This window comes from Alnus glutinosa, chromosome 4 (genome assembly GCF_958979055.1).
Source record: "Alnus glutinosa chromosome 4, dhAlnGlut1.1, whole genome shotgun sequence".
Lineage (NCBI taxonomy): Eukaryota > Viridiplantae > Streptophyta > Magnoliopsida > Fagales > Betulaceae > Alnus > Alnus glutinosa.
Genome location: NC_084889.1, coordinates 22,899,227 through 22,971,315, shown reverse-complemented (window position 1 = coordinate 22,971,315; position 72,089 = coordinate 22,899,227). Strand labels below are relative to the sequence as shown.

Genomic DNA, 72,089 nt, shown 5'->3' with positions numbered 1-72,089 from the left:
CGGTTTGGGGGCGTTACAATAGCCATGGCTGCCATTGGGCTTCTGCAGCTTTCTCTTGTAGCGCCTTGATTTTTTCTTCTTTGGTTTGCCACTCTGATTAGCAGGAACAAACTTCTGTTGATGCCGCGGAGCCTAAAGAGCCATCAGAGGTAGAGTACCTAATGTAGCTCTTGTTGGTAGCACCCTTTGAATCTTCGACTTCTAAGCCTAGAGCTGTGGACATTTGGGTCGGATGTTACCGGTGATGCCGTAATGATGACAGGTGGGCAAGCTTCTTTTGTTTGAATGCTTCTTTACATTCTCTGCAGAATTATGTTTAACATTCTTACCAATAACATTGTCTTTACCTTTTATATGTCTCCTATGCGGAGGGACATATTTTGATGAGAAAGAATCTTCAACTTCACTTTTTCTCAGAGCATTCTGCTTAATCCAAGGCCTGTGGGATTTCAACAAATAACAATTTGGCCTAATATGACCAATTTTCCCACAATTATGACACGTAGGAACAAAATTACCTCGTGTTCCTGATTCCTTGGACTTTGGCATCACATGATTATTTAAGCAAAAAATTTCTAAACAAGTTGTATCTACTATCACAGGCTTAATATCAATAGAATCTAATTAAGAATCAGAGGCATGTGAAGTAGAAGTACTCATATCATCAAAAGTTAAAGCAGACTTGTTAGAAATATCTGAATGAATACAAAGCATGCTTTTCAAATTATCACTTGAGAATTTTTTCAAGAGATATTCAAATTCTTTTAATTTATTCTCAAGTGTATCAATAATGTCAAATAGCATGGTATTCTCAGATCTCAAAGAGTCAATCAAAACATGTGATTCAGATAACTGAACAATCAAAGACTCTTTTGGAGAAACAATTTTATCCAATTTAGCAAAAACTTTAGAGAGCTCAATATCATAACTTTCTTCAGATAACTGACAGAAATTCATGATAAAAGGTGTAATCAAAAAAATAGAAGTCACAAAAGATAAGGATCACACTTAGGAAATAGATCCGTTAAACGAAGTGTACCCGCTTTGATACCAATTGAAAATTATTGGACTTCTAATTAACTATGTGTGTGAATAATATGCAACAAAATATTAAATGCGGGATTTAAAGGAGACAAATATTTTGTTGACGAAGTGGAAACTCAATTAAGAGAAAAACCACTCCGGGGCAGCCAAACCCAAGATATCCACTATTCAGAAGACAAGGCTATTTACAAAGCAGTAGCACTCACATACCCTTGATGCAGTGATTGTACCTTGAACTCTGACATGTAACACAACACAAACACCTCCCAATCAGGCCTCCTACCTTAGGGGGTCTTCAATGGAATATTTTACCTTAGGGCCAACCCCTAAGATAGACTTCACAGCTGATCAAATCACACACTGGCAACAGCTAGAGAGTTAGCAGATCTTCAATATCTCCCTAAACACCCTCTCTAAACTATAAGGAATTCACTATCGAATTCTGTACATAATGCATGCCTAGAGCCTCTTATTTATAGGCTTTACAAGTCCTAATTCTAGTCATAATTGGAGTCTTTGGCACGCGCATTCGGACAGCAGGCTTGGGTGTCCGGACTATCAACTGTTTCTGTGTCTGAAAAGTAATTCTAAAACTTCTCAAATTTTGACAGGCCATTCGTACATTTCTATTGGCCTTGTGGACCATCAAGTTACAGAAATTTTTTGTTAGCTTTCCAATGACGCTGATTTTGTCCCAATCTGATATTTGAGCAGAAAGTTATGATCAAAATACTGGAGGGTGTCCGGACGGTGTTGCCCTAGCGACCGGACGGTTGCACTTCTGCTGTAAGCAATTTCCATAATAAGGTTTGAGCATCCGGACCATGGAGTCTAACGTCCGAACAGTTGAACTTCTTCTGCATGACTTGCCTTGTTAAGGATAGCATCCAGAAGGTAATATCACATCGTCCAGACGATTGTAGCTGTCTTCCAATATCTGTGTCTGAGACAAAAACCCTATTACTTGTCGAACACTGAATGGCATCCGGACGGTATTGCCACGTCTTCCGGGTGGATGCACTTGAACGTTGGATTCTTATTGAACTCTGAATAGCGGCCAGATGATTTGCCATTACGTCCGGACGGATGCAATCTTGAACAATTCAAAGTTTCTAGACACTGATGGGCGTCCGGACGAAAAGTTCTCGTCGTCCGGACGGATGTTGCTGACTAATGAGCGTCCAGACATTATACTGAGTCGACCGGACGGAAGCTTGGGATCCGACTTCTCTAAGTTGGAATCTGTACAGAATCTTCCTTGAACATTGAAATAGCCTTCTTGAAGCTTGTGACACTTGCAACTTGTCATAATGAGGCTCTTTCCATATCAGAGAAATAAACTCTTAATATATGAAAACTATGAAATAAACGGCATCCCTGTGAAAGCAACAACATTATGTAGAAGTGATTTTGTCCAACACAATGCAGCCAACACAAAAAGAATATATTTCCAAAAATATCACAAAAATGTTAAATCCAGTTAGTCCTAACGAAAAATCAGCATTATAACGGCAGTAATATGGACTTTCCAAAATTACATAAATATAAATAAATAGCCCAAAACACTTCAAATGATGATAGGAAAAATATAACCCAATCTCAGCAGCTGAAAAATAATCAATCTCATGCATTATTTATCTCAAAAACATTCCAAAATAAATCTCAATATTCTAACAGTTAATAAAAAATGACTAGAATATAAGAGACATAACAAAGTACCTGGGAATGGAGAAAGTATGCAGAAAAAGACAAAAGATGACGAAAAACTCATGAGAGAACTCGAGAAATCTGCACAAAAACGCAAGAAAAACTCAAGAGAAAAAGTAAAAACCGAAGAACTGTGCGGCGCAAGGAGAAAAAGATGCGGATTCTAAACCTGTAGGGCACCCGTCCGGACGTGCCACTTAACCGTCTGGATGGCTACTGCCAGATCAGCATTCGGCAAGGTCGCACGCATTCGGACTCCAAGCCAAGTCCGTCCGGACGCTTCACACTTAAAAACAAAGTTTTGGGAAAAATTTTGCAGAAAAATAATTTTTCCTAAAGTTAGTTTTAGAACACGCATGCATAAATAACTGAAAAGAAAGTCAAATAGCAATTCAAAAATATGCAAAGATACAATTGAGAATTAAGTATTCAATAAGCATAAATTTCCCTGCATATAGAAATTTTAAATAGATGACTTAACTCATGCTATGAATGTGTGTGTGTGTGTGTGTGGAAGCTTTCTCAATAAGGTATGATGTTCGCTACTATGATTTAAAACAAATAAATTTTCTAAATGAAAGAAATATTCAAAGTTAGATCAGTCAAAAATTAAATCTTATTTTACTAGGGCCTAGCCACCCTAATCTGATACACTCCTCCTAAGGTGCATCACTTTTCTTTTACTTAGTTCGTTAGTAACCGTCTATTTCCGCAATGATTTGGTCACTGACTCTTTCTATAGAAACAAGTGCAAGAACAGATTTTATAGCACAATAAGCAGTCTATCTTTTTGTTTATTCAAATTTACTAAAAATTAAATGCTTTTTATCACTTAATGCTGCAAACTAGAAAGAATGCCATAATTTATGGGTTCTACGGTCAACTAGAGAATTGGTCAATTTGACCATCTTAGCAAAAAAAATCTATCTTATCAGAGTTTTCAAAAGTTAAAAATCAGAGAGTAAAAAAAATGTACCTTAGGGGGGCTTTGGATAGTGCACAATTTTCCATCGCATGAGAAAAACAACTATCTAACATTAAGATGCAACAGGAAAACTTAGCAGATATCAGGCATAAACTCTCAATCATATATAAGCATATTCAATCAATGCTCAATGATCTGAGATATCAGGCAAAAAGACATGCAATATCTGAAAAGCTATCAAAAGAGAAAATAAAAATTTTGCATCTTCTCCCCTAAATTTTTTTTTTTATGTTGAAAAAAAAAATAAGATAGAAAAACAACAAAAACATGCTTATGGAGAAAAGAAATAATTTCTAGTCCTAGCATATAAGGTAAGAGCAAACCTGATCTCAGGGAGAGGTTTGGAATTACCAAGACAGAAAAGCAGTCGCCCGACGTGCTTTTTCTTTCATCCCATTAAATACCTGCAGAAATTTTTCTCAAAGCAAACAAGACAAAATATGGGGATATAAAATATATGGTTCCTCAAACAGAATGCAAGGGATGGAAAAGATATAACATGATAAACAATGCAATGCAAACATACCTAACATGCACTAGGATTTAGGAACCAAAATCTTAGGCATGGTGTGACTTCACCTTTACTAGGTGAGTCCACCCCCCCTCAAGGGGTGAATGATCTCATCCTTCCTTACCCATACCTTCTTTACCTGAGAGGTAGGGTTGTAAGCCATGTCCAATTTGTCCAAATTGACTAGGACATTCTTCATCATGTAGACAAGCCCTTCATAGATTTGAATTTCCTTAGGCTCATGAGGCTTCACTCTGAAATATTTGGCCTTGGTGTGGCCATTCTTGCCCCTGTGACGACATGAGGGAGAACCACTTTAAGGGTATTAATGCTTTTGCCGAAAAGCATGATGAGGCTTGGAAGGTTTAAAGCTAGACTTACATGTCTTTGGTTCATGCTTCTTGATCCGAGATTTCTGAGAACGGATCTGAGGACAATGTGGCTTGATGTGTCCAGAGACACCACAATGATGGCAGGTAGGTTGACTTCGTTTGCTGGAATGCTTCTGAGCAGGCTCTGCAAATTTAAGGTTAGCATTATCACAAATAACAAAGTCCTTACCTCTTTGAGATATGTCTCCTATGGGAAGAGACATATTTATCTGAAGAGGGTTTCTCACCACTGCCCTTTTTGGGAGCATCCTGCTTATTCCAAGGTTTCTGGGATTTTAACAAATAACAGTTTGGTCTAATGTGACCAATAATCCCACAGTGATGACAAGTAGGAACAAACTTACCTCGAGTTTGTTTCTCTTGATAATAATTGAATTTAGGCTCCACATTATTTTTTTAAGCAAGAATTATCACATTTATCTAAACAAATTGTATCTACTATCACAAGCTTAATAAAAAGAGAATTTAATTTAATTATGCCAAGCTTGTTAAAATTATCTGTATGAATACAAAGCATGCTTTTTAAATTATCACTAGAGAATTTTTTCAAGAGATCTTTAAATTCTTTTAATTTATTCTCAAGTGTGTTGTGAGTTTTAAAATACTTGCAAGCGCTCGAATCATTTGCAATATAGTGTATGTGCAAGTGCGAGGTCGAATCCACATGGAATTGCATTGTAAAAATTAATTTCTATTTAACTAATTTTATTTTAACCCAATTCCAAATTTTGGGATTTATGCAAAATAACAAACTAAATAAAACTAAATAAAAAACCATAGATAAAATAAAAAGCACTAAGGTCTTCAGAATCCACCTCACCAAATCAAAGCACATATTCTCATGCGAATCGCAATTAAATCTTATGCATGTTCTAATTTTCATAAAATTACCTATTGAAAGGTTAAATGGATCCATCATTTCTACAAATCACAATGAATATCCAATTTAATTCAAAATCATCAAATGTATCCGTTTAATTAACAAATCATAATGGGTATCCAAATTAAATCAAAAGTTCAATGTATCCGTTGGATGAAACACATTGAATATCCAACATTTGCACATATATTAATTGAAACAATCAATTAAAAGAGTTTTAGTCTTTTAATTGAATTGAAATGAACATACATTTGGATTGTGCAAACAAAACATGAAAATACGAAATCTAATCAATGACGAAGCTTCATCTTCAACCTTAGTTGAAGATTTAACCTCTCATAACTTAAAACAAAATACTAACTTTTATTAAGAACATACAAAAAATAAATAAATGATAATAAGAATAATAATAATAATAATTGAGAGACTTACCAACGAAAAAAAATGCAAGAAGAAAATAGTGTAAAAAGAAAACACACCAAACTGCTAGGAGGAGGAGAAACGTGAACGACATTGTGTCTCACTCACGACCCTCTCCGGTTTATAAAAGAAGAGCAAGCTTTTAATTGGGTGCTGCTAGGGTTAAAAAAGAAACAAAAATGACGCATCTAACCTTGTGTAAAAAAATTAAAAAAAAAAAAAAAAAAACATCTTATTTGCTTTCTTTGCTCAATTCACGTACACAAGTCTTCATTTTTTTCCTTTTTTTTTTTTTTTCATGTATGTCCCACGTAACAACAAGCTTGGCTTTCCTCAATTTTTTTCTTCTTCTTTCATTTCTTTTTTCTTGGTCCTACACTTAACAGCAAGCTTCTTGACTTTCTTCAATTTTTCTCTCTTTTTGGTCTTCTACAAAATATCTCATTCCTTTTTATTTTTTTACAATTCCACATAAATACTTTCATTTTCTCTCAATGACCTGTAAACATTAAAACACTAAAACTAACCAAAACTATTAGAAAATAACAAAGTTAAAGATTTAACAAATACAAATTAAGGGGTTCAAATATACAATATTTGGCACTCATCAAATACACCCAAACTTATATTTTGCTAGTCCCTTGACAAAACAATCTGAAAAATAAAATCAAAGCAAGAAACACAAGTCCGCTGTCGAGGGAGAGACGATTGCATTTTGTATATGCAACAAGCCTTTTAAACCCCTAGGACTCCTTAGTGGACGAGTGAAGTCTCGTGAGGGTGCCAGAAATGATACCCACAAACATTTTAAAGCACTATGTTGTCAACAAGAAATAATTTCCACACAAACACTTGGTTCATACATCATGAGCAGGTTTAACAAGATGAACATCACAATCATATCAGGACATCACAAATCATTTAACTCAAAGCTGGAAAATTGAGACAACACATGTTCCAATAAGTACAAAGTGAGATTAACATAGACTTATGAGGTTTCAATTTTTCTCAAAGCTTGTGTACCCCAAAATTCATAGGAATTTTATCAAATGAAAACAACCAAGGCTTAAATCAAAAGGTGCATTTTTTTTTTTTTTTTTTGTGTGTGTAGACTGTGCAATGCCTGACTCCCTTAAGCTTTTTAACTGACCTTTGTAACGAGTGTTGGCCCAATGACTCCCAAACTAGATGATTTTAGGGCACTAGATGTAGAAACATCCCTAAGGCTTTATTATTCAAGTCAAAAAGGCTACGAAGTCAAACTAGCCATACAATCAACCAAATTTAATTTCTCATCTTTTTACGTGAATACTCAATGCTTAGTGAGGCAAGAGGTCCGGTTACTCCATGAGAACTCAAATTGCTAATTTTTTTTTTTTTAATGTAACTTTTTTTTTTAATTTAAACCAAGGTTTCATCAACAAATCATCTTACAAATCTCAAGACACAAACTCCTCAATTCAAATCTCATACCTCACACACCCTATGCTAATGTGTCTGTGATAAACAATTCAAACAAGTGAAGTCTCTCTAATCCAACATATGAGTCAAAAGATTCAGATTTCTAATGAGATGATAATGTGTTGAACACTTTAAGCAAGCCAATGAAATGCAAACCACAATTACGATGTAATCATGCTCAATCAACAACATAACATTTTTTTTTTCAAAATTTTCTAGAACAAAAAGACAAATAAAAATAAACAAACAAACAGACAGAGTGTTTTGCCATACCCCCAAACTTGAATTATACATTGCCCTCAATGTGTAGTATAGAAATACATTACCAAAAGTAAAGAAACATCAAGGTGTGAAAAAGGTTAGGGCGTCCCCCAAACTTAAACACCAAAACACCTGTCAACAAAACTAACAGGAATATTGTCCCACAGGAACAAACATCGAAAGATTAATTGCTGTCAAAAATACAATGACAAGAAATAAAATGAAAAAGGAAAGAAAGAAAATGTGCGAAAAGTAAAATGGAAAAGAAATTTTACAGTACTTTCCCCGATCATTTGGATGTCCAACCAATCACTTCCACCATTTCTTCTTTAGAATTTGATAGTCCTCTAAAAGAATGTTTCACCATCTCAGGTAGCCTACTTGCTTGCTTGTTTCGAAGGATCTTCTTAGGAAGATGGTTCCTAGATTTGTGACCTTGTGTACATAGATCATTGACAAGTTTATAATAAGATGGCTCTTTAAGGCATTGAAGAACTGAAACTTAGGGCTCATGAAGTGTCTCAAGAGGGATTGTGATGAAGGAATGAGCTTCAGTACTCACTTCCTTGCCATTGGGCAAATTTGGAGTTGGCGGGGACTCGATTTGCTCTAGGTGCTCAAAAGACTCCAAGTGCTCATCTTTCTCTTCCTCCTCAGCTACTGATGAAGATGTGTTAGGGAATGATATCTCAGCGGTTTCCCCATTCTCAGGTCGTATCTCAGGAGTGAAATCCAATAAGGCCTCAGCTTGCTCATGTATCATGTCAAGGTCCAGATCAAATTCAAGATAAGCAAAGCTCTCTTCCAAAGGATCTTCCAGACTTGGCCCATTAACAATCTCCTCAACAACTTCTTCACTCCCAAGTATGGCGGTGGCTTGGACATGCTCATGATGAGGATTGCTGGAATCAACCTCATCAATCATGTTGTGTCTTTCAACCATCAACTGACTCTGAAGCTCTTCTTCCTCTATTCTGTTTAACTCAACAACCAAACAATTAAGATGTCCTTCCAAACTTTCAATCGATGAAGTGTTGGCCATAGTGGCATTCTTCACGTCACTAAAAGATTGGCCTGTGAGATGCATGAAGGCCTTGAGAGTCTCTTCCAATGATCACTCTAGTTGTGGCACTTGAATTGTGGATTGACCAGTTCTTTCCATAAATTCCTTCAATATGTCTTCCATTAAAGATTTTTTAGGAAGAGGATCATATGATGAAGGATGGAGGACTTGGTTTTTGAACTGCGGATATTCAGGATGGTGCAGCTCATAAAATTGTGGAGCACAACTTCCCATGGCTTAAGCTTGCCACAAGAAATTAGGATGGTTGCTCCAGTCCGGGTTGTAAAAATTTGAATTTGATTCAAACCTTGGGATGGAGACATTGACATTCATTTGCTCCTAGAACTATGATAAGGATTGGAGCAATATGAACATGGTCAATATGGGTAACAATTCATATCTCACCCTCACTGGTTAGCATGCAAATACTCCACCTAAAACATGAACCATTCCTTCTTCTTTTTTTAAAGAAGATAAAATAAATAAATAAAAAGAAAAGAAAAGAATAAAAACAAACAAAGGATAATGTAAAAACAAAAACAAAATACTAACAAAAACAAACCAAAAGGAAATTGCATATTTTTTTTTTAGACAATAAAGAAAAAACAAATAAAATAAACGAAAACAATTTTATTTTTTTTGGTTTTTTTTTTAAAGAAGATAAAATCAAAAATTAAAACTAACACAGAAGCATAAAACAAAACAAAAATACCAAAAATTAAAAACTAAAACTTAAAAACTCACAAAATGGACCAAAAATAAGTTTGACAAAATTTCAAATATTGATCCGTTTTGATGTAGTCTTCGGATGTGCGCTCGAGCGCAAGATGGGTGGATGAAGTTTCGGCAGAATTGCAAAACCAATGATAACAAAAAAATAAATAAATAAATAAATAGTGAAACAGAAACAAATAAAAATAAAACAAAAAATTGCAAGAAGAAAAATAAAACAAAAGTCTACCTAAACTAGTAGAAAAATAAAATCAATTCAAACTAAAATCAATTTTCATAAATCATCAAATTTCCCGGCAACGGCGTCAAAAACTTGGTGTGAGTTTTAAAATACTCATAAGCGCATGAATCGTTTGTGTTAGTATTTTTATTGGCTGCATTATGTTAATAAAATCACTATTATGTAATGTTGCTGCTTTCACAAGGATGCTGTATATTTCAGAGTCTTCAGATATTCAGAGTTTATTTCTCTGATGTGGAAAGAGTTGTGTTATGACAAGTTGCAAGTGTCACAAGCTTCATGAAGGCTATTTCAGTGTTCAAGGAAGCTTCTATGTAAATTCCAACTCAGAGAAGTCAGATCCCAAGCAACCGTACGGACGATGTGTGATCCTGTCCGGACGCTCTTCAGTTAGCAACATCCGTCCGGACACCCCGCAGTGTCTAGAAGTTTCAGCATTGAAGACGTCCGGACGTCAGAGCAACACCGTCCGGACTCAAGGTCAAGCTTCTCCAATTTCTACACGGAGTTGGATTTCAACAATCGACACTGTTTGGGAAGTTTTTGCAAGACGTCCGGACGACGTGGCAACACGTCCGAACGATGTCCAGTCTCTGCAAGCCGTCCGGAAGACTCGGAAATACATCTGGACGATATCCAGTAATTCAGATAAGTCCAGAATTCTACTCGAATGCGGAAAGGATTTCAGTGAAGACCGTCCGGACGCTCGATCAAGCCGTCCGGACGTAAACTTGATAAAGATTGAGTTACGCTGTATCTGAAGTATATCGTAGAAAATCGTCCGGACGTGGCTAACTTCCGTCCGGACGCTTGACAGATAGAGTCCAATTTTAAGGTCTCTTAAAGCCTATAAATAGGGGGCTCCAGGTATGTGTTTTGTACAGAATTTGACAGTGAATTCCATAGTGCTTTGAGAGGGTGTTTAGGGAGAATCAAAGATCCGCTAGCTCTCAAGCCGTTGCCGATGGAAGATCAGCCCTAGGGTAAAGGAATCTATCGAAAACCCCTTCAAGTGGAAGATCTAGTTGGGAAGCGTTCGTGTTGGGCTACATGTCAGAGTTAAAGGTATGACTACTGCATAGGGTTATGTGAGTACGAGTGTCTTGTAACTAGCTTTGTTTTTGAATAGTAAATTTCTTGGGTTTGGCTGCCCCAGAGTGGTTTTTTATCTTCATAGAGTTTCCACTTCGTAACAAATATCTTGTCTTATTTAAATTCTGCATTTAAGATATTTGTTTGCGCACAAACACTCACACTTGGTTGTTTTAGAAGTCAATAAATTATTTTCAATTGGTATCAGAGCAGGTTACACTTGTGTTTTAGATTTATTTCTTAAGTGTGATCCATGACTTATTCTAACATAAATCTTCATGAGTTCTCTGAAGATGATATTTATGATTTCTCTAAAGATACCCTTTTGATAGGTAAACTCTTTAAGAAATCCAATAGAGAACTCAAGAAGATTAAGCAAGAAAAAGAGTCTTTGATTTTGCAATTATCTGAATCACATGTTTTGATTGACTCTTTGAAATCTGAGAATACCATGCTTTTTGATATTGTTGATGCACTAGAGAATAAATTAAAAGAATCAGAGGATCTCTTGAAAAGATTCTCTAGTAATAATCTGAAAAGCATGCTTTGTATTCATACAAATATGTCTAACAAGCCTGATTTAATTGTTAATGATTTAAGTACTTCTACTTCACATGCTTCTGATTCTGAATTAGATTCTGTTGATATTAAGCCTGTGATAGTAGATGCAGCTTGTTCTGAAAATTCTTACTTAAATAACTGTGTGAAGCCTAACTCCAAGGATTCAGGAACACAAGGTAAATTTGTTCCTATTTGTCATCATTGTTGGAAGGTTGGTCACATTAGACCAAAGTGTTATCTGTTAAAATCCCACAGACCTTGGAAGAAGCAAGAGGATTCCAAAAAGGGCTTTATTGAGAAAACCTCTTCAGATAAATATGTCCCGCCCCATAGGAGGCATATATCTCAAAGAGGTAAGGACTTTGTTATTTGTGAAAATGCCAATCTTAAATTTGCAGAATCTTTCAAGAAGCATTTCAGCAAAAGAAGTCAGCCTACCTGCTATCATTGTCGTGTCTCTGGACACTTCAGGCCACACTGTCCTCAGATCCGACATCAGCAGCCTCGAATCAAGAAAACAGAGCAAAAGACAGGTAAGTCTTGCTCTAAACCTTCCAAGCCTCATCATGCTTTTCGGCAACAATGGCATTATCCTCAAAGGGGTTCTCCCTCATGCCGTCTATGTGGTAAGTATGGCCACACCAAGGCCGAATGCTTCAGAATGAAGCCTCACAAGTCCAAGAAGAAACAAACCAATGAAGGGCCTGTCAACATGATGAAAAGTGTCCTAGTCAAACTAATCAATTTGGACATGGCTGACACCCCTGCCTCACAAGTAGAGAAGATATGGGTAAGCAAGGATGAGACCATTCACCCCTTGAGGGAGAGTGGACTCACCTAGTAGGTGAGGTCTCCCATGCCTAAGATTTCGATTCCTAAATCCTAGTGCATACCAGGTATGTTTGCATTGCATTGATTGTCATATCTTATGTCCTATTTTTGCCTTGCATTCTGTTTGAGGAACCACCTTTTCTATCCCTAGATTTTCTCTTGGTTGCTTTGAGAATTTTCTGCAGGTACATTCTAGGGATGACAGAGAAAGCATGTCACTGCTTTTCTGTCTTGGTATAGTCAAACCTCTCTCCCTGAGGACAAGTTTGGTCTTACCTACATGCTTTGTCTAGACATACGTTCTGTTCCTTTTAAGCATGTCTTTATTGTTTTTTCGCTTTATTTAAAAAAAAAAAAAAAAAAAAAATTGGGGGAAAAGATGCAGAATTTTATTTTTTTTATATATAGCTTTTCAAATATTGTATGTGTTTTTGCCTGATATCTCAGTTCATTGTGCATTATTTGAATATGCTTATATATGATTGAGAGTTTTTGTCTAATATCTGTTAAGTTTTCCTCTGCATCTTAATGCTAGATAGTTGCTTTTCTCATGCGATGAAAAATTGTGCGCTATCCAAAGCTCCCCTAAGGTATTTTTTTTCTCTCCTCTGACTTTTAGCTTCTGGAAATTTTAAATGAGAGAGATTTTTTTTGCTAAGATGGTCAAATTGACCAACTCGCTAATTGAACCTAGAACCCATAAATTCTGGCATTCTTTCTAGGTTGCAGCACCAAGTGATAAAAAGCATTCAAAACTAAAAATAAAAAATAAAAAATAAATGAATAAATAAAAAGATCCACTGTTTTTGTGCTATAAATCTATTCTTGAACTTGTCCCTATAGAAACAGTCAGTGACCAAATCATTGCGGAAATAGACAGTTACTAAAAGATGATGTAAAAGAAAAAGTGATGCAGCTTAAGGGGAGTGTATCAGATGAGGGTGACTAGGCCCTACTAAAATAAGGTTTGACTTTTGATTGATCTAACAATGATTTTCTCTCTTATTTAGAAAATCCGGTTGCTTTAAATCATATCAGTGAACTTCATACCTTATTGAGAAAGCTTTCACACACACACGCATTACATGAGTTAAGTTCACTATTAAAAAATTTCTATCTGCAAGGAAATTTTTGTGCTTATTGACTCTTAACTCTCAATTATATCTTGGTATAATTTTGAAATGCTATTTGATTGTTTTATTAGTTATTTATACATGCGTGTTCTGAAGCTAACGTTAGGAAATTTTTGTTCTGCATATTTCCCTCTACTTTTCAGCTTCTAGTGTGAAGCGTCCGGACGGACATGTTCTTGCGTCTGGACGTGATCGGCTCTGTCGATCTCTTATCTGACAGCATGCCGTCCAGACAAGTATGTATCACGTTCGGACGCGAGCTTTTTGCTTTCTCTGCCAAACACACATGATGTGGTCTTTTGTTTACCAAAATATATCAATAATAAATAACCACTGCAATATGACGAATCCTTGTAGGATAAGGTTATAAAGAGGGTGTCGAACCTCAAGGACTGCGTAGGTATTATTATCAAGCTTATCGAGATTAAATATAACTTAATTTAAAATATATTTGATTTGATTTTGTTTTCTAAAAATAAATACATAAAAGTAAAAGACATAACAATAAATAAAGTTGGGATGAGAGAAAGAATAGGGGATTGATTTCACCACTCACCGCATAACAATGGTCAATCATAAATTAATAAGGAAAATTCATACTATGCATGATATTGGGCTCGTCTCACTCGAGTAGTCAAGAAATTACATCTAAAGAATAAGTATAATACATCTTCGGTTGGCACGGACCGTCCACCTAACCACTAAGATGCGGTACGACCCGTCTTCCCTAGGCATGGACTAGCTACATCTTTAATAAGATATACACACAATCAATGGAATAGTATAACCCATCTTCGGTTGGCACGGACTGTCTACCTAAATTATACTAAACTAGGGTGTAGTACAATCTGTCTTCCCTAGGCATGGTCTATCTAATCCTCTTGATCATATATCAATTAAAACCGTTATATAACAATCATTCACATAATCACATAAAATATGAAGGATTGAGTTCAATCAATATAAAAGACTTTCTAAGACAAGATAAGAAATTCATAATGATTGAATATAAACATTAAAATTAATTCTCACAGTTATACAACCATCATGCATAGAGAAAATCCCAAACTAAAATACAATTAAACCATTGTTACTTGGAAAGGGTACACCAACACCCTATTAGGAATTTAGCTGCTCATCTTGGTGCTGAGATGGTCTCTTGCCATGTTCTTCTCCTCTTCAACTTGTCAAGCCTCCAAGAAGAATTTTGTCTAAAGTTAAGCACAAGCACAAGCACCAGCACAACTTCTCTTGAAGCTTAAGGGTCTATTTATAGGGACTATGAGAGGCCTAGAAGCTCTTGGAATTCCAAAAAAAATCGTCTCTTGAGTCTTCTTGTCCAAGTAGGAGATTGAAACTTCAATCCAAGTAGGAAAAGGATTCCAAATTCGTCCAGAATTGCGGTCTTTTATTTCGGGGTGATTTTGGCATAGTAAACGTCCTAATTAAGGAAAAGATATTTCTGACATATTTGTTGCATTTTTTATTAGCTTTCCAACGCCACCCATTTCATTGTAATCTAATATCTGAGCCACAAGTTATGATCCAAACACTGAGACATATGCAGAATCCAAATTTGAATCCAATCCAATTTTGACTCTTATTGGGGAAATTCCGATTTAATCATTCTCTTGATTTGATTAAACTTAACAACATCATATAGGTATTCTATTATGATTGGTTAAGCTTACAAATATCTTCTAGGTCTTCTCAAAGTGTGCTTTAACCCCAAAATTAATGGAATTAATTGTGTCTTTATTTAAAATCTGAAAACAATAAAACAACACAAAATCAAACAAATAACAATGCTAAGGAATTAACAGATATAAGTTAAAGGGCTTGAATGTGCAACTTTCGACGCTTATCAACACACACTACTTTTTGTCTGTTCTATCATGTTGTGTTGTGTGTGTTTTCTCTGGACTGATCCAGAGATTTTGGCATTCTCTGAACATCTTTTCTCATTCCCAGGTATTTCCTTTGACTTTCCTTATTCTCTTAAGCTTTAAGTAATTATGAATTGAGAGATTGTGCATGAATATCTTTTTCTGTCTTTATGCTGGATGGATATTACTTATCTATTTCTTTTGGATTGCTATATTTACTTTTGTATTTCTTTATGCATCCAATTGATAGCCATCATAATACCACATTCTTTTTGAAACTAACATGATCTAATATTTCCTTGTGGTGTTATTTTTGGATAGATTTCTGTTTAAATATTTTCAGGAATATGTTGTCCAGTGGCCTCCAACATAGTGTAAGACAAAGGGCTCTTTGGAAAACAGACCAATGTTGAAATCATATGTTCCAGAGATCTCAAATTTTAGATGAGCTCATTCCCCCTGCTCATACAGAGTCTTCCGTAACCTTTTCCTCTAGATCTGCACTAGCTAGAGATTCAGGGGTGAATCTTCTTTATCATCTTGCAGACCACTTGTCTAGAGGATTTCTTTCTGCAGATGATCAGTTTCGGGCAAGAAGACTCAAGTGACTAAAACTTTTTAGTCTATGGTTTCCCGGCATCAGGAGCTAGAAGCCGAAGTAGTTCAAATCCAGCCTTTTATACGGTTTTCTCTCTGTCACTTGATTTCAGTGGATCAACAGGATTTGGTACTTGGAGGATTTTTGTTCCTCTCTTTTGGGCCACTAGCAGACTCCTCTCTAGTTTCCTATTGTTTTGGATTTTAGAACGTTTTTGTCTGTGGATTTTATATACTCTGTTTACCCTTGTTCGGTTGAGACATCAAAGGGGAGTATTTTATTACTGTGGTCCTTCTCATTCTCTGTTTTACCATTTTTCCCTTTGAGACAAAAAAGGGGAGTATTTGTTAGTTTTGGACCAGGAATGTATTTTTAACCGGTCTAGTGATTTTTGTCCCAAAATGGCCTAAGGGAGAGTTTGTTAGTATTTTTATTGGCTGCATTCTGTTGACAAAATCACTATTATGTAATGTTGCTGCTTTCACAGGGATGCCGTATATTTCAGAGTTTTCAGATATTCAGAGTTTATTTCTCTGATGTGGAAAGAGCCGTGTTATGACAAGTTGAAAGTGTCACAAGCTTCATGAAGGCTATTTCAGTGTTCAAGGAAGATTCTGTGTAAATTCCAACTCAGAGAAGTCAGATCCCAAGCAACCGTCCAAACGATGTGTGATCCTGGCCGGACGCTCTTCAGTTAGCAACATCCGTCCGGATGACGAGAACTTTTCGTCTGGACGCCCCGCTATGTCTAGAAGCTTCAGCGTTGAAGATGTCCGGACTCTAGGTCAAGCTTCTCCAATTTCTACACGGCGTTGGATTTCAGCAATCGACTCTGTTTGGGAAGTTTCTGCAAGATGTCCGGACGACGTGGCAACACGTCCGGACGATGTCCAATCTCTGCAAGCCGTTCGGACGACTCGGCAATACGTTTGGATGATATCCAGTAATTCAGATAACTCCATAATTCTGTTCGAATGCGGAAAGGATTTCAGTGAAGACCGTCCGGACGCTCGGTCAAGCCGTCCGGACGTAAACCTGATAAAGATTGAGTTACGCTGTTTCTGAAGTATATCGCAGAAAACCGTCCAAATGTGGCTAACTTCCGTCCGGACGCTCGACAGACAGAGTCCAATTTTTAGCAGTTTTTAAGGTCTCTTAAAGCCTATAAATAGGGGGCTCTAGGTCTGTGTTTTGTACAGAATTTGACAGTGAATTTCATAGTGCTTTGAGAGGGTGTTTAGGGAGAATCGAAGATCCGCTAGCTCTCAAACCGTTGCCGGTGTGTGCTCGTTGTTTGTATGAAGTCTATCTTAAGGGTCGGCCCTAGGGTAAAGGAATCCATCAAAAACACCTTCAGGTGGAAGATCTGGTTGGGAAGCGTTCGTGTTGGGCTACACATCAGAGTTAAAGGTATGACTACTGCATAGGGTTATGTGAGTACGAGTGTCTTGTAACTAGCTTTGTTTTTGGATAGTGGATTTCCTAGGTTTGGCTGCCCCAGAGTGGTTTTTTCTCTTCATAGAGTTTCCACTTCATAACAAATATCTTGTCTTATTTAAATTTCGCATTTAAGATATTTGTTTGCACACAAAGACACACACTTGGTTGTTCTAGAAGTCAATAAATTATTTTCAGTTTGCAATATAGTGTATGTGCAAGTGCGAGGTCGAATCCACAGGGAATTGCATTGTCAAAATAAATTTTTATTTTAACTAATTTTATTTTAACCTAGTTTCAAATTTTGGGATTTATGCAAAATAACAAACTAAATAAAAAACCATAGATAAAATAAAAAGCATTAAGGTTTTCCGTTGGATGAAACACATTGAATATCCAACGTTTGCACATATATTAATCGAAACAATTAATTAAAAGAGTTTTAATCCTTTAATTGAATTGAAATGAACATACATTTAGATTGTGCGAACAAAACATGAAAATACGAAATTTAATCAATGACGAGGCTTCATCTTCAACCTAAGTTGAAGATTTAACCTCTCATGACTAAAAACAAAATACTAACTTTTATTAAGAACATAAAAAAATAAAATAAAATAAATAAAATAAAAAATCAGAGACTTTCAAAGGAAAAAAAAAATGCATGAAGAAAATGGTGTAAGAAGAAGACACACCAAACTACTAGGAGGAGGACGAGGAGAAACGTGAACGGCACTGTGCCTCACTCACGCCTCTCTCCGGTTTACAAAAGAAAAAGCAAGCTTTTTATTAGGTGCTGCTAGGGTTAAAAAAAGAAACCAAAATGATGCCTCTATCCTTGTGTAAAAAAAAAAAAAACAAAACAAAACATCTTTGATCTTTGCTTTCTTTGCTCAGTTCATGTACACAAGTCTTCATTATTTTCCTTTTTCTTTTTCTTTTTTTCTTGTAGGCCCCACTTAACAGCAAGCTTGACTTTCCTCAATTTTTTTCTTCTTCTTTCATTTCTTTTTGTTGGTCCTTCACTTAATAGCAAGCTTCTTGGCTTTCTTCAATTTTCCTCTCTTTTTGGTCTTCTACATAATATCTCATTCTTTTTATTTTTTGCAATTCTACATTAGAAAATAACAAAGCTAAAGATTTAACAAATGCAAATTAAGAAGTCCAAATATCTAATACTTGGCACTCATCAAAGTGTATCAATAGTGTTAAACAGCATGGTATTCTCAGATTTCAAAGATTCAATCAAAGCATGTGATTCAGACAATTTAATGATTAAAGACTCTTTTTCTTGCTTAACCTTTCTGAGATCTTTATTGGAATTTTTAGAATTTTTAATCAATTAAAGAAAATCCTCAAAGAGCTCATTATCAGAATTCTCTTCAGATAACTAAGAAAAATTCATGATAAAAGGAGTTAACAAAAATATGGATCACACTCAGGAAATTAATCCAAACACGAGTGAACCTGGCTCTGATACCAAATGAAAAATGATAGACTCCTAATTTATCATGTGTGTGTGTGATCAATTTGTAACAAAATATCTTAAATACAAAATTTAAAGAAGACAGATATTTTGTTAACGAAGTGAAAACTCAATTAAGAGAAAAACCACTATAGGGCAGCCAAATGATAAGTGCTGAATGTTACACATTCAAGCCCCTTAATTTGCATATGTTAAGCTCTTAGTTTTGTTATAGTTTGACGTTTTGTGTTATTTTTGCATTTTCTTGTATTTTACAGGTTTTGAAAGAAAATCCATCAAATTCCAAGATTATAACGAAGTCCACAAACTCACTTTTGGAAAGATTCAATTCCAAATCAATTTTGAATTTAAGAAAAGAGAAGTCGGCAAAAATTCGTTATTTTTGGAAAGAATCCAAAATGAGCACGTTTCAATAATTTAATCATAACTTTCGGTTCAAGAATTGGATTGCAAAGAAATTGGTGGCATTAGAAAGCTAATAAAAAATGGAACAAATATGTCAGAAATATATTTTCCCTATTTCGGATGTTTACTATGCCATGATCGCCCCGTAATAAAGAACCGTAAATCTGTTCGAATTTGGAATCATTTTCCTAATTGAATTGAAATTTCAGAAAAGGAAAAGACTTGTGCTTATTCTATTTAGACTAGGAGACCTATTTACAATTGTTCTAGGATTTCTACTACTTCTAGAGCTTCTCTAATCCCTATTGAAAAATTAAAATGACTTCTAATATAAAACAAGTGTGTGTGTGCAAAAAGTGTTAACAAAATTATATCAATGCGGAATTTAAAAGACACAAGAATTTTGTTAACAAAGTGGAAACTCAATAAGAGAAAAACCACTCTGGGGCAGCCAAACCCAGGATATCCACTATTCAAAAGAAAAGACTAGTTACAAAGTAGTAGCACTCACATACCCCTGATGCAGTGGTCATACCTTAAACTCTAACATGTAACCCAATACGAACGCCTCCCAACCAAGTCTCCTACCTGAAGGGGTCTTCAATGGAATCCTTTACCTTAGGGCCAACCCCTAAGATAGACTACAGATCAACGCAACAACAGCACACACAGCAACGGCTTAAGAGAGACTAACTCAGCACAATAACTCTACAATATAACCTGAAAAATTGAAATGACTTCTAATATAAACAAGTGTGTGTGTGTGTGTGTGTGTGTGTGTGTGTGTGTGCGCGCGCGCACAAAGTGTTAACAAAATATCAATGCGGAATTTAAAAGACACAAGAATTTTTGTTAACGAAGTGGAAAACTCAATATGAGAAAAACCACTCTGGGGCAGCCAAACCCAGGATATCCACTATTCAGAAGTGAAAATAAATTATTGACTTCTAATTTAAACCAAGTGTGTGTTTGTGTGCAAACAAATATCTTAAATATGGAATTTAAATGTGACAAGATATTTGTTACGAAGTGGAAACTCTATGAAGAGAAAAAACCACTCCGGGGCAGCCAAACCTAGGAAATCCACTATCCAAAAACAAAACTAGTTACAAGACACTTGTACTCATATAACCCTATGCAGTAGTCATACCTTTAACTCTGACGTGTAGCCCAAAACGAACGCTTCCCAACCAGATCTTCCACTTGAAGAGGTTTTTGATGGATTCCTTTACCTTAGGGCCGACCCCTAAGATAGACTTCACACGAACAATGAACACACACTGGCAACGGCTTGAGAGCTAGCGGATCTTCGATTCTCCCTAAACACCCTCTCAAAGAACTATGGAATTCACCACCGAATTCTGTACAAAAGACAAACCTAGAGCCCCCTATTTATAGGTTTCAAGAGACCTTGAAAATTGCTGAAAAACGGACTCTGTCTGTCGACCATCTGGATGGAAGATTGCCCCGTCCGGATGGGTTTCTGCGATATCCTTCAGAAACAGCGCATATATTATCCTTATCAGGTGTGCGTCCGGACAGCTTGACCGAGCATCCGGACGGTCTTCACTAAAATCCTTTCCGCGTTCGAATGGAATTTTGGAGTTATCTGAATTACTGTGTATCGTCCGGACGTATTGCCGAGTCATCCGGACGTGTTGCCGAGTCGTCCGGACAACTTATAGATAATGAACATCGTCCGGACGGAATACTGAAACTTCCCAAACATTGTCGATTTCTGAGAAAAGACTTCTTGTAGAATACTGATTGACCGAGCATCCGGACGGTGTGGCTCTGACGTCCAGACGTCGTCAATGTTTATCTGTAGGACACTACGAGGCGTTCGGACGGAAAGCTCTCGTCGTCCAGACAGATGTTGCTAACTTATGAGCGTCCGAACGGGAACATCACATCGTCCGGTTGCTTAGGATCCGACTTCTCTTAGTTGGAATCTGCACAGAATCTTCCTTGAACACTGAAATAGCCTTTATAAAGCTTGTGACGCTTGCAACTTGTCACAATACGGCTCTTTCTACATCAAAGAAATAAACTCTGAATATCTGAAGACTCTGAAATATACGGCATCCCTGTGAAAGCAGCAACATTACATAATAGTGATTTTGTCAACAAAATGTAGCCAATTAAAATACTAACAAGAAGACAAGACTAGTTACAAAGTAGTAGCATTCACATACCCCTGATGCAGTGGTCATACCTTGCACTCTAACATATAACCCAACACGAACACCTCCCAACCAGGTCTCCTACCTGAAAGGGTCTTCAATGGAATCATTTACCTTAGGGCCAACCCTTAAGATAGACTTCAAATAAGCGTAGCAACAGCACACACAGCAACGGCTTCAGAGAGACAACTCAGCTCAATAATCTCATAATATAACTCTCTAAGCACTAATGGAATTCAATACCGAATTCTTGCTGTTCTCAAGCCTAGGGACCTCTATTTATAGGTAGAGGGTTCAAATGAGCGCCTGGCTTGATAAAACCTAGGCGTCGTCCAGACGGTAGTCATAGGGCGTCCGGACAAACAACTGTGCGATAGGCTTTCTAAAAATTTCGCTTAAATTCTTTCCTGTTTTGAGTCGCGTCCAGACGGTGGTGCCCTGTCATCCGAACCATCGCACTTCCGCTGCAAGCAATTTCCATACCAAGGCCTCGCGCATCCGGACTAGGGGAATGGTCATCCGAACGGTTGATTTGATGCAAGCAATTTCCATATCTGATGCACGCGCGTTCGGACCAAGAGGACTGACGTACGGACGTCTAGATTTTGAATGCAATACATGCCTTATTGATGAGCGCATCCGGACGGTTGCAGCGATCTTCCCATAACTATGTTTTGGAAGGAAATCCCATAGCTGGTCGAACACTGAGTGTCGTCCGGAAGTTGAGGTGCTGCTAAAACGTCTGGACGGATGCAAACTGGAGCAATTCGAAGCTTCTCGACACAAAGGAAGGTCTGGACGGAAAGTTCTCGTCATCCGGACGGATGATGCTTTGGACAGATGGGTGTCCAGACGGTATGACACGTCTTCCGGATGGCTAGCAAGGAACATAATTTTTTGACTTGTAAATTGTGCAGAATCTTCTGGAAGTATTCTGAATAGCGGAATCCCTGTTAAAAAGTATCATTACAAAGAAGTGATTTTGTCCAATAGAATGTGGCAAACTACAAACTAACATAACCCTCTAAGCACTAAGGAATTCAATACCGAATTCTTGCAGTTCTCAAGCCTATGGACCTCTATTTATAGGCTGCAGGTTCAAATGAGCGTCTGGCTTAATAAACCTAGGCATCGTCCGGACGGTAGACATAAAGCGTCCGGACGGAAAACTGTGGGATCGGCTTTCCAAAATTTCGCTGAAATTCTTTCCTGATTTGAGCCGCATCCTGATGGTGTTGCCCTGTCATCCAAACGGTCGCACATCAGCTGCATGCAATTTCCATATTAAGGCTTCGCACATCCAGACCAAGGGAATGGTCGTCCGAACAGTTGATTTGATGCATGCAATTTCCATATATGTAGCTCGCGCGTCCGGGCCATGAATTATGTCGTCCAGACGTCTGAATTTTGAATACGCAACTTGCATTATGGATGAGCGCGTTCGGACGGGAATCCACATCGTCTAAACGATTGCAGCGATATTCCCATATCTGTGTTTTAGAAAGAATTCCCATAGCTGGTCGAACACTAAGTGTCGTCCGGACGTGCTGCTGAAACGTCCGGATGTATGCAAGTTGGAACAGTTCGAAGCTTCTTGACACAGAGGAAGGTCTAGACGGAAAGTTCTCGTCGTCCGGACGGATGTTGCTTTGGACAGTTGGACGTTCGGACGGTATATCACGTCGTCCGGACGGCTGCAAGGGATCCGATTTCTCTAGCTTGTAGACTGTGCAAATCTTCTAGAATAACTCTGAATAGCTGAATCCCTATTTAAAAACATCATTACATAGAAGTGATTTTGTCAAACAGAATGTAGCCAATTACAAACTAACACCTACAAATAGGCCTATAACCTTTGAAAAGAAAACACACAAGCTTTGAGGAAGAATTTGAGGCTACTTCGAGAAGAATTTTAGTTTTTCTTTCTTCCTTTATTTATTTTATGTATGTATATAATTTTAGTCAATATTAGTTGTAACTAATACTTTAGTGAGGGCTCGATTGAAGCCCTAATCATGTCTCTTTAAGTTTTTCAATTTGCTTTGCTACAATTTATATATTGATGCTTAAATTGATTAATTCTAGTTTCTTGAATTCCTCGCATGTTTATGTTTGGCCATCATATGCATGTGGTATGGATTTGTTATTTATGTCAATTTGGATGACCGAGTCCTGTGCATAATAGAGTAATGAAAGAACCTTGACACAGGTTCTTGAATTAATCAACATAAAGACAACTAGAATAGATATTTCCATAGATTTATGCTTCCTTGAAGAACAACTTAGTAGATACCATGCTAAATCCTTCAAGGAAGAAAAGAGTCAGAGTAAATACTATGTCTAACTCGTTTCTTAGGGAAATCAATAGCTTTAGGAGAAGATACCATTCCCTTGTGGTTGTTAACCATTAACCATCATGTTATGATTGTAGTATTGTGCATATTGTGAATCTTATTTGAATATGATTAAAGGTGGATATCGAAGCCCTACCTTTTCTTCTTATTATTTTTAATTTAATATTTTATCCCATCTTATTCAACATATCTCTTTTAGGAATTTCTCTTTAAATACAATTTATATCAATCCTCGTAAGAATGATCTCGTATTTGCTTGCTATACTATTGTTTTGATCTTGTGTACTTGCGAGTAAAACGGACAAGTATTTGCCTAATTATTTAGGTAGATATTTGCACAACAAGTTTTTGGCGTCGTTGCCTAGGATTGCGTTAAATTGTGCTTTTAAAATTTTCCTTTATTTTAGTTATTTCTGTTTATGTTCAAATATATATATATATATATATATATATATATATATATATATATATATATATATATATCTGTTTCTGAGTCTTTTCTACAGATTTTAGATTCTGGTCTTGCGATCGAGTGCACAATCCATATACGCTCGAGTGCAACTAGGATCAAGCGCAGTGGTAACTGAGCTTGAGCACATCTCCAAATAGCGGTACTAAAGTTGTCCATTGCTACATTATTTTCTGTCTATGCAGGGTCATCGATCTCAGAATTTAGACATCATTACATACGATCTAGAGATCAAACGCACTATTCGACAGTGTAGAGACACCTTATAATTAGAAAACATATTCAAAGTTCAGGAAGACATGGCAGGCGTACATGTAGAGAATCCACCTGAGCGGAAGCCGATGAAGAGTTTCTTCATACCACAAAATCTAAATCAACCCTCTTGCATTGCTTTTCAACCGAATGTGCAAAGCAATTTTGATTTGTCTCCGCTGCTCAATATGGTTCCACACTATAGAGGCACACCTACGGAGGATCCATATCTACACATTCAGGACTTCTTTCTTAGCTTTCCAACAACACCAATTTCGTCCCAATCCGATATTTAAGTAAAAAGTTATGACCAAAATACCCGAGGATGTCCGGACGGCTTGACCGAGCGTCCGGACTGTCAACTGCAACCGCCTTTCCAAAGTAGCACTGAAAGCTTCCATACAAGGCCGCGTCCGGACGGTGTTGCCCTAGCGTCCTAATAGTTGCACTTTGGCTGCACGTAATTACCATAATAAGGCTTTGGAGCGTCCGGACCGGGAGGATGGTCGTCCGGATGGTTGAACTGGTGCACGCAATTTCCATATATGAAGCTTGATCGTCCGGACCATGAAGGCTGACGTCCGAACGGTTGAACTTGGTATGCACGTTCTTGCCTTATATAGGACATCGTCCGAACGGGATCACACATCGTCCGGACTGTAGCAGCCGTCTTCCCATAACTGTGTCTTGAGGCAGAAACCCTAATGCTTGTCAAACACTGAATGGCGTCCGGACGGTATAGCCACGTCTTCCGGACAGATGCACTGAAACACTAGGATCTTCTCAAACTCTGAAGAGCGTCCGGACGTTTTGCCATTACGTCCGGACGAATGCAATCTTGAACTATTCGAAGCTTCTAGACACTGATGGGCATCCGGACGAAAAGTTCTCGTCGTCCGAACGGATGTTGCTGACTGATGAGCGTCCGAACGGAATACCACGCCGTCCGGACGGCTGACAGGGAACCGAAATAAACTTGCTTCAAAACTTCACATAATCTTCTTGAAGAACATGGATGAAGAGTAGACTCTGGATAAAGCAGCATCCTTGTGAAAACAGCAACATTACATAGAAGTGATTTTGTCCAACAGAATGCAGCCAACACAAAAACTAACACAGCCCAACGGACTAGGCAATTGAGGAGGGAGATTCAAACCTTCCAACAAAAAGATGGAGACCTATTCTTTGAGGCGTGGGAACACTTCAAGGAGCTACTTCTAAAATGCCCACATCACAATCTATCTCAAGACAATCAGGTACAAGCTTGCTATGAAGGTTTAAATGATTCTAACAAAGTCGAGTAGATTCATCTTGTGGAGGTGTACTAATGGAAAAAAAAATATCGAGGAGGCAATAGAACTGTTTGAGACTTTAAGCGAAAACTCCCAACAATTCTCATCCCAAGGGAGGCAAGGATTAAAAGGAAAGGGTGTCTATGAAGTGAACATAAATGGCAAAGTTCAAAACCAAATGGCTACCATGGAAAGAAAGTTGGATATGCTAATCAAAGCCATGACTACCACAACATCTCACCCATTCAACAGATTGCTCAACTGGAGGTATGCCCCATGTTTTCATTTACAGATCAAAAGTATGCAAATTATGTGGGCCAGAATAAATATCCTCCAAAGAACAATCCATACTCCAACACTTACAATGCAAGGTGGCAAACCCACCCCAATTTTTCATGGAGTAACGCTCAGCATGTGTAAAATCCCCAAGGGTAGCAAAGAAATTTCCAGCAGGGAAATAACTATCAAGCTCCACCACAAGTGGTCCAACCGAATCTAGAGCCAAAGAAGAATGACCTCGAAGATGCTCTACTTGAATTTTTGATTGAGTAACAATAAACCAATGCTCAGACAAGTCAAGCTATCCAGAGATTGGAAACACAAGTGGGGCAGTTGGCCAAAGAGTTAAGTGAGAGAAGAAGGGGCGAATTCCCAATGGAAGTTGACTATGAACAAATCATCAACCACCTTAAAAGAGAAAGAGAAGAAGAGCTTCAAAGTCAGTTGGTGGCTAATCCTAGTGGATATTACGTGGAGGATGGGAGTTCTTCCTCTCATGAGCAAGCTATCACAATATTGAGGAGTGAAGAAGTGGTCAAAAATCATGAGGAAGAGGGGAAGGAGGAGCAAATTGAGGTCACACATGATCTACATCGGGAAAAAGGCAAAAAAGTGAGCACTAAGGCTTCTTCCTCATATTCCCGAATTACCAAGAGACCATGAGAGTAGTCTATTAGGGCTATTAGACGAGCAAACTGAGGTCATCAAAGCAGAAAAACTCTTTAAGTATTCTCCTCAAAATATTCTAGTTCATGATTCCCTCTCGAATGAGAAGCTGTTTGAGACTTCTCAGAGTAATTTACCCCAATCTGTGAACATTAGGAACTACCTTTCTGTAGGTAGAATTCACTCTCTATTGTTGAAGAGAAGAAAAGATTGGTACTTCAAGTTTAAACTCAAAAGCTACTACCAACAACGCTCGAGCAGTCCAAAAGCTCAAGCACATCTGCCCAGATTAGTGGTACTGAGGCCACTGCAGGCACTAAAAATCCATATCCTTTAAAGAATTTTGGTTTTGTTTTAAATTATTGTTCATTTTATTTTGGTTAATTTTAGTTTTATTGTGGTTAATTTTAGTTTCTATTTTTTTATTTTTTAGATTTTAGTTTTCCTTTCCTTGGTTTTGTTTTTCTAGTTTTGTTTTTCAGGGACAAGTGTTTTTGCATTCAAGTTTGGGGGTATGCTATGAGCCATACCTAGTCCAACCGGCTTTCTAATCTCCCAGGTATGATAAATTCTTCCTTTGTTTGTTTCTTTTGAAATGTTTGGTTGTAGTTTTTCTCTAAATACTATGTTTACCCTTTGTCCCTTTGAGACAAAAAAGGGGGAGTATTTTTTTATTTTTGGACCGAGAATGTATTTCCAAACCGGTCAAGTAATTTTTGACCTAGAATGGTCAAAGGAAGAGTTTGTTAGTATTTTATATTGACAACATTTTGGTTGACAAAAACACTTTATGTAAAGGTTGCTTTTTAACAGGAATATGTGAGTGTTATTGCTTTGTAACTAGCTTTGTCTTCTGAATAATGGATATCATGGGTTTGGCTACCCCGGAGTAGTTTTTCTCTTAATTGAGTTTCCACTTCGTCAACAAAATATTTGTCTCCTTTAAATTCCGCATTTAATATTTTGTTGCACACTGTTCACACATATAGTTAATTAGAAATCCAATAATTTTCAATTGGTATCAGAGCAGGTACACTCCGTTTAAAGGATTTAATTCCTGAGTGTGATGCTTATCTCTTTGTGACTTCTATTTTTTTTTATTACACCTTGTTAGTATTTTATTGGCTACATTCTGGATAAAACAAAAACACTTTATGTAATGGTTGCGTTTTAACAAGATGATCGGTTTTCAAATCAGAATCTTCATGTTATTCAGACAATGATCAAATCAAAGACAATAATTGATCACAAGCTGCTTTGAAGGCGTCCGGATGCCCCGCAGTGTCTTACAGATAAACATTGAAGACATACGGACGTAAGAGCAACACTGTCCGGATGCTAGGTCAATCAGTATTCAACAAGGATTCTGTTTTTAGAAGTCGACACTGTCTGGGAAGTCTCTACAAGCCGTCAGGACGACGTGGAAACACGTCCAGACGATGTCCAGTAGTTCAGAATATTCCAGAGTTCCGGTCGAATGCGGAAGGGATTTTAGCGAAGACCGTCCGGACGCTCGGTCAAGTCGTCCGGACGCTCGGTCAAGTCGTCCGGACGTGAACCCAATAAAGATAAAATTACGCTGTTTCTGAAAGGATATCGTAGAAAACCGTCCGGACGTGGCTAACTTTTGTCCGGACACTCGCCAGCCAGAGTCCGAATCTCAGCAGTTTTTGAGGTCTCTTGAAGCCTATAAATAGGGGGCTCTAGGCTAGTGTTTTGTACAGAATTCGATAGTGAATTCCATAGTGCTTTGAGAGGGTGTTTAGGGAGAATCAAAGATCCGCTAGCTCTCAAGCTAGTGCCAGTGTGTGCTCAGTTGTTCATGTGAAGTCTATCTTAGGGGTCGGCCCTAAGGTAAGGAAATCCATCAGAAACCCCTTCAGGTGGAAGATCTGGTTGGGAAGTGTTCGTGTTGGGTGACACGTCAGAGTTAAAGGTATGACTACTACATAGGGTTATGTGAGTACGAGTGTCTTGTAACTAGCTTTGTTTTTGGATAATGGATTTCCTGGGTTTGGCTGCCCCGGAGTGATTTTTTCTTTTCATAGAGTTTTTACTTCGTAACAAATATCTTGTCTCATTTAAATTCCGCATTTAAGATATTTGTTTGCACACAAACACACACACTTGGTTTAAATTAAAAGTCAATAAATTATTTTCAATTGGTATTAGAGCTTGGTACACTCTGTTTCATATTTATTTCTTGAGTGTATTCTTTTGACTTTTGTTTTTGATTATTATGTGTCAAAATCTTAATTATGTTCCGTCCTTTGATGGGACGAACTATGGCTATTGGAAAGCCCGAATGCGCTTCTTTTTAAAATCTATTGACGTCTGGAAAATTGTTGAAACTAGTTGGATTAAACCAGAAGAAACAGACGAAATTACTGTTGTTCAAACAAGCGCAAGGCTTTCCAATGATAAAGCCCACCATGCACTATGTCAAGCACTTTCACCATCTGAATTTGCAAGAATTTCAAATTGTGAAATTGCTAAAGATGCATGGCAAATTCTAGAAACAACATATGAAGGCACAAAACTAGTAAAATCTGTCAAACTTCAAATATTGATTTCTAAATTTGAAAAAATTAAGATGCTAAAAGACGAGACATTCGGAGAGTTCTACACTAAGATTAGCAACCTAAAAAACTCTATGGTGAGTCTTGGGAAGCAAATCTTGGATGTAAAACTCATCCGAAAGATACTAAAATCTTTGCCTGAGCGTTTTAGGATTAAGGTGACAACTATAGAAGAAAGCAAAGATCTGGAGGAGATGAAGATTGAAAAGCTGGTAGGATCTCTTCAGATATACGAATATTCCTTACCTCCGGTCAAAAAGGCAAAGACAATTGCCTCAAAGCATCTAAGGCATCCAAGAAGAAATCCGTAGTCTCATCTGACGAAGACTCCGATGTTGATGAAGATGCAGTGGCTATGTTAGCCAAGAACTTCGAGCATTTTATGAAGAATAATAAATTCAGGAAGAAGTTCTCTGATAAATTAAGAAAGGCTCCTCATACAACTGATACAGAAGAAGCAGAGAAGAAAGATCTGAGGGGTCCTCAGTGCTTCGAATGTTCAGGCTTTGGGCACATTAGGACTGAATGTGCAAATCTGAAGAAACAAAGAGGGAAAGCCTTTATTGCAACTCTCAGCGATGAGTCTGAGAAAGAAGAAGAAACGCTTAAGGAAGAAAAATTCCTGGCATTCGTAGCCCCACATGAAGATAAGGAGGATTCTCAGTCCTACTACTCTTCGAATAGTGAAGAAGAAGATATGCAGTCAGCCTATCAACTTCAATATGTAGAATTTCTAAAGCTAAGGGAGAAATACAAGCAGCAGGTTCTAGAACTGAACAGCCTCAAAACTGAAAAGACCTTCATTCTTATAAAGATTAATGATTTAGAAGAGAGGCTACTGGAGACACAGTTACAACTGGAAAGAGTCTTAGACGAGAAGCTCACTCGCATGCTCTTTGATAAGCGCTGAATATTGCACATTCAAGCCCCTTAACTTGCATATGTTAATTCCTTAGCATTGTTATTTGTTTGATTTTGTGTTGTTTTAATGTTTTTAGGTTTTAAATAAAGATGCAATTAATTCCATTAATTTTGGGCTTAAAGTACACTTTGAGAAGACCTAAAAGATATGTTTAAGCTTAACCAATCATAATAGAATACCTATATGATGTGGTTAAGTTTAATCAAATCAAGTGAAGGATTAAATCGGAATTTCTCCACTAAGAGTCAAAATCGGATTGGATTCAAATTTGGATTCTGCATATGTCTCAGTGTTTGGATCATAACTTTTGTATCAGATATCGGATTGCAATTAAATTGGTGGAGTTGGAAAGCTAATAAAATATTCAACAAATATGTCAGAAATAGCTTTTCTCTAATTCGAACGTTTATTATGCTAAAATTGCCTCGCAATAAAAGACTGCAATTCTTGTCGAATTTGGAATCATTTTCCTACTTGGATTGAAGTTTCAATCTCCTATTTGGACAAGAAGACTCAACAGACGATTTTTCTGGAATTCCAAGGGCTTCTAGGACTTGTGTGCTCCCTATAAATAGACCCCTAAGCTTCAAGAGAAGGTGTGCTTGGTGCTTGGGCTTGTACTTAAATTTAGACAGAAAATTCTTCTCGGAGGCTTGACAAGTTGAAGAGGAGAAGAACATGGCAGGAGGCCATCCCAGCACTACGATGAGTGGCTAAATTCCTAATAGGGTGTTGATGTAGCCCTTTCCAAGTAACGATAGTTTAATTGTATTTTAATTTGGGATTTTCTCTATCCATGATAGTTGTATAACTGTGAGAATTGATTTTAATGTTTATATTCAATCATTATGAATTTCTTATCTTATCTTAGAAAGTCTTTTATATTGATTGAACTCAATCCTTCATATTTTCTGTGATTATGTGAATGATTGTTATACAACGGTTTTAATTGACATATGATCAAGAGGATTAGATAGACCATGCCTAGGGAAGACGGATTGTACTACACCTTAGTTTAGTGTAATTTAGGTAAACAGTCTGTGCCAATCGAAGATGGGTTATGCTATTCCATTGATTGTGTGTATATCCTATTAAAGACGTAGCTAGTCCATGCCTAAGGAAGACGGGTCGTACCGCATCTTAGTGGTTAGGTGGACGGTCCGTGCCAACCGAAGATGGATTATACTTATTCTTTAGAGGTAATTTCTTGACTACTCGAGTGAGACGAGTCCTATATCATGCATAGTATGAATTTTCCTTGTTAATTTATGATTGACCATTGTTATGCGGTGAGTGGTGAAATCAATCCCCTACTCTTTATCTCATCCCTACTATCTTTAAATTTATGTCTTTTACTTTTATGCATTTATTTTTAGAAAACAAAAACCAAATCAAACATATTTTTAATTAAGTTATATTTAATCTCGATAAGCTTGATAATAATACCCCTGCAGTCCTTGAGGTTCGACACCCTCTCTATAGCCTTATCCTACAAGGATTCGTTCTATTGCGAGTGGTTAAGTTTATTATTGATATATTTTGGTAAACAAAAGACCACATCACTCTCCATTCAGAAGTGCCCAACTGACAAGACCGAACTCGGGTATGTTCCTACTTCTAATACTCCTTCTACCTCCAAGACCATTTTCGTGAGGCCAGTTATTCCTGAATCTCGACCTCCAAGAATGGATAAAGGAAAAGCAGTTATGGAAGGAGAAGTTCCTTTCAACCCTCAGCCTCTGGTCAAGCTTCTTATCAGGAGAAAGCCTCCCACATGCCATCACTGTGACAAGCTAGGGCACATCAGACCAAATTGCCCACATTGGCAAGTTTAGCAGAAGAAAAAATGGGTAGCTCCTAAAACTCTCATATGTCACCAATGTGGAGTTAGCAGTCATATCAGACCAAGGTGTCCTCCACCTAAGCCTCTCAAGCATCATAGATCTCCGCCCAGAAATCATGTTCCAAAGCTTCAGCAGCTGCAGAAGCCTACTCAAGCGAAAAAGACTTGGGTCCCTAAGAAGACTGCAGCAAGGCAAATCTCCAGTGAAGGAACATCTTCCAATACTTTCATGCAAGATCTGGTCAGATTTCTGGCTCTACAGCTTCAGAAGGAAGGACAAGACAGGGAAGAGGACACTCACTCCTCGAGGGGGAGCAAACCTACCTAGTAGGTAAGGTCACACATACCTAGGATTTTTGTTCCTAAATCCTAGAGCATGGCAGGTACACTTGCATAGTTTACTTCATTTTATCATCTTATAAATACTTTGCATGTTGTTATGGAACCATATTTTCTATCCCTATTCCCTCTTGGGTTGTCTTGAGAAAATTCTACAGATATTTAATAGGGATGATAGTAAAAGCACGTCGAGCAGCTGTTTTTTCTATCTTGTTACTCTCAAACCTCTCTCCCTGAGGTTAGGTTTGTTTTTACCATACATGCTTGGTCAACCCTACTCTCTTTATTTTGAAAGCATGATTTTTTTTTATAAAAAATAAAAAAGGGTTAAAAGGATGCAGAGGTTTATTGTTTTATAACTTCCAAATATCTTATGTATGTTTAACTGATGTCTCAGTTTCTGATTCATTTATTCAATTGCCTTTATATAATTGAGAGTTTTGTTATATCTGCGAAGTTTTCTAGTGGCATCCATTCTAGATAGTTGCTTTTCTCATGCAATGAAAACTGTGCACTATCTAAGGCTCCCCTAAGGTTTTTTTTTCTCTCTCCTCTGACTTTTAGCTTTTGGATTTTTTAATGAGAGATATTTTTTTTGCTAAGATGGTCAAATTGACCAACTCACTAGTTGAACCTAGAACCCATAAATTCTAGCATTTTGTCTAGGTTGCAGCACCAAGTGATAAAAGGCATTCAAAACTGAATAAACAAGGATAAATAAAAAGATCCACTACTTATGCTAAATCTGTTCTTGATCTTGTCCCTAAAGAAACAGTCAATGGCCACATCATTGCGAAAATAGACGGTCACTAAAGGACATAGTAAAAGAAAAGTGCTACAGCTTAGGGGGAGTGTATCAGATGAAGGTAACTAGGCCCTAACATAATAAGGTTTGACTTTTGACTGATCTAACATTGATTTTCTCTCTTCTTTGAAAAATCCGGGTATGTTAAGTCATATAAGCATACTTCATACCTTATTGAGAAAGCCTTCACACACACATGCATTGCATGAGTTAAGTTTTCTATTGAAAAATGTCCGTCTGCAGGGAAATTCGTGTGGTGATTAAAAACATAACTCTTAATTATATCTTGACTTTTTTTTTAAATGCTAATTGAACTAAGATATCAGTGTTTTATACATGCGTGCTTTGGAAATTATTTGGGAAATATTTTTCTACTCTTTTTCCTCTCTTTTTCAGATTCTTGTGTGTGAAGCGTCCAGACGGTGTTTTTGGGACGTCCGGACGGTGATCCTGTATGTCCGGACGGTATTTCTGGTTGTTCGGACGATACGATTGATTTGTCCGGACGAGCGTGTTTTTACGACCTCTACGTGGCACTACGTCCAGACGTCACTTAAGTTCCGTCCAGATGGTGAACCCTGTAGGGTTAAATCGCATTCTCCCTGGTGCCGCACGTCATTTTCTCCTCTCCTTTTGTTTTTTTTGTCGTCTTGTGCTTTTTATGCGTATTTCTCCGGTGCACGTGTCGTCTTTGGATTTTATCTCCTCCCTAGGTATGTATTTATACTCTTTTACTAATTTTTTAAAGTTTTCATGCTTAAAATAGTTTGTTTTTGAGTTTTCATTTTTTTTTTGAGTTTAATATATATTATTGCTCAAAAATTCCTTATTATTTGGGTTGAGATTTTGCATATTTGTTCTAAATGTTGTTTGGGTTGTGTTACTTGATGTTGTAATTTCTGGGATAGTCCATTTTACAGCCATTATAATGCCCAAATTTTTTTTGGACTAACAGGAATTAATGTTTTTCATGGATTTGTGTCTGTTTTTTTTTTTAGTTCAGAAATTATGTCTTCAGACGACTCTCCTCCCCGAGTCAGGCAAAGAATTGAGGAATCAGTTGTTGACCGGCTGCACCGTATGCAATCCCGACAGGTCCTATCTGAGCGGAATCTTCCCCGCGCAGATCTGAGAAACCCAGTTCTGCTTCCCATCGCTCAGATGCTATTAGAAAACAACTGGGAGTATCTGTACAATTGTGTCTGCCAGGCATTTCCCAGACTGGTGCGGGAATTTTATGGCGACATGATCATCATTCAGGATGATGACAGAGGACTAATCATGCAAACTATGGTCAGAGGCCAGACTATTTTGATAGACCCCCAGCTTATCAGTTCTGTGATCGAGGTCCCTGTTCTACCAGTCTTTGGAGATCCTTTTCCTAAGGAGGCTCCCAGCATTGAGTTCTTACATGACTTCTTTGGGACGAGACCACAGCGCGAGGACAAGTCCCACTCCTAGATCAACATTGGTGCCTTTGCTCCTATGCACCGATTCTTAGCAAAGGTTGTTGTCACAAACCTTTGGCCTCAAGCTTGGCAGAGTGAGCTTACCCTCAAGAAGGCCACCCTTCTCTTTTCCATCGTGATGCGGACTCCATTTTGCATGTGCAAGCACATCTTGCACACTATGCTCGAGGTTTGAGATGAGAAGAACACGAGTCTGTCGTTTGGGTGTTTGATCACTCAAATCTGCCTTCAGGTCGTGCCAGATATTTTAGACTTGGAGCCCCGCTCACGGATCCCAGATCCTCTTGGCAATCATACTCTCATGAAGTCTAATGCCCAGTTGCGACACGAGGCTCAAGGCGCTGTTCCTCAGCCTCCACCAAATCTCCCCCCAGCAGCTGCATCATCATCATCTCAGGCTGTGCCTCCCTCTTTTTACATTGAGGCTACTTTTGCACAGCTCATGACTTCCATGTTAGCTCTTCAGCGGGAAGTCAATCTTATCGTGGAGCGTATCGAGCAGAGCCAGATCGACATCAGAGAACGCCTGAAATATCATCATCCAAAGTTGAATGATGATGATGATTGAGTGTTTATTTTTAGTTGTTCTTCTCTTATTTTCAGAACAATTTAAGTTGACACTTTGTGTACTTCTTAAACACTTATGGTTTTAATTTCATACTCTGTTTACCCTTTGTCATTGTGTAACAAAAATGGGGAGTATTTTTTTATTGTATTTGGTTTTTAGATCGGAAATGTATTTCCAAACCGGTCAAGTGTTTTTGTCCCAGAATGGCCAAAGAGGGAGTTTGTTAGTATTTTATTGGCTACATTCTGGATAAAACAAAAACACTTTATGTAATGGTTGCGTTTTAACAGGATGATCGGTTTTCAAATCAGAATCTTCATGTTATTTAGACAATGATCAAATCAAAGACAATAACTTATCATAAGCTGCTTAAAGATGTCCATGAAGAATCCTTGCAAAATCCAAGACAAAAACAACCTGTTCCTGTGCAACCGTCCGGACGGGCCTTTGAAGGCGTCCGGACGCCCCGCAGTGTCTTACAGATAAACATTGAAGACGTCCGGACGTCAAAGCAACACCGTCCAGATGCTAGGTCAATCAGTATTCAATAAGGAGTCTGTTTTCAGAAGTCGACACTGTTTGGGAAGTCTCTCCAAGCCGTCCGAACGACGTGGCAACACATCCAGACGATGTCCAGTAGTTCAGAATATTCCAAAGTTCCGTTCAAACTCGGAAGGGATTTTAGCGAAGACCGTCCAGACGCTAGGTCAAGCTGTCCAGACGTGAACCCGATAAAGATAAAATTACGCTATTTCTGAAAGGATATCGCAGAAAACTGTCCGGACGTGACTAACTTCCATCCGGACGCTCACCAGCCAGAGTCTGAATCTCAGCAGTTTTTTAGGTCTCTTGAAGCCTATAAATAGAGGGCTCTAGGCTAGTGTTTTGTATAGAATTCAACAGTGAATTCCATAGTGCTTTGAGAGGGTGTTTAGGGAGAATCGAAGATCCGTTAGCTCTCAAGCTGGTGCCAGTGTGTGCTCAGTTGTTCGTGTGAAGTCTATCTTAGGGGTTGGCCCTACGGTAAAGGAATCCATCAAAAACCCCTTCAAGTGGAAGATCTGGTTGGGAAACGTTCGTGTTGGGTTACACGTCAGAGTTAAAGGTATGACTACTGCATATGGTTATGTAAGTACGAGTATCTTGTAACTAACTTTGTTTTTGGATAGTGGATTTCCTGGGTTTGGCTACCTCGGAGTGGTTTTTTCTATTCATAGAGTTTCCACTTCGTAACAAATATATTGTCTCATTTAAATTCCGAATTTAAGATATTTGTTTGCACACAAACACACACACTTGGTTTAAATTAGAAGTCAATAAATTATTTTCACACCTTTTATCATGGATTTCTTTCAGTTATCTGAAGAAAATAATGATATTGAGCTCTCTAAAGTTTTTGCTAAATTGGAGAAAATTGTTTCTCCAAAAGAGCTAAAAAAGGTGAAGCAAGAAAAAGAGTATTTGATTGTTCAGTTATCTGAATCACATGCTTTGATTGACTCTTTGAAATCTGAGAATACCATGCTATTTGAACTTATTGATACACTTGAGAAGAAATTAAAAGAATCTGAAGATCTCTTGAAAAAATTCTCTAGTGATAATTTAAAGAGCATGTTTTGTATTCATTCAGATTTTCCTAACAAGCCTAATTTAATTATTGATGATTTGAATGCTTCTACTTCACATGCTTCTAATTTTGAATTAGATTCTACTGTTATTAAGCCTGTGATAGTAGACACTACTTGTTTGGATATTTCTGAAAATTCTTGCTTAAATAATTATGTGAAGCCAAAATCCAAATATACAGGTACACAAGCTCATGGTAAGTTTGTCCCTACTTGTCATAATTGTGGGAAGGTTGGTCATATTAGACCAAATAGTTTTCTGTTAAAAACCCACAGATCTTGGATTAAGTAGGATGCTCTGAGGAAAAGTGAAGTTGAAGATTCTTCCTCATCTAAATATGTCCCTCCTCATAGGAGACATATAAAAGGTAAGGGCAATGTTATTTGTAAGAATGCTAATCATAATTCTGTAGAGAATGTCAAGAAGCATTCAAACAAAAGAAGCCTGCCCACCCGTCATCACTGCGGCATTACCGGTCACATCCAACCCAATTGCCCACAACTCCAGAAGTCAAAGGTTCAAAGGAAGCTGCCAACAAGAGCTACATCAGGCACTGTACCTCCAATGGCTCTTCAAGCTCCACGGCATCAGCAAAAGTTTATTCCTGCCAATCAGAGTGGCAAACCAAAGAAGAACAAATCAAGGCGCTACAAGAGAAAGCCAGAGAAGTTCAATGGCAGCCATGGCTATGAAGGATTGCTGAGCCTAATACAAGGTATGCTAAGGAGTATGGCCAACATGGACATGACCCGTAAACCATCTCCACGGGTCAAGCATGTATGGGTCAAGAATAATGAGACCATTCACCCCTTGAAGGGGAATTGACTCACCTAGTAAAGGTGAAGTCTTACCATGCCTAGGATTTTGGTTCCTAAATTCTAGTGCATGTCAGGTATGTGTGCATTACATTGTTTATCATGTCGTATCTTATTCATGCCTTGCATTCTGTTTAAGGAACCACTTATTCTATCCCCATATTTTCTCTTGTTGTCTTTAGAAACATCTGCATGTATTTTTTTGGGGATGACAATTAAAAGCACGTCAGGCGGCTGCTTTTCTAGCCTGGTATTTCTAAACCTCTCTCCTTGAGGACAGGTTTGATTTTACCTTACATGCTGGGACTAGATGTCATTTCCTTTTCTATAAGCATGTCTTTGTTGTTTTCTTGTTTTCTTGTTTATTGGTTTTCAAAATAAAAAAAAAAAAAAAAAAAAAAAAAAAAAAAAAAAAATATGGGGGAGAAGATGCAAATTTTTTTTTTTTTTTTCTTTTGGTAGCTTTTTAGATATTGTATGTGTTTTTGCCTGATATCTCAGTTCATTGTGCATTAATTGAATATGCTTATATATGATTGAGAGTTTATGTCTAATATCTGCTAAGTTTTTCCTGTGCATCTAAATGCTAGATAATTACTTTCCTCATGCGATGAAAATGTGCACTATCCAAGGCTCCCCTAAGGTACATCATTTTCCTCTCTAACTTATTGCTTCTGAAAATTCTAATGAGAGAGATGTCCTTGATAAGATGGTCAAAGTGACCAATATACTAGTTGAACCTAGAGCCTACAAATTCTAGCATTCTCTCTAGGTTGTAGCATCAAAAAGAAACAAGCAGCTATTCTTCTGAATTCCTTGTTATATGCTTATATTCACTGCTTCTGTGCTAAGTTAGCTTTATATCTTGTCCTTCATGGTGCAAGTAAAATTTTATCTTGTCATTCATGGTATAAGTAAAATTTTATCTTGTCATTCATGGTACAAGTAAAATTTTATCTTGTCATTTATGGTACAAGTAAAACAATTAGATGTTGCATCTTAGGGGGAGTGTAACAGATGAGGGTGGCTAGGCCCTAGTAAATAATAAGGTTTGACTTTTGACTAATTTTTCATTGATTTTCTCTCTTGTTTAGAAAATCTGGTTGCTTTAAGTCATATCAATGAACGTCATACCTTATTGAGAAAGCTTTCACACACACACACACACACTCATTGCATGAGTTGAGTAATCTATTTAAAATTTCTATCTGCAGATAAATTTGTGCTTATTGAATACTTAATTCTCATTTATATCTTTGCATATTCTAGCAATGTTATTTGACTGCTTTATCAGTTGATTATATATCCGTATTCTGAAGCTAACTTTAGGGAAAAATAATTTTTCTGCAAATTTTTCTCTAGTTTCAGATTTTTAGTGTGAAGCATCCGGACTGACCTATCCTTACGTCCAGACGAGCGCAGTCTTGCCGTACGCTGACCTTGAAGTAGCCGTCCGAAAGTTTAAGTGACACGTCCGGACGGGATCTCTACAGGTTTAAAACTTGCGTCTCTTTTTCTGCTATACACGCATCTATGCATTTTTATTGATTTATCATGTCATGTTGTGTGTTTTTCTCGCGGATTTCTCCTGAGATTTGGCATTCTTTGCACATTTCTTCTCATTCCATGGTATTTGCTGTATCTTCCTTTGTTCTTTTAAGTTTTTGTACTTTTTAGAATATTGGAATATTTGGTGATTGGAATTTTTTTTTTGAGATACTGTGCATGAAAATTCTATTTTGTCTGTGTGTTGGGTTGATATTGATATATCTGGGTCATTTGGATTGCATCTTTGCTTTTATAATACTTGGGCATCCAATTGACAGCTGTCATAATACCACTTTCTTTTTGGGACTAACAGGATCTAATATTTCTTTGTGGTGTTATTTTTAGAAATATTTCTGTTTAAATCTTTTCAAGAATATGTTGTCTAGCAGCTCCCAGCACAATATCTGACAGATGGATCCTTTGGAAAACTGACTGTTGTTGAAGTCGGATGTTCAAATTCCAAAGGTCTCAGGTTTAAGATGAGCCTTTTCCCCTAGCTCATGCAGAGCCTTCCGTAGCATTCCCTCAGATTTGTATCAGCTAGAGGTTCAATGGTGAATCTCCTCATTTATCTTACAGACCAGTTACTTAGAGGATGTCAATCTGCGGATAACCAGTTTCAGGCTTTGCAAAATCAAGAGATTGAACCGAAGTAGGACAAATCCAGCTTTTTATACGGATTTCTCTCCGTTACTTGATTTCAGTGGATCAGCAAGATTTGGTACTTGGACGATTTTTGTTCCTCTCTTTTGGGCCACTTGCAGACTCTTTTCTATTTTCCTATTGTTTAGGATTTTAGAACTTTTTTTGTCTGTAAATTTTATATACTTTGTTTACCCTTGTCCTGTTGAGACATCAAGGGAGAGTATTTTATTACTGTGGTCTTTCTATACTCTGTTTACCCTTTGTCCCTTTGAGACAAAAAGGGGGAGTATATGTTAGTTTTGGACCGGGAACATATTTTTAACCCGATCAAGTGATTTTTGTCCCAAAATGGCCAAAGGGAGAGTTTGTTAGTTTTTGTGTTGGCTGCATTCTGTTGGACAAAATCACTTCTATGTAATGATGCATTTAACAGGGATTCAGCTATTCAGAGTTCTTCTAGAATATTCTACACAACCTACAAGTCAGTGAAATCGGATCCCTTGCAGTCATCCAGACGACGTGATATACCGTCCGGACGTTCAATTATCCAAAGGATCATCCGTTCGGATGACGAGAACTTTCCGTCCGAACCTTCCTCTATGTCGAGAAGCTTCGAACTGCTCCAGCTTGCATCTGTCTGGACTTTTCAGCTTCACGTCCTGACACCACTCAGTGTTTGATCAGCTATGGAATTTCTTTCCAAAACACAAATATGGGAAGACAGTTGCAACCGTTCGGATGATGTGGATTCCCGTCTGGACGCGCTCATCCATAAGGCAAGTCGCGCATTCAAAATTCAGACATCCAAATGACGGTATTCATGGTCTGGACGAGCAAGCTTCATATATGGGAATTGCGTGCATCAGATCAACTGTCCGAACGACATATCCTATGGTCCAGACACGCCAAGCCTTGATATGGAAATTGCATGCAACTAAAGTGTGACCGTCCGGATGCGGCTCAATTCAGGAAAGAATTTCTGCGAAATTTGAAAAGTTGATCGCACAGTTGTCCGCCCAAATGCCTTATGTTTACCGTCTGGACGGCACCTAGGTATTTCAAGCCAGACTCTCATTTGAACCTACAGCCTATAAATAGAGGTCCCTAGGCTTGAGAACTGTAAGAATTCAGTATTGAATTCCGTAGTGCTTAGAAAGTTATATTGTAGAGTTGTTGTGCTGAGTTGATCTCTCTTAAGCCGTTGCCGTTGTGTGCTGTTGCTACGCTGATTTGAAGTCTATCTTAGGGGTTGGCCCTAAGGTAAAGAATTTCATTGAAGACCCCTTCAAGTAGGAGACTTGGTTAGGAGGCATTCATGTTGGGTTACACGTCAGAGTTCTAGGTACGACCACTGCATCAGGAGTATGTGAGTGCTACTGCTTTGTAACTAGCTTTGTCTTCTAAATAGTGGATATCTTGGGTTTGGTTGCCCCGGAGTGGTTTTTCTCTTAATTGAGTTTTCACTTCGTCAACAAAATATTTGTCTCCTTTAAATTTCACATTTAATATTTTGTTGCACATTGTTCACACACATAGTTAATTAGAAGTCCAATAATTTTCAGTCCGGACGTTAGGTCATGCTACTCCGAGTTCAACACGGATTTGGATTTCAGAAGACACTAATTGGGAAGGTTCTGCCAGACGTTTGAACAACGTGGCAATACGTCCGGATGCTACCTAGTGTTCCAGAATACGGATAGGCCGGAGAAGTTGAACCTTTATTCTTCTAATGCAGCCTGCTTCATTTTTTAGATCAAACCTGAACTGTAAGAGCTATTTATAGCTCAGAATGTGTGTCATCTCCTAGATCTTTATAGGTTTTCATGAAACGTAGAGGCATCTTTTGTTATTCAGGTTATCTTTTAGCAGTTGTGGTCTTTAATGATCTGAGTCTGACTTTGCATGGGTGGAGGTAACTCCACCCCCTGCCTTTGACTTAGTTTATTAGGGAGTTGTTGTAACCCTAAATATTAGACCGTTTGGTCTCTCTTTTTTTTTTTTTTTTTTTTTTTTTGGATGGACCGTTTGGTCTCTTTTATACATGCTGGAAGGGATCTTTTAATCAAATATATATATATATATATATATTATTCTACTACTAAAATCTTAATAGAAATTATATTTCATGAGATAAATAATATCTCTTTTCATATGACTATAGACGTGTAACAACCTGCCATTAATTTATTTGGATGGTAAGTTAAAAGGAGATTGATGTAATTATTATCGATTGCATCTCTAGCCATGAGTAGTATTATCTAAATAAGAGTTTATTTCTTATCTTAAGAGATAGGCGGTTGATTAGTAGTAGAAGTAGTCTTTTAATTTTAAATAAGAATATCTAGATTAGTATGTTATTTGATTTAGTAGCAGTCCTATTTAATAGTTATCTAAGTAGAGGAGTATGTTAATAAGAAGTCTTATCTCTTAGGATAAGAGTAGACGATCAGATCATGGTTGGTTAAAACCAACCGAGTCTCTTCCTTCTATTCCAGTAGGTCTCTAGCCATGTAGAATGACACTTCTACTTCAGTTGGGTTACCTAATTGTATATAAGGAACAAGTCAGTAATTATATGGGGAAGTTGAATTATTGTTTGATAAACACAGTTTACTGTGTTTTGGGAGTTCCTGTCTCACTCGAAATAGCCAACCTATATATTTCCCGTGTTCTTTCTCAATTGGTTTACATCAGAGATCTAGTTAAAACTATATAAAAATTTAAGAAAAGTACACATATCTCTCTCAAACTACCATCCAATTGTCAATGTCCCCCCAAACTACCAATTGTGTCAATTTTTCCCGTCAAACTACCAAAACATGTCAATAACTCCCTTAAGACCAACAAAAAGACAAATATGACCTCGAATTTTTTTTCAATAAGACAAAAATGTCCTTATAAATTCGAAAAAAAAAAATAAAAAAAAAATTAATGAAAAAACTAAAGATAAATTAAAAAAAAAATGAAAAAAAATATCTAAAAATTATATTAAAAAAATTAAAAACAAACGAATAAAAAAATATAAACTATTTTTAATTTTTTTGTTTAAATTTTTGTTTTGTATAATTTTTTTAAAATAATTTTTTCTTCTATTTTTTTTTTTAAAAAAAATTTATAATTTTATGAAGGGTTTTTTTGTTATTAGGGAGGACATTGACATTTTCGATAAGTTTGGAAGGAGATTAATACAATTGATAACTTAAAAGGACATTGATAATAAAATAGTATTTTAATGAGATTATGTGTATTTTTTTGCTAAAAATTAACTCATGGGCGACCCTAAAAAATTCAAGGGATAATTGCACCGTTGTTCCCTATGGTATGCCATAATTATTTTTCACTCCCTATAGTTTAAAAAGTGCATAGGAGGTCCTTGTGGTATGCAATAATTACAAATCGATCCCTGGCGTCAAATTCTATTAAAATTTTTAACAGATTCCGTCAAATACCACGTCAGCGCCACGTGTCGCCATCTTACTGGAGACACGTGGCGCTGACATGCATATCTTAATAAAATAATATAAATTTATTAAAAAATAAATAAATATACTTATTTTTTAAAAAACAAAAAACAAAAAAAAAAAATGGGGCAAGGGGGTGGCAGCCACCCCCAAAGGGGTGCCTAGGCCACCCCCAACCAATGGGGGTGGCTGCGTGCCACCCCCTTGCCTCATTTTTTTTTTCTTTTGTTCTTTTTTTTTTTTTTTTTTAAAAATAAGTATATTTATTTATTTTTAATAAATTTATATTATTTTATTAAGATGTACATGTCAGCGCCACGTGTCGTCAATAAGATGGCGACACGTGGCACTGACGTGGTATTTGACAGAATTATTACATATCATAAGGACCTTCCATGTACTTTTTAAACTATAGAAAGTGAAAAATAATTATAACATACTACAGGAATCAACGATGCAATTATTTCAAAATTCAAAGCTAAATTGAAATCGCTTGAAAAATATTGGGGCTAAATTCCCCCCCCCCCCCCCCCTTTTTTTCCTCAAAACCGTTGCCCGATATCCGGTCTAAAATTTCGGTCTAAACAAGTATCGGGGCGTTTGGTCAAAAAGAAAACCCCGAGTTTGACGATAATTCCAGGAAAAATTACTAGATCTCCCACTTGCCCCCGCCTCCGCAAAGATCTGTCCCATTTCACCAGTCCCTGATAGATCGAATCACCTCCAAGGTATTCCATACCCTCTCTCTCTCGCTGGCTCGCTTTTCTTGTGTGTGTTTTTGGTATATTGCTGCGACGTTATTTCACTTTTGCTCCTCTTTTTTGTGGACAACAAATTCTCTTTCTAGGTTTCTGTCATATCCTTGATTTTTGTATGAAATTTTCTTCTCAGATTTAATTTTCCACTCAAAAATGTTGTTTTATCGGATTAATTTCTCGCTATTTTTTTTAAAGTTGCCTAACTATGTACTTTTTTTTCTTTTTTCTTTTTCGATTTATGAGTGTACTACCTTTGTAATATGCCCTGTTTCGTTTCTTTATAAATGACAGATTAATTCCAATTTAGGTAAGTGAAGAGGATTTTATTTTGAAATTGTTACCAATGTACTAATTTTCCTTCTCGGTCTTTTAAGATTTGAAAATTTGATTTATTTTCCTCTTGATTTTCTTAGTAACCAAACTAGTGTGTTATAATTTGAATTCAATTGTCTCTAAGACATGGTTTCTTTCGTTTCCAGGTACGTTGATCTTTTGAGACACGATGGCTATGATCGATGAGCCACTCTATCCGATTGCCGTCCTAATCGACGAGCTCAAAAATGATGATATTCAGCTCCGATTGAACTCGATCCGCCGTCTCTCTACGATTGCTCGCGCACTTGGAGAAGAGAGAACTAGGAAGGAGCTGATTCCTTTTCTCAGTGAGAACAATGATGACGATGATGAAGTGCTTCTTGCAATGGCAGAGGAATTGGGGGTTTTCATTCCCTATGTTGGAGGCGTTGAGTATGCGAATGTGCTACTCCCGCCGTTGGAAACTCTTTGCACGGTTGAGGAAACCTGTGTGAGGGACAAAGCGGTGGAGTCATTGTGTAGAATCGGTGCACAGATGAGGGAACAGGACTTGGTTGAGTACTTCATTCCTCTGGTTAAGGTCAGACGATTGAATTTTTTCCTTTTGTTGTTTGCTTTTGATTTTTCTGAATTGGTTTTGGTGTTTACTTTATTCCATATGTAGCATATTCTATGAATATTAAGGCAGCTGTACAAATTAGAAAGTTTTGTAAGAAGTAATAGTGGACGGGTCAACGAATAAGTGTTGCATGTTTTATGTTACCAATGAACGATTGCAGGCCTTTTACAAATCATGCTTGCCAGTTATTTTATTAGATAGACTAAATTTATCTGCTCAGATAGTCTATATGATCTTTTAGTTTGAAAAGTTAGTCTTTTGGCAGTTAGTTTAGCAAAGCGCCATTGCCACCAACACTGGTTAAGGGCCATCTGATGAACACTTGGCAACTAGAAAACCAACTACTTTTTACCTGAGGGCTGCCTAGTGACGGTTTGATTGCAATACAAGTATGAGGCCTTAAAACCTGGGGTAACATGTTTATTGAATATATCTATCTCGTTGCTGGCACTCCTGATATGAAGGCATCAGCACTTGAAACTTTTACCCTTGTTGTGTGTTCTTGTGTTTTGACACATTGCTTATTCCTTGGTGAAACCTGCAGGCAACTAGGATAGTTGGTCTCAGGGTAAAACATTTGATTGTTGATTCGTTTTATATCTGTTTTCTGTGCTTTAATAAATGTAACACTTCACAAAGTCTTTTGTCTTTTCGTCGTACTTCTTTTCTGATATTCCCTAATACATGATCTTATTATACCTCAATACAATTAGAATGAGACTCAATTTTGTTTTAACACATCATAATCTCCAACATTTAGAGACTGGCTGCTGGTGAGTGGTTTACTGCTCGAGTTTCCTCATGTGGCTTGTTCCATATTGCTTACTCAAGTGCCCCAGAGACATCAAAAACTGAACTACGAACAATTTACGGTCAGCTGTGTCAAGATGACATGCCTATGGTTAGAAGATCTGCCGCAACGAACCTGGGAAAATTCGCTGCTACTGTTGAAGCTGCCCATTTGAAAACTGACATCATGTCTATATTTGAGGATCTGACTCAGGACGGTATGTAAATGCACTTTGGATCTGTTGAATTCTGCTGTTTGAGAACATAATTTGAGCTGTCATCGAGTGACACTTTATGTTAGTTTCTTGTATTTGATCTTTCTTGAAAGAAAAATGGACAGTTACCATTTTTTCCCAATTAAATTTATGGGTCAATTTAGCGCAGGCCCCTTTTTGTCCTGACCAGATGAAAGCTGAGGGATAGGACTTATAACTAATTCCAGGAAAGAATGACCATGCTTCTGCAATTGCTCTCTTTTATCCATTTCAGTGCCTGATGATGTTTGCTTGGTCATTCATGTTTGTATCTTGCATTCAATTATATTTTTTGAATGGACATAATTTTTAAATAGTGTTGTTGGCGGAAAAGAAAACAATGTTTATATTGTTGTTGGAGATGAGTGTTCCCACTTGAGGAACCTGATTCTGTTTAGACTTCTAAGTGGGTTACCTAGGTGGCTTATTGCATGCCTAGTCCTGAGGGTTAATTGTCAAGTCCATTTCCACTAAAAGCTTTCCAATATTTATTCATCTTCTTGGATTTTCACTTAACCTATTTTGTTATATGCATTGGTTTAGAGACAACATAAATTTGCTCATACTTATCTCATTGCAGATCAAGATTCTGTTCGGTTATTGGCCGTTGAAGGTTGTGCTGCACTGGGAAAGTTGTTGGAACCTCAAGATTGTGTGGCACATATTCTTCCTGTCATTGTTAGTTTCTCACAGGTATGGCTTATGCTGTTAATAATTACATTCTAAAATTAACCTGCAGCATGTGTTGTCTGTTAATCTCTATATTACCAGAAAAAAGGGAAAAAAGATTTATTTTTTTTTTTTGATAAGTAAGAGAGATATCACATGCTGTTTAGATGCTCCTCTTGTATATTCCTGTGTCCTTAGATATGTCATGTGTGTTTTTAATGAAGTTCATTTACTTATAAAAAAGGAAAACTCTTGGTTGCTTTAAAAAGGTTTGTGGAAACCTTTTTTCTTAATTAAATGGTCAGTAATTTTTTAATGAAAAATCAGTAACATTAATCTCTGGCATACTCCTTTTGTTGCTTTTAACATGTTTATAACCTTTTTTTAATTAAAATATTAATGCTAATTTGATAAACCATTTTCTGTTGTAGTTTCCCTACAAAAGGTTCTGTAATCTGTTGTGCAACTAAATGTTAGCCATGTTTCTACCATTAACCATGCTGAAATGCTTCTAACATGCTAATCTGATTTTCAATATCCTTTTTGGCCATTCTCTTCTTTTGGTCTTTTTGTTTTAAGTTATAAATAGATATGTAAATTTTCCTAGGATTGCTCTCGAGATGAATGTCCATCCTTTCACCTTATTTACATTTTCTTGTATTCTAGGCATTTGGGTAGCTCAGGTTTTACGAGCTAATTTCCTTTGATTTTTTTCCCTCTTTTTATAATAGAATCTTTTACTTCTACCGACTAAAAGGGCTGAGACTTCCCAAGTACATTGTATGTATTCAAGAGAGACCCTGGTATCTAGAGCTAGTTGACTCCTATAATAAAGGGAAAAATGACAAGGATCCAATTCATGAGAGATAAAAAATAAGCAGACTACAATCTTATTAGGATCAACACCTTGAGTATGTGGTGGGGTGTTTTAAGTGGAAGTTTTTCCTTCAATTTTAAGAAGTTTTTGGTTGCTTTCACGCTAAGACTCTGTGGGTGAATACGTTATTTGAGGAAAATGTATAATTTGTAAATAATTCTGAATGAGAGTTGCTTCTTTTTATTTTGTTAACTTTTATAACTGTATGATGAAGTGCAACACAATATGTGCATTTGCTGTTATGTGATGCAAAGTCTTTTCCAACCAGGATAAGTCTTGGCGTGTTCGTTACATGGTTGCAAATCAACTATATGAACTATGTGAAGCTGTAGGTCCTGAACCTACCAGGTAATTTATATTTTCCTGCAGAGGAGCAGTTATCTTGTTTGTTTCCGTAGTAATTCAATAATCACCAACCTATTGTCAGGTCTGGTTTTTTCTCTATGCTTTAAATACTTCTTATTTTTTTGATAGGTAATAAACAGAATATTATTAAAAAGCGAAAAAGGCGCCCCTAAGCATACATGGAGTATACAAAAAGGACACAAAAAAAAAAAAAGAAAAGGAAACATCCGAAAAACCCAAAAAAAGAAAATTACATCAAACCCCCATCTTCTTGCCCCTGTCCCGACTAGAACCCATTCCCCTAGCATCGAAATTGATAGAACATTCTAGATTCTTGACCTCTCTTTTCCCCTTTTTCCTTTTTATCTCCTTATCCTTCTTAGGAGGGGATTCAAAGTCAAAGCGCTCATCCTCGATCAAAGCCAAAAAATCTAGAAATCCCTTCTGATCAGATCCCACGAACGAAACCCCCATCGTGCGAAAACACGACTTGCTCTCTTCCACAACCCTGGAGTAAACAACAACACTATCCTTTGGAACAACCCCTTTAGAAGAATCCCCCACCTCAACGATTCCAGACAGCAAACCAGGAACCAGGGGGCACCCAATAACACTTCCTTTTGGATCAACCCCCTTTGAAGATTCCCCCACCTCAACGACCCTAGACGATAAACCAGTTAACTGGGGGTGCCCAACCACAAAGGGGACCGGTCTTGGCCAATGAGGAAACAAAACCCACTGACCACAGGGAAAGGAAACCGAAACCCCAGGAAGACCCAAGAGATTAACCCCACCAAAACTCCTTCCCAAGGCAGGGACATCCGCAAGCATCCCTGCCTGCCGACGGAGAGACGATGTTCGATACAAAGAATTATCAGAAGGCGCACTAAGAGCAACGCCGACGAGATCACGCCCAGCACCGACAGACGAGTCACCAATCTCCCCAAACTGAAAAACCTCAACGCCCGACCTCACCCCAGCTGACGGAAGAACCCCTGCCTGCCGAAGGATGAGCCTTGATTCGGAAGAACTTGAAACTAAAGAAGGCCGCACCCCAGAAGGAATAACACTCAGAAACACCGTTGGACGCAACATTAGCGCCGGAAGAGAGGAAGGGACGGCACCCTCATTGACTGACTCGACCACAGGAACGAGCACCCGATCACTGGATCTAGCCCCGGAAAGAGACAGAACCATATCCACCCCAGGATCTGCCGCCGACGTCACGTCCGGCCTAAGGGCGCTCCCATGGAACTCCATCGGACGCTGAAGACACCCCTGACCCGAGCCCCGCCCCGATATTGCACCATCAGCCGACGACAGCTTACGGCCCGAAACATTGTCCGAATTGGCATAGGGCTTAAACTTTGCCCCAGCCCGAAACCCTTTAACAACAGACTTTACCCTCTTAAGCACCCGACCCACCACAAAACCCACCCTACGTTTAAGCCCAAGAGAAGACTTATAGCCCAGCTTTTTCGGCAAGCCACAGGCCCAAACCAGCGCCTTGGAGAACTGGCCCAGGATTTCAAACACCTTCTCGAACACTCCAACCAGTCCCTCCCCTTGCATAGAAATGTCACCCTCAACGGCTGAATTCCTGGACACGCCAACCTGCCTACAGACACAACCTCGATACCTGGACTAGTCTTCTGCACGAAGGTTCAAACCCGAGACGCCGACTGGTTGCTCCTCCAGAACGGAGCAATCACTCACCTGACAGACCGCCCCCATCTCCATTCCCCGCAGCTGCGTCTTCTCCACGTCGCACCCGATCGGCAGAGGCCAATCACCAATCATCTTTGTCTCAACCCTAGTTCCTGAGACGGTAGCTGCTGAACTCACCACCGCCGCAAACGACAGACATCCTGAACCTATCCCCAATTTACCGCCCGACGGCAAAACACCAGAAGAAGAACGACCGCCAGAAGACGAAGGCCCACACATGTTTTCCAGAAAATCCAACATTTTGCTCAGCTCCCCAAAAACACGGCTCCACCCTCTCCCGTCCCGACCTTCAGGAAAAAGGATACGCCCTCTCCGACCTCCGTCGAAAACTGCCACCTCCAAGAACCGCCCAGACCTGTTTTCACCTCTCCGAGTGATGGTCGCCTTTGATCCCTCCCTAAAGGATTTGACGAAATCCTCGATCCCAGCATTACCCCAGACTTCTTCCACCCTCGACAGTAACCAAGCAGTGCAACTCAACCCGAGAACAGCATAACCTGAAAACCCTTTTCTCTTTTCCTCCACCCGAAGCTCGGCAGACCCTGCTTCCACCGAGAACCGGAAGGACTTTGCCTCCACATAGAACCGGCTCTCCATAAGGCTGAAGCCGACATCCCTACAGGGAAGACATCCCTTCCAAACAAACGGAAAAAAAACTCACCACCCAGCAACCACTGAGAGATTTAAGAGAGAATGACAAAGAGACCGAAGGCTAAGGTAGAACCCCAGGCGGTACGCGCCTGCACGCCCCACCGCAACGAAGAAAACGGATGAGAAGCGAGAGAGGAAACTGGCTTGGACAAAGTTGACCTTTTTGCTACGCTAAACCTTTTAGTCACTTTATACTTTACTTCTTCCCTGGCATTTTCAAACTATCTCTTGCAGAAATTGAGATCTTGATTTTTCATGGTGCAATAATCTCAAAACCGTCTTTAGAAATCATTTACTTGTCATATTGTTTCATGATTTGTGTAGATATTTTACTATGGTTTAAGGACTTGGCTTAGATTCTAATTGATGCTTGTCGTATTGTTTATATCTGTTAGGTCGGACCTTGTACCTGCATATGTTCGGCTACTTCGTGATAATGAGGCTGAAGTACGCATAGCTGCTGCTGGAAAAGTTACTAAGTTTTGCCGGATTCTGAATCCAGAACTTGCAATTCAGCATATCCTTCCTTGTGTGAAGGTATATGTGCCCGCCAACTAGTTAGCTATTTGGGGTTATGTATTTGACGGTAGATTGTTTAGTGTTTATCCACTTGTAGTCTTGTTCATATGTTGCTTGTTTGATAATTTATGACTTATAAAGTTTGGCTGCTGTAGGAACTGTCAACAGATTCGTCTCAGCATGTTCGATCTGCATTGGCTTCTGTTATAATGGGAATGGCACCAGTTTTAGGAAAGGTAATATCTTGTCTAGGTACATATATTGGTTCTCCATCTTAGATGGAAAATTTAGAAGTTTACTTATTCATTTCCTTGCAGAAGTAGAAATGCATATAGCTTAGGCTATGCAATGTTTCTAGCATCATCATCATTCTTTTGCTCCTTCTAACTAGGTGCTTTCTCATGTATACTTTCTATGTACTTAGGGGCGTCTTACGCTTTTAATGATATGCGTTGATTACCTGTAAAATAAAAAAATATTTCTAACATCAATAATTATACAGTGATCTGAATTGTTGTCTAGCACCTTTTATTGTCTTTCAGTCTCACATCAGCAGTAATGGTGGTAAAGAATATGTGCTTGCTTTTACTTTCTGTTCTCACTTGTTTGGGTGTATCCTGTTAGACTTTGTGTGTGAGAGCTCTTTCTATAACTAGTGATCTAATTGAAATGTAATTGGAGAGTGAGCTAGTTACCATTATGCCTTCTTGCTGTGAACTAAACTTAAGAGCATCAATAATATTTCCTCCTGAACATGGCATGAATTAGAGATACCTATTTCAAAATTGCTAACATTTTATGCCATGCATCACTGGAATTGACATATGTAGACAGCTTGGTCAATTGTGCATTTTTGGTTCTCATTTAATTAAAACAGAGGATGATGTCTCTCTCTCTCTCTCTCTCTCTCTCTCTCTCTCTATGTTGATGGTTTGCAGGATGCAACAATTGAGCAACTGCTGCCTATTTTCCTTTCTCTTTTAAAGGATGAGTTTCCCGATGTCCGGCTGAATATTATCAGCAAGCTTGATCAAGTTAACCAGGTTTTGTCTATATTCAAATGTTTAGAGTTCATTTCTTTCAGTTTTGTTGCATTAATTGTTTCCTTACTCTATGTCCTTTTGTTCTTTATAATTTAGTAATAGTCAACATGATTTTGATAAATGGTTTGAGTTCCTGAGTTTTTCGTCCTTAGCTGTGAAACGCCTCTCTTTTTAGGCCGAAATACTTTTCACGAAAATGGGGAAAAAAGCATTGCTTTTCTCTGGCTGAACATGAACTAAATGGTTATAGAAACTGAAGTTGTTGAAGCTCTTGAAACGATGGTTATATTCATTTTTTTGGGGGGAATTGATGTAGAGGTTCTTTTCGATCTTCCGCTCATTGCTTGTAACCATCTATTATTCTGTGTTTGTTTCAAACTCTTCTGTTCCTCAGATCAATAGACTCACAGTTTTCATGATAAAATAAGAAATGAAAGTATAAATAATGTGGTCATCCTAACTCTTAATGCAGAATTTTCAATTCATGTATTACTTTTTTCCCTTTGGGTGCAGAGGAAACACTTTTGTTCTTCATCTTTCAATGTTTTAGCATTTAGTGGCTGTTATTAAAAAGTTTAAGTTATTTTATGATTTCTAACAAAGTTGAAAAGGATTGTATTTCCCAATATTACTTAATAAAATTAAGGAAAAAAAGAAGAAATATTTTTCCCCTCCCGCAGATCCCTCAGTGTCCCGTAAATGATTATCTTCACTATAGTGTTGTGGCACTATGTTCCTTTCTACCTTTCATTCTGCTAGAGTTATGACTGAGGTTGATGTTGTCTTATAAAATATGATCCTTTAGTTGATGCAGCCTTATTGTTTCTTAAACTCAATTGTTGTTTTAATGCTGCCTTTCTTGAATTATTTCGATCCAGTTTCCATAAGTGTCTATCAACATATAGTATTAAATTTTAATCAACTCTTGTTAATGTACATGTTAAAACAGGTAATTGGAATTGATCTGCTGTCCCAGTCTCTGTTGCCAGCGATTGTTGAGCTTGCAGAGGATAGACACTGGAGAGTTCGGCTTGCAATAATAGAGTATATACCTTTATTGGCAAGTCAATTGGGCGTAGGCTTTTTTGATGACAAGCTTGGTGCTCTTTGCATGCAATGGTTAAAAGATAAGGTTTGTATAGATTTTGGTTACCAACTGCTAAATATAACATTCTTGTGCTTTTGATTTAATCCTAATATCTGTTTTGATTAATAGTTTCCTCTTCAAGTAGAAAACTCTATATTAAATGCCAATCCATTTTCTTTTTTCGAATTGTCATCTTCCTCATTGTTACTATTTTCTTTTTTGAACACTTTTGATAAGTAATGGGCAATTTATTAAAAAAAAGCAATTGGCGCTCCTAAGTACACAAGTAGTATACACAGGAAGCTCCTAATTAGCAAAAGAAAAACCTACAAAACCCGAAAAGCCCTCAAACTCAAACCTTCAAAACACCAAAAGTTCTCAAACCCGAACCCACGCTAAGCACTCAACGCTAGACTGCATGAGTCTTGCCTTTCCTACTCCTAGAGGACGTGCCATAAGCATCATAATTGATGGAGCATTCTAATGTAGAAGCTCCCTTCTACCTCTGGGCTTAGGCTGAACACCCTTCACCGAATGAGGGTGGTCCTCTTCAGTGCCCTCGATCCCCTTACACGAATCCCCCACCAAAGCCCAATCCATGAAAGCGGTAGGGGGAAAAACATTTAACGGATAGGGAAAATCTCCCAAAAGGTCCCCTTCATTGTCCTCTCCAACCCAAATATCGCCTCTCTGATCCCTCACCACCAACTCCAAAGATGAGCCGACACCAAATCCAACCGGCCACTTCTGGGATTGGACCTATCCTGTCTCCTTGTCATCAGCAAGAGGAGGCTGAACAAACGAGGCCTAGGGGCAATCCAAGCCGAGTACTTCTAGGAACATCTGAGAATGGACCACAACAGAAGAGCTTGGCTTGAGAAAATCTCTCGTCGGAGTGGTTTTTTTCGAACATCAGAACTGACAGTCTCAACTAAGGATGTACAACCAGTAGCGGTTATTTCCTCATAGCCGCAACCGCAACCAGGTGTATAATTTCATTCACCCTTCATTCATCTTGAAGCTTTGTCTCCTTGTCCATCACCTTGAAAGCATCGACGCAAGTCTCCTTCAATATATGAAAATTCTTGCTTGGTATTATAAATTCACCGTCTATTCTCAACATGATTTTGGAAGTTACCATCATCATCTACTGCATTAATTTGGGCCAAAGCCTTTTCCTAGCTTAGTATGAGCGATGGTAGGTGGTTGGTTACTAGCTTGCTGATTGTCTGACCATTCTTCCCATGCCCATCAAAAACTCCACACAAAGCTCCATCTTCCACGTCATAGCCATTGTGAAAGGAAACATAAGTAAAGTTTCAATGGGGGGAGCCTATAACCAATTTTTTTTTTATATATATATATATGCGGTTGTTTCTGGTTATAAACTGGTTTTCTGAAACCCTATAACCGGCAACCGCAACCAGCCTAGGTGGTTATCCGGTTACAGTTATTTTCGGTTATCTGGTTGGCGGTTATTAGCGGTTAATAACCGTCCCGCTTGTACACCACTAGTCTCAATCACAGGTGGAGAGAGGCCTAACCCCAAAGGCATGACAGGCAGGGAATTATGCTTGTCTCTTTCGAACACTATTTTGCTTTTAGTAGGTGAGGAATTCTTTTTTCTAGGAACTGCGAAGTATTAATGAGAATTAGTACTTGAGGTTGTGGGCCTGCGCGGATTTCATTCATTGGGATTCAATGGCGAAACCCCATCAGGACACCCCTCCCTTGGCCCAGAGTTTAAGTGGAAGGCAATATTTGTTGAAAGCTTCTTGAGTGGAAGCTTTACATGGCTTAACTAATGATTTGTTACTAGTATCAATTTAGACACATTCCCAGCTTAATTTGCGGGTAATATTCTTGGATATCCATCGCGTTATAACTTGATGTAAGTTTTTGCTAATGCTATTTGCTCCTTCAAGTTTTCAGTGTTATATCCCCTTCCCATGGGTAGCGAGACTAGGTTGCAATTTTGCCGGGTTGCAAATTATCTAAGTTTCTTAGACGTTAAGTTGCTTTTTCTCTTCGATTATCATCCACTGGAGGTTTCCATAGATCATTTTCCTTAGTATAATTGTTTCCAGTAAATTTATTATATGTTGTTTGGTCCAACAATGAGAAGCTTGTATGTTGGATTTAATTACAATACCTGGCGAGCTCACTGCTGCTAGGTACGTCTTCAGAGGTGGGTGATTCGTCGAAGGGGGGTGTTCTGGAAGGGATTGGTGTTGGAGAGAAGGGTGAGGTGGGGGTTGTAGGGGCTGTGCAAGATGCGAAGATGTGTTATCACACTATGGGGATCTCTTGTGGGGGTGGTGAGGTATGGTTATTGGAGTTCTTGACTTTACTTGAATAGGGATAGTGTCAAGAGGGTTCAATTTTTGCTTCTAAACCGAAAGGTTGAAGGGCGCTAAAAAGTTTTGAGTGCTCGATAAACTTTGATGTTAGGGGAGATTTTTCTAGCCGGGGTAAAGGCAAGAGGGCTCTTGTGATGTATTTCAGGGCGTTTCTACGGGTGTAGGGCTTCCGTTGTGGGTTTCTTGGTGTCCCTTCTGTTTTTTGGGTTTCTATGGGTGTTTTCTTTGCTCTTTTTGCTTTTTCTGTTTTGGTGGTCTTTGTCTATACTTCCTATAAGCTCAGGGGCGCCTAACACTTTTTTTAATGATATTGTGCTTACCTATCAAAAGAACAATTACTGTAATATCTAACCCTTGCAATAACAAGCATGATTGGCTAACATCTTAATAGGGTACAATATTTATTTTTGCTAACTCTGTTGATACTGGCTGTAGGTTTACTCGATTCGTGATGCAGCTGCAAATAATGTAAAACGTCTTGCAGAAGAATTTGGCCCAGAGTGGGCAATGCAACACATAATTCCACAGGTTCTTCTGATTACATGTTACCGTCATTGGCTTTTGTTGATACATTCTTATCGTATGGTACCATTTCCCAAGGAAAAGCAAAAAAGAATTCTCAGATTGATGTTGGTGCATGACATGGATATGAAGTGCCTGACATGGAAAATTTCATAATTTTATGTTTAGATTTTCAAAATGATCTCTGATGCTTCTTTCTGATCCCAATCAATGCCAAAGTATATGTCCTTGTCACATAGCTTATATTCATTCCTTCATATCCTGTATATGAAAGCAATTTTGTTGTCAAAATTCCTGCCATTGACATGCTAGAGTACCTAAATTCTTTGTCATAGTGTTTACTTATATATTTATCTTGCTTAAGAACAAGTGTTTTTTGAATGAAAGATGATTAATTTTTTTTTTTCTTTTTTTTTTTTTTATTATTATTATCGGCGCTCCCAAGTATATTGGAAGTATACGAAAAGAAACACCTAACTAGGAACGGAAAAACGGACAATGAAATCAGCAAAGCTAATCGATAGTGGGGACTAAAAAACCACCGTCCAAAGATACAGTGTATAAAAAAACGAAGCTAGAATATCCTCCATGGAACTCTCCAAATCCTCAAAACACCTAAGATTTCTTTCCATCCAAACACAGCAAAAAATGCAGATTGGCACCATCTTCCAAATCACGGCATTCATCGACCTTCCAAACTTCCACCAACAAATAAATAAGTCGATAACTCTTCTAGGCATAACCCAAGACATACCAAAATGAGTAAAAATGTTATCCTACAGAGCGGAAGCCACATCACAGTGAAGAAGGTGGTGGTCCACAGATCCACCATCTCTCTTGCACAAGCAATATCTGTCCACAATGATGATATGCCTCTTCCTGAGATTGTTCACAGTAAGGATCTTGCCTAGGGCTGCCAACCACGCAAAAAAAAAAAAAAACCGTCCTCGAAAGAGCTTGAGTCCGTCACACACTCTTCCAAGGAAAGTGTCTACCTTCAGAGCAAGCTAAGGAGCTGAAGAAGGATTTGACCTTGAACAATCTTTCTCGGAAGAGACCCACCAGAGCTTATCTGCGCAACCTCTACTCACCATGCCTCAGTGCAACACCTGGAAGAAGGAAGCAAAGACACCCACTTCCCAATCATGTGCCTCTAACAAAGCTCATGTTCCATTGAGTTAGCACTGCCCAAAACCTTCATATTATCCGCAACTGAAGCATCATTCACCCAAGCAAAATACTAAAGAGATCAGGAAGAACTACCTTCAAAACCGTATCCCCGCACACAAATCGTGCCATAATTTTGTCCTAACCCCATCTCCTACCTCAAATCTAGCAAAACCAGAGAAAGTCTCCCACCCTTTCCTGATGTTCTTCTACAACCCCACTCCAAAGGCACCTACAGGCTCAAGGGAACACCACCCACCCCACAAGCTGCCAAACTTGGTGTCCACCGCAACTCTCCACCAAGCATCTCTCTCAATTTCAAACTGCCATAACCATTTTCTTAACAAAGCGCAGTTGAACATCAACAAGTTTCTAATACCCTATAAACTGGTAATTTGGTAAAGACAGAAGTTCCTTAACCTTTCTTTTTTATCTGAGGCCAAAGCAATACTGCTCTGATCTCTAGCATGGACAAGGAACTAGAATCATCTCTCAGCTATAATCTTCAACCTTTAATGTGACTAAAAGAGAAGGTAAGGTTCTCTGTTTCATTTAGCAACTCCAAGGGCCTTGAAAAGCCTATTAACAATCAATGACTCACCATCCAATGCCTTGTTCTTTACCATCTCTGATGCCTTTTTTGTGCCTAGTAACACCTCTGTCCTACTGGCATATCCAACACCAGCCACCTAGAGAGAGTCCCATTATTGTGGACTTGAAAATCCAAAAACAGTTTCCCCTTATCTTGACTAGCTTCTTGGTCTGGGGTGTCAATAGCTTAGGAAATTTTCTCTCAGGCTTTCCCGTTCTTGGTGTTAATAGCTTAGGAAATATTATACTACGTCTGTCATATGAAGGGATGGGAGCTTCGGTTTGGGAGGATTTGTGGTGAGTTGATAGCAGAGTCTTTAACCACGGTTACCCAACAAGTGCCTCTCCCTAGAGGTGGGCTTGTGGAAAGAGAGCAGAGAGACTGTAACCACCAATTCCTTTGTTCAAAATTTGAGCTTTTTATTGTTTTCTGTCAGCTTTGCGGGACTTGTTGCTTCTCTCAAGTTACGTAAATAGTTATGAAATTGAGTTAAAAGAAACCATGTAAGACTATTCTCCCACCCTGAGCTGCTGGGAGTGATTAACATACATCTGAACATTTCTTCATTACTAAATAGTCCAGTAAGAGTTAGTAATCATCAGACATTCTACGTTATATACATTTCATCTTTTTAGGTTTACATACCTAGAATTCCCTGCCACCTTACCTCTCTTAGGGTTGCTTTGAGAGAAAACCTACCTTTGGGTGCATTACTCCCTGTTTAGAATAAAATATGTCTGTTACATGGGAATTACATGGGAACTACTCTGTCCCTTCAACATCATTATCATTGTTTACTTTAGGTATTAACTCATCATCTTTTTGGTCTTTGGTGTGTTTTTTTCTTTTTTTTTCAAACAACTTGGAAATTCTCTTACAGGTCCTGGACATGATTAATAACCAACACTATCTGTACCGGATGACCATTCTACATGCAATTTCTCTACTTGCTCCTGTAATGGGCTCAGAAATTACTTGTTCCAAACTTCTGCCTGTGGTCATTAATGCATCAAAAGATAGGTAAAGTTAATAGGTTCCGAATCTTGGTTGTGAACATCTTTCTTTCTGTTTGTTATAACTAGGACTGCCGTGTTGACAATTTCATCTTACAGGGTTCCCAACATCAAGTTCAATGTGGCTAAAGTATTGCAGTCACTTATTCCTATAGTTGATCAATCTGTAAGTAACTTGCATTTGATTTACATAACATTTCTGAGTCAGTAAATAGATGATAATGACATGAGAAAGGCATGCTATAGCAAGAGAACATGTATCTAATTGAGAACTGGTGTGATTTTGGAACTGTTTAGGATATTATGCTTCTTATAGATAATTCTCCATCCAGCTCTAAGAGGGACCAACAAAATGATGGGTGAAAGAAAAAACACAATTTCTTGTATCATATGGTCAGATACAAAGAAAAAACACAATATGTTGTATCATTTGGTCAGATACACAATTAGGATTTCTGGGTAAGGTTAATCAAGGCAGTCCACCAGAATGACATCCTTTTATCCCCACCCATTTTGTCCAATGCTGATTGTCTGGAAAAGAAACTGCAATACTGTTTCACGAGCATATATATATACGGACTACTACTGATTGGGATGCTTTGTGAACAATGCAGGTGGTTGAGAAGACAATCCGTCCGTGTCTGGTCGAACTTAGTGAGGATCCAGATGTTGATGTCAGGTTCTTTGCCACCCAAGCACTACAGTCAAGTGATCAGGTCATGATGTCTACCTAGGTTGATTTAGGTCATAATGTCTACCTAGATTGATTTTGTTATTGGTGGGCTTTTTTTTTCTTTTTTTTTTCCCTGGGCAATTTGGAAGTTAAGATGATATACAGATGTATGTAATATTTTTTTTTCCTAACCAAACAATTTCTTTTCCATTGATTGACATGCCATGTACACCATATCGCAAGATCTAGCTAAAATCTCGCAGAGGCTATGGTCCGCAGAATGCTAATTTCTTCCCTCAAGCTGCAAATTAGGTACATGGGAATCTGTGTGTAAAAGAAATTATAATAGGGTTCGGGGTCTAGCAATTGATGGATTTGGCCACTGCCAGTACATGCCTTTTCCAGTCATAACTTCCATTGCTGTCAATGGTTATGATTATTCGAAACTTCACAAATATCTTGTTATCAATCTGTTCTGGCGCCGCCATGGCACTTGAGCATTATGGTACTTTTTGTACCAATGGTCGGTGATGCAACGGGGCCCTTCACGGACGGTCCCATCATGTCAAAAAAGACTAGGCAATGCGCTAACCATCGCAGCTGCAGAGCCATTCCTAAAGACCCACAAATTGGTATTCACTAGCTGGCTCAAAATGCAGGCTCGGATCACTTGTCCTATGAGCTAAGAATGGTCTCTACTAGGCCCACATTAAGATATTTACGTGAATTTATTTGTAGCGGTGGTGGAAGGCGTTCTTGGCGGATGGAAATAGGAGACTGGGAATTGGTTGAAATTGTAAGAAAAGCAGCTGGTTTGTTTTCCCATCTGGATTTCAAATTTCACTGTGTTACTCTGTGTTTGTCCACTTTTCATTTGTTTTATTTCATTTTAAATTAGTAAAATAATTGTCAAAATTGAAAACTGCTTATTTTAAGGACGTTATATCAGAAGACAATAAGTTGAAAATAGCAGAAGACAATATGTTAAAATGCACGCTTTTTAAAATAGACAACTAATTTTAACAGGAAAAGCAACACAAGTTTCTACTTGTTGGGGCTAACTCGTACCCACGTTAACAATTTTTTACTATTTTGGTTAATTGGTTACATTTTGGTCGGTTAATTGTGAGCTTTTTATACGGTTTTTTTATAGGCCTAAATGATTTTTTTGGCTTAAACAAGTGCTCTAAGGTTTAAAACGGCGGGGAGGGGAATTTGTTTGTTACAATTTTTGCGGTTTGTTCTCTCTCTCTCAGAACAAAAATATTAACAATCAATTTAAATAAAAAATTAGTTTTTACCTTTATGTACTCCTTTAAAACACATTAAAAAATCAGAATCATGTCAGGGAAAAAAAAAACTCCCGTCTTTGTTCAACAAATACAAAAGAATAATGATTCAATGCCACCTAAATATACAACTTTTCACCACCTTGCCTATGTGGCAAGGTGGTCCCCCACTACTTTTTGAGTTTTTTTATTTTTTAAAAATAAATTAAAGTGGGGGACCACCTTGCCACATAGACAAGGTGGTGAAAAATTGTATATTTAGGTGGTAGTGAATCATTACTCAATACAAAAACTTTAGCAGCAGAGAAATTGAGGTCAAAGTAAAAACGGAATATGGGTCAATGGTCATTGGCTGAAAATTTAGAGTTAACGCCACGCAGATGGAGGGATAGATCCTTTGTTTTTTTATTAATTAACAATTCCAATTTAGTTAAAAGTAAAAACAAAAATTTCGAAATTGACGAGTCATATATTTTATGCGAACCAAAAAATTATCACCCAAATAGTTTTATTGTTTTAATTTAGGGTTAAATACCCTATTAGTACCTGATTTTTAAGTTTTTTTAAAGTTAGTACCTGAGTTTTTATTTGTTTCATAGGTGGTATCTGAGTTGAGGGTAAAAACCTGTTTGGTACATCTGTTAAATTTTTTTGTCTAAATACTAACGGCATATCGGTTGACACGTAGCACTATATATAAAAAAAAAAATTAAAAATAAAAATCTTTAAAAAATTATTTAAAAATAATACAATTTAAAAACATAGCAAAAAAATAATAAAAAAAAGGGGGTGGCCACCCCATGGCAAAAAAAAAAAATGATTGGTTTTGGCTATGGAAAGTGGCCGCTAAACCCTCTAAAAAAAAATTAGAGGGTTTGCCCATGGGGTGCCCGAACCACCTCCATAGGCCACGGGGGTAGTTTGGCCACCCCCAAGGGGTGGGAGTTGTTCGGCCACCCCAGACTGGCAGGTCGTTAATATTTGGATGAAAAATGTAACAGAGGTACTAAACGGATTTTTACTCCTAACTCAGGTACCACCTATGAAACAAATGAAAACTCAGGTACTAAATTTAAAAAAATTTAAAACTTAAGTACCAATAGGGTATTTAACCATTTAATTTAATTGGATCTTAAAGACATGAATTAAAGGATGAAATTGAAATTTACCAGAGTGCCACTGGAATAGTTTTTTGGCCGAGAAATGCTTGGTGTCTTACTTCTATCTCACCATTGTCTACGTGGACCAATAATATTGTTAAAAAATAGGATCTCATTATACTTTTTCTATGATGGTAGTATATGAGTGGGATGAAAGTGGGACACTAAGTATTGCTTGATGCATTCCTTGCCCTTTGACAAATGTAAAGGGAACGTGTTATTTTTACATTATAGTACTTTATTTCAACTCTATACCAAGATGCTGCTTAAAAAAAAAAAAAAAAAAAAAAAAAACCTCTATACTAAGATACATTGGGTGTATGATGAATATATATATATATATATATAATTTACATACATGAGTCTCACCTCCTTTATGTTTTGGTATAGAGTTGGTGCGAGGTAATGTAAAATATAAAATTTCCTATGTAAAGTTCGTAGAACCTTCACGTTCTACCCCGACGTCTTCTCCCATGCATTGGAGCCATTGACTGGGAGAGAGAGTCAACCTGAGGTTTTATGGAGATCGAAGAAGAATAGGAGAACAACCAGCCAGAGTCCTCCTGCCTCTACTTGTACGACCTCTCTCACACTCCCTCCTGATCCTAAGCTTCTTCTTTAGCCATGGATTCCGATGAGTCCCCTAAACCAATTAAAGGGGTTTTCATAATCTCTCTTCCACCACCAGACAACCCCTCACTTGGCAAAACCATCACTGCCTTCACTTTCTCCAACAACCCCCAATCCCAAACCCAAAACCATGACCAACAAAACCATCGAAACATCCACCAAGACGCTCCTCTCCCACCTCCAAACCCTCCAAGTCAACTTTCATTCTCAATCAGCAGACCCTTCCTCGTCACCCCAAGAAAGCTCCTGGGCTTTCTGGGTATCTCTCTTTTTGCTCTTGTCCTTTATAGTTCTGTATCTTCTCAGACCCTCCGAGAATCTCGCGGCTCAGAGGATGATCCTAGACCCACGTCGTTTCTCTTTCCTTTGTACCCAAAATGGGGGACTCCACAAGTGGATGTGAAGCTGAAGTTGGGGAGGCTTGTGGGTATTGATAAAGGGGATATGGTTTCTCCAATTGAGGATGGGAGGGAATCCCACATGAAATTGTTTGCTTCTAAGGCAAAAGTTGATTCCACTTCCATTTTACCTGTCAGAGGCAATATACATCCAGATGGGTATGGATGGATCTTGTTGCTTTCTTTAATTACTCTCTTTAAATATATATGTATTTAAATTTATGATGAGTCATGGAGAGGGGGAGTGCTTTTTTTGGGAATAAAGTAAATAGAACTAAAAATGAATCATTGGAAAACTAAGTTATAACAGTTTACTTTATATTTGGTTATTGCTGCGTGCTGTTTATGAAAGCTTAGCACACTCACTAGCCACTACATGCTTAATAACTTGTTTTTGTGTGGCACACTACATCCCTTTCTCTTCGAAATCACTAGTTATAAACCAATTGAGCTCCAGAAAGAAAGAAAAAAATTCTCTGATTATTAATATTTTTGCTATTTATAAATTGTTATTACTGATGCAAAGCTTCAACGAAATTTTGATGATATGAAGATCTAAGCAGTCTGTTGTGATCTACTTTTGGATTATACATTGATAATAAAGCTCTCAGAAAAAATGTTTATTTTTATTTATCGTTTTCCCTTTGTTTGATTGCCCGAACTACTAACCAAGAATGCACAAAATTCAAATTATTTTAGGTCCTCAGAAAATTTCGTTGTTGGAAAATGGCATAATAGAAACAGAATATATATATATATATAAAATAAAAAAAAAATAATAATAAAAAAAAAAAAATATATTGGTTATGGGTCACATTGTGTATTTTTCAACAAGACCTACTGCATTTTTGTTAGAGAAAGATGATGGGGCAATTTTTAGCGGTTAGACAAGAGTTTGAATATAAATATGACAATGTGGAAGATTCTGGTTATAGTTTGTATAGAGTAGCACTTGTTCATTATTTCTTTTAGAAGTTGAGCTATACCATTGTTTAGAAAATTGGAGATGGCCTGGCAATATGTTGGAATCATGGACGTTAGTCTTTATTGTAGAACCAGCAAAAAAAAAAATTGCTTCTAAAAACGCAATTATTTGAATCGTGCCATAGTCCTGGCAAGTGACCTGAACAATATCTGCATACTTGGTAGATATATATAGTATGGTTCCGGTCACAATGCAGTTTTCTAATTCAAGCGTTCGGTCAAGTCACCAGCAGTTTGTAAGAGGCCAAGAAGCTACTTTGTTTGAAGATAATGCTTGTCATTATCTACTCTCTTGATCTTCAAAATAGGCTGCAGAACACATGAGGTTTTGAACCTCAAGGCTGAAGGCACCCATAATATAAAGGTATTGTGCCTTGGCTTATGTTAACATGTTTCTGAGATAACCAAGTATGGAGCTCTTGCTCAATTTTGGTTGTTTTTTCTATCTGACTTTCTTTGTTTAATTTTTATACGAATTAGGACTGGTTTATAATCATCTAACGCAATCAGAGTTTCTAGAGATAACACATTTAGAGTCTCTGGTCTAAACTATGTTTAGTTAACTTAAGTCATGGTTAGGGCCAATCCTGATTTTTTTTTTCTCAGTGATATCATTTTTTTCGCACCAATGATGTCATGACAGTTGAATCTGAGTTTTTTTTTTGTCTTGGTACCCAAGAAATGCACTTAATTTGCATTGCTAAGTTGCTCACTTAGATTCCATAAAGCTTGTAGAGACACATTTCATTAATTATAGAAAATATACACATGTATAAATCTCTATACATTTAGTTGGATGTTTAGCTTTATGGTAGACTATTTCATAGCTGTTTTGCCATGTCATGGTCTAGCAAGTAAATTATTGAACAAGTTGCAGATGACATTGGAATCCTCAAAGAAGCCTTAGCCGTTGTCCTTGTCATGATTCAAGGAAGTACTAGCTATATCTACGCTATAACCTAAAAGGACAATCAAAATTACAATTAAAGCTCTTTGAAATTACTTATAAAGCCCAGTTTATCTAGGAAGGAACTAATTTGGGATTTACATCCATGATGTGCCTTTACAATCTACCAACCCGAAGTGAGTAAGTCTTCCGGGATATCACAATCTCATCTCAAATCTTTGACATTAGGGCCCACATTATACTGCAGTACCCTAGCACCATATGGTGTTACTTGGTTGGCTTTGATACCATTTGTGATGATGTGACATCCCACATCGTCTGAGTGTGGGAAATGGGATCTATTTATATAGACCATGCTCTCTCTTAATGGTATGAGGTCTTTTGGGGTAAAATCGAAGAACAAAACCGTGCGGGCTTAGCCCAAAGCAAACAATATCACAAGCCCATGAGAGTCACCAGTGGGGTTGCTGGATCCCAAAAAGGGGGGTGATTGTGGCATTCCACATCATTTGGGTGTAGGAAAGGGGATGTGCTTATATAGAGCATACTCTCTTGAAATGGTACAGGGCCTTTTGGGGTAAAACCCAAGAACAAAACTGTGCGGGCTTGGCCCAAAGCGGACAATATCATACCTCTTCAAGTGAGTTGTTACAGATGACCTTGGGAAGCAGTAGCTACAGTTACACTATTACCCAAAAGAACTAGTCACAATTATAGTTGGAACACTAAAATTACTTACAAAGCCTAATGTCACTTAATAAGGAACCAGTGTGGAATTTAGGACCCATGCAACGCTTTCACAATCTACCCACCAGAAGTGGAATTTAACCTTTTGGGGTATCAAGAGTCCAAAATCCGAAACTGATCAGAAATATGATTTAGTCCTTGAGTAGAGTTTATACTTAACCACTGTGATTATAAAATGGGTGGGGGAGGAGTGAAACTTTTTAAGAGATCTAGTTGGAGAGTTCAGAAGTGTTCCTCTCCTTTAAACTTAAACAAGCCATTATTGCTGGATAACAGATCACAGCCTTGTCATCATCACTGTGCCTTCAATTGCTGTATAGTGTGTGGTCATGCTGTTCCTGATGCTAATGGAAATTTTCTTATACATACAGATTGTATTACACATACATACTTGTTGGTAGTCCTCCAAAGCGTTATTTTCTTGACATGGATACAGGGAGTGACTTGACGTGGATACAGTGTGATGCTCCTTGCACTAGCTGCGCTAAGGTAATGCCTAATTATGATTGGTTATTCAGTTAATGGGTTTCCCAAAATTCTTCTGTATGTATCTACTGTATCCCCTGGTTTTCATTCATATCTAATCGATGTTCAATAGATAGTTTGTATTTGTTATATTAATCGTGCACATCTTTTTTGAAAATTGCTTTGTTATTTATTACGAGAATAAATCAATAAATATACATATGCGCTTCTTTTTACATTATCTCCCTCCTGCTCTTATTTGTGGGATTTTAGGTTGTAATTCCATTTTGATGCACTGTGGTAAATAATTTCTTCTTCTTGAATGTCTTAATACAGGACTTCTTTATTTTCTTTATTTTCTTTTTTTTTTTGTTATTTTAATTTGGTTATCGATTGGGAGGTTAAAGAACAAGTTTGGAAGTTTTCAATCAACTCTAGATCTGATTGATGGAACTATCTTTACAACTCTTTTTAACTGTTTGGCATAATAAAAATTAGTCTATGGTTTTTATCATTGCTATTATTTTTTATTTATATACTTTCCGTTTTCAATTTATGCAAAAGTGTGCATTTGAGCCAGCTTTGATATTAAGCCAACGATCAGAGATAATGATATCCCAACCCTTAATTAAATTGTTGAGCTAGACATTATCTTTATTCTAATGGATACAGTTAATGCAGGGACCAAATGCTTTGTACAAGCCAACAAGAGGCAACATAGTACTTCCCAAGGACCTCTTGTGCATGGAAGTTCCTAGAAATCAAGAGGCTGGATATTGTGAAAGTTGCCAACAATGTGACTATGAGATTCAATATGCAGATAAAAGCTCCTCTTTAGGGGTTCTTGCTAGAGATGAGCTTCATCTAATGATGGCAAATGGATCATGGACCAATTTAAATGTTGTTTTTGGGTATTGCTTTTCTATTTTTCCTCCCTCCTGTCCCCTAACTTTGAATTGCCTTAGAAGTGTTTAATTTTTTTATAAGTCTTTGAAATGATTAATTCGCACCAAAATTCCGATTTATGCTTCTTTCTTTGTCTGTAAGGTGTGCATATGATCAGCAAGGATTACTTTTAAATACTCTGGCAAAGACCGATGGTATCCTCGGGCTAAGCAGAGCTAAAGTTAGCTTACCTTCCTAGTTGGCAAACAAGGGAATCATTAACAATGTGGTCGGTCATTGTCTTACCGCTGATGCAGGTGGTGGATATATGTTCTTAGGTGATGATTTTGTGCCGCAATGGGGTATGGCATGGGTCCCTATGCTTAATAGCCCTTCCATGTAAGTAAACATCTCTCCCCCATTCCTCACTTCTTTCTATCACGAATAGAATATAGGGTTAAATACATTTACCCCTTCTAACTACCATTGAGGTTGCATGATGCAATCAAATAATAAAAAGAACAAAGAAAAATGATATGTGCTACTTCGAGAGAGCCGTGATCTTCAATTGTTACTTCGAGGGAGCCGTGACCTCCAAGATACCAACAAAGGTTCTAGGTTTTCATAATATTCAGCATCCTTCTTCATTGATTAGGGTTACACGTATATAGAAGACGGTTAGGTCATAAGACATAACCATTAGGTCTGGCCGTCATTACATTATGCAGAAAAATAACTAGAAAGGAAGTAAACTAATGGAAAATACATTCCTTATTAGCTAAAACCCTTGGGGAAATAATATATGGAGATTCTACTCCTTATTCATTGCCGACTTGGGTTTTAGGATTGCCATGTGTGCTGCCATATAAGCCCTGGAAATCTGAACGTATCATTGCATTGTCCCCCTTTTAAGTCGCAAAAGGGAGACAATGCAACCTCAATGATAGTTAGAAGGGGTAAATGTAGTTTTCCCTAGAATATATTTGGCTCAATTATAAGGACACAAATATCTCACTGCTGAAAATGCATACCCATAGGTCCAGCCCAAAACAGACAATAATTTGATATACAATTTTTTCTAATAAATGTTTGATTTTCCATTGTCTTCGGTTCCAATTTAATATTTATAATATCTGGCTGATTGATCTATCTTTCCCAATCTTGTGCTTTAGCTGGAAAAGAAATGTCTTATTCCTGTGATGTAAATGCAATATAATAGAAGATACAATGTTCTGAGTCTAGTGTCGGGGCAAAAGTTCATCTACACTAGTGTTAATATGATTTGTTAGCTCAATCCTGTATCGACCAATTCTTTTGGAACTCTAATGCAGTTATGAGATTTACCCTTGTAATTTGTGACAATCTTTATAAATATGGCTCGTAGATCTTGTAAAATATGAACGATTCTTCTACTTATTTTCCTAAATATCTTCTATGCCTTACCATGCAGTTTTATTCTGCATCACTTTTGATTTTCTCTTTCTTTCATGCTTTCCTATTCAGAGATTCTTATCATACAGTGATCGTGAGAATGAATTACGGAAGCAGGCTTCTCAAATTAGGTGTGGCAGACAGCAGAGCAGGACGTGTAGTTTTTGATAGTGGTAGTTCTTTTACATATTTTACGCAACAAGCGTATTCTGATTTAGTTGCTTCTGTAAGTGTTTTATCCACAGCCTCCTGGAAAGTTCTAGAATTTCTTATTACATAGCAATTGTGCTGAATGTACTGATTACTTATTACCCATTGATGCAGCTTGGAGATGTCTCTGGGTTAAGACTCATCCAAGATACATCAGATCCAACATTGCCTATTTGTTGGCGAGCTAAATTCCCAATCAGGTATGACAGCAAGTGTGGTTGATTGGGCTGCACCTGGTCAAGTTTAATTAAATTCTCTATGGCTTAATTTATCTTTTGGGCATTCTCTTAACCAAGTTATCAATGACTCTTAACTTTATGTTGGTTCCTTCCATTAAAATTGAGAAGAAAAAAAAATGTGCATTTGGTGTGCATATCTGAATAATTTAAAAGGAAAGGAACATACACTTTTACTGAACTTCAAAAAAAAAAAAAAAAAAAGACAGAAAAGAACAGAAGAAGTAAAAGTTCTACTTTTTCTCTGCACTGCAATCACCAATATAACCAACTTATGATAAAATAGATGTTACGTTGAACTTTTCTTTCCTCCACCTTAGGCATCTCGTCCCAGTTCCACTGTTCTCAGCCTACACCACAACCATTTGAATTGATGGCAGCATAATGTTGTCACACCTCTTTCATTGCTAGCATCTGCACAACTGCTAGGACACCACTATGTCTTCACCACTACTACTACTCTATTAAATTCCTTCACTGTGGATGCAGATTCCATTAAAATTGAGGAAATATACTAATACCCTTCTATACTTGTGTAACAAAACCATCAGAAAATACCCTTCTATACTTGTAACAAAACCATCAGAAAATGTCAGAAAGGTGCATTTGTTGCCAACACCTTCCGAAGTATTTGCTTGTGAGGGCTACTGCATTATTTGCTAGAAAAATGTCAGTTGCTTTAATATTAAAACTTTTCAATCTTTGGGTTTGCTTTTTGGAGCCTAGAAGGGTTTTTGCTTTATAATGCCTAGGCATATGGAGGGAGGGGGGAGTTGCCATAATGGTTGGTTCGTAAAACTTGGCTAATTCACCTTCTTTTTTTTAACATTTTTTATTTTTTGCTGGGCTGCTACTTCACTTATTAGGTTTAAATATTGTTGCCCTATAGGGTATTGATTTTAAAATGATGAGTATTTTAGTTTTTTCGGTGAACGATTTAGCACTGGGTTGTATTCTGTTTGTATATTATGTTACATAGAAAAATTTCAGTTGGGAGTTGATGGAAGTAAATAATAATAATACTTTTTGATGGCTCATATTATTATTAACATTATCATTATTATTATTATTGCTGTATCAATTTAAACACTTTTTTGGGCAGACTGGGAAGCACTTTTTTCAAAGCTATCTCTCATCTCACTCCCTATCCCAATCTTTTTTCTTTTGTCTCATAGTAACTAAATATACTTTCTTACTTTTTGTTTCCCTGAACAAGGGAATACTGCTAATATATCGTTGCCTTGATTCTCAAATTTGGAATATTTTAAAAGATTATAGACAACCATTGCATTGCTTATTTGGTCAACAGAAAATCATGTAGAAATTTGACTATAAATTTGACATATTGACTTCCAACAGAATCTGGCAATTGAGCAGCTGATATGCGGCTGCTGACTGGGAGTTTAACTAAAAGCAGTGATTTCTTAAAGTTACCATCTAACACCTATTAGATATGACCTGCTTGTGAGTTACATGTATGTAAGAAAAAGGCCATTACTTAAATTAAAATGATTGGAATAAGTTTCCTTGATTGATTAAGAGGAAAAGGGAAAGGTATCTGCTTGGAGTTACTTGTCCATAAGCTATTCCCTCCCTTCTGATGACAAGAAAATGGCCTCGACGTATAGCTTAGGTTCGTTATAACCTTGAACTGCATCCACTCATTCTCCTTGCTCTCTATCGCCTCATGTAAAACAAGCCTGATATCATGCAAAAACATATAGTTAATATTAGTATTCTCTTGCCTCAATTACACCTCACTTTGGAGGCTTTCTCAATCATGATGAATGCTACGTTATAAAATCCACACCCATATGTTTGCAGATCTGTGATGGATGTTCAGCATTTCTTTAAGACTATAACCCTTCAGTTTGGGAGCAAATGGTGGATTGTTTCCACAAAGCTTCAAATTCCTCCAGAGGGCTACTTGATCATTAATGTACGTATTTTTAGTCCTTTTACATCAAATTTTATTTTATAGTGTTCAAGTGTTTGATATACAAGACTCCCAATTTTGTAGAACAAAGGCAATGTGTGCTTGGGTATCCTTGATGGAAGCGAAGTACATGATGGATCAACAATTATACTTGGAGGTATGTTCTGTCTAACACATGAAAACATTGATGAGAATCCGCTTGAATCAAACTTGCGTCTTCTGAGTTAGATTCTCTAAGGTCTTAATAATTTGTCATGTCCAACTTTTTATTGGATAAAGGTGTTACTGCAAAATTCTGTATTTTCTATAAGGCTGACAGTTTTTGGCACAATCCGTAAACCTAACATAAAATTAGACGTTAGAGTTGATGGGTTTGACCCGTTTAATTAAATGGGTCAGGTTAGAGTTGACATGTATAGTTTTATACTCATACCTTGACACGACCCAATCCCGACATGGGACATTTAGAACTGAATTTTTTTGACACGACCCGTTAATCTGACTCAAAACCAATACGAAATTAATAAGTTAGGGTTGAGGGGTCTGACATGTTTAATTAAATAATCGAGTTAGGGTTGACCTATAGAGTCTTATACCTATGTCTCAACACAATATGAACTTGTCATGTGAATACAAAATAACATCCCTAGTTTTCTGGTTGGTTTGGGTCCAAAAAAAAAAAATAAAAAAAATCCCCTTTCTCCTTTCTTGCCAATTGTTGACTAATGAATATGATCTCTACAGACGTCTCATTGCGCGGGCAACTGGTTGTATACGACAATGTGAACCAGAAAATCGGCTGGACACGATCAGATTGCATCAGGTCGCGAAGATCGAAGAGTCTCCACTTCGTTTGATGGGGATAGGTGTACTTATTAAGGGACAAAGTAGACAGGTTTCCTTTGTACATACCCGGTTCAACATTTGTACGTACTGGGTTCAACATTTGCTTTCTTTTGTGAATATCTTATATGCTCCCCCGGTCTCAAAATGATTGTGTAGTTTTAAATGTTAGGATTATTCTAAAAAGTACAAAGTTAAAAGAAAAAAGGTTTCTAAAATGTCATTCGATGTATCTTAGAGCCTGCACGATTTTTAAGAAGAATTTTCTTTTCTTAGAAAAGGGTGAGGGTAGTTTAAGAAATACCAGAGTAAATAATTTTTATTTTCAGAAAGTAAAAATGTAGGTTGTAACGTCATACTTAAATTGAGATGGGGGAGTAGTTATAGATTATATTTTGTATGTGAAGATGTCTTTACACTTTTGTTTATAGTAAAAAAAGTATTTTGTTTTGGACCAACAAGGAGGAAAATATAAATAAAGTATTTTGTTTTGGACCAACAAGGAGGAAAATATAACTAATATTACCATGAAGCATATCCTATATGGTTGTCTGTTACTTTTTAAAAATTCTGTGGACTTTAAAAGTATGCTGCGTTTTGTTATGTGATTTTTATTGAAACTTGAGTAAGATAACGAAGAAAATGCATCAAATGAGCAACCGAGCGGCATATAATGTTGGGCAGAAACATAGCGGGTGTGATTGATAAACCTTTTTAGGAGCTATTTTTTTGTGATTTGGTTGAAA

The 72,089-nt window shown here is 37.6% G+C and overlaps 2 protein-coding genes and 1 non-coding gene across 3 annotated transcripts; 2 read left to right on the top strand and 1 right to left on the bottom strand.

The window, feature by feature from the left end:
* Positions 1 to 25,517: 25,517 nt before the first annotated feature.
* LOC133867527 (small nucleolar RNA R71) lies at positions 25,518 to 25,624 on the bottom strand. Its single transcript, XR_009900085.1, has one exon. It is a non-coding gene; the product is annotated as a small nucleolar RNA R71 (small nucleolar RNA).
* An 18,186-nt stretch (positions 25,625 to 43,810) lies between these two features.
* Positions 43,811 to 59,440, top strand: LOC133865714 (serine/threonine-protein phosphatase 2A 65 kDa regulatory subunit A beta isoform). The gene is made up of 13 exons (XM_062302157.1): positions 43,811 to 43,969; positions 44,479 to 44,894; positions 45,694 to 45,940; positions 46,557 to 46,669; positions 47,791 to 47,870; positions 50,642 to 50,783; positions 50,921 to 51,001; positions 51,704 to 51,808; positions 52,758 to 52,940; positions 55,691 to 55,783; positions 58,417 to 58,556; positions 58,649 to 58,715; positions 59,164 to 59,440. The coding sequence occupies exons 2-13, from the start codon at positions 44,502 to 44,504 to the stop codon at positions 59,281 to 59,283; spliced, it is 1,764 nt and encodes a 587-aa protein (XP_062158141.1). The 5' UTR covers positions 43,811 to 43,969; positions 44,479 to 44,501; the 3' UTR covers positions 59,284 to 59,440.
* Positions 59,441 to 62,059: 2,619 nt separating this feature from the next.
* Positions 62,060 to 71,566, top strand: LOC133865993 (aspartyl protease APCB1). The gene is given in 9 exon segments (XM_062302536.1): positions 62,060 to 62,858; positions 65,709 to 65,826; positions 66,484 to 66,713; positions 66,850 to 67,086; positions 68,191 to 68,344; positions 68,443 to 68,528; positions 70,389 to 70,503; positions 70,585 to 70,657; positions 71,245 to 71,566. Coding segments are annotated over 9 exon segments (1,689 nt in total). The 5' UTR covers positions 62,060 to 62,295; the 3' UTR covers positions 71,358 to 71,566.
* Positions 71,567 to 72,089: the final 523 nt, after the last annotated feature.

Bases quoted from the DNA above. Each gene is read 5' to 3' on its own strand.
- LOC133865714 (XM_062302157.1), top strand. From the start codon at position 44,502: ATGGCTATGATCGATGAGCCACTCTATCCGATTGCCGTCCTAATCGAC. The intron at 51,809-52,757 runs GTTTTGTCTATA...ATGTTAAAACAG, and splicing joins AGCTTGATCAAGTTAACCAG to GTAATTGGAATTGATCTGCT. The intron at 55,784-58,416 runs GTTCTTCTGATT...ATTCTCTTACAG, and splicing joins TGCAACACATAATTCCACAG to GTCCTGGACATGATTAATAA.